At 36.5% G+C, this 72,089-nt stretch overlaps 1 protein-coding gene across 2 annotated transcripts; it reads right to left on the bottom strand.

Annotated features, from left to right (window-relative positions):
- Positions 1 to 9,957: 9,957 nt before the first annotated feature.
- LOC131038150 (uncharacterized) lies at positions 9,958 to 21,856 on the bottom strand. 2 transcript variants are annotated; one of them, XM_057970488.2, is made up of 3 exons: positions 21,700 to 21,856; positions 21,391 to 21,579; positions 9,958 to 10,525 (listed from the first exon to the last, which is right to left on the bottom strand). In XM_057970488.2, the coding sequence occupies exons 2-3, from the start codon at positions 21,573 to 21,575 to the stop codon at positions 10,339 to 10,341; spliced, it is 372 nt and encodes a 123-aa protein (XP_057826471.2). In that variant the 5' UTR covers positions 21,576 to 21,579; positions 21,700 to 21,856; the 3' UTR covers positions 9,958 to 10,338. The 2 variants fall into 2 exon arrangements, with proteins under 2 accessions (XP_057826471.2, XP_057826473.2); XM_057970490.2 differs by having other exon boundaries at positions 21,695 to 21,851.
- Positions 21,857 to 72,089: the final 50,233 nt, after the last annotated feature.

A 72,089-nucleotide genomic window follows, 5' to 3' on the forward strand; every position in this document is an offset into this window, starting at 1 on the left:
GGGTAGTTTTAATAAAATGATTAATGTTGTTGCCATAATAATTTTTTCTAATAAGGTAAAAATATATCCCAATAGTTGAACTATGCATTTCAACAATAAAAGATCCAAATCTAGAATTAAATTCTATACAATCTTCTAGACTTTGATTAAGACATAAAACATAAGAAAGAAAGAAAAAAGAAGTTAGATTGCACCAAAGACAGGTATCAAACTGAACTTTGGTGGAGCCTCGAGGGAAATTCTGAAGTAGCAAGTGCAGGTATTAATTACAAGATGGCAAGGGAGAGTTCTTGTGTGGTTACTCTTTGTAAGATAAATCGTGGCCTATAAGTTAAGATTCTGAGATTAAAATTGAAGTCAACACAAATAATAATAATTGCATTGAAAAAAAAAAGCAATGGTCCTAACCAGCGGATGAGGTCATATTTCGAAAAAGCTCTAAGAAAGTTTGAATTGGTTGGGTACCTCCATTGTTTTCGAGAACAAAACAAAGTAGCTGATTTTTTGCCAAGAGCTAAGAATGTTTTTTATTATCGGCTGTAGCGAGTGATTATTAAACATTGGGAGGGTCTTAATATTCTTGTTGAAATGATATTCAACCTACGTTGAAATTGCCATCCTAAACTCCTATAGGGGGGCACTATTTGCAAATATAGGTGTCAATCTTCAAGCGTATTTGTGATTGCATTTAATGGTTGTGATTCGCACAATAGTGTATGCATGAGAGTGTGTTCTTCTTGTATGTCATAATGAGCAGGCAGGGCATTATTAGATGGCAATGGCAACTTGTTCAATGGTTTTTTATGACGGTATGATCTTTTGGAAGGTTTTTATATGTTATAGATTATTGGCTTTCTCTGGGTATCCATCTAATCACAGGTCAAGGTGTTTAATCTCCCAATGATCCTTTGAGAAACGAATAATTTTCTTATCTCTGTTTGAAGAAATGTTTTTATTGTTGAACCGTGCAACCTCTAATCTTGTTTAGGTAAAAATGCTGGGTTGGGATGAGGTGGTGGGCACATATTTTTCATTCACATGCTAGAATACTTTCACAACAAATTGGAGGAAGCAGTGAGCAGCGTGGCTGTACAAGAGTATTGTGGAGATGTATTTTAATGTAAAGATGGATGAGAGTTTGGAGGACTTGGCTCCAATGGTTCTAGCTTCTAGTAATTTCATATCTGTGGAGGCCAAAAATGGATTGATAGTGGCAGATATTGATACTCTCAGTAGGGATGTGGGAATACTCATGGATCTATTCCAATATATTCAGTTGGTAATTAAACGCCTAGTGATTTCTCATCATAATGAGATTCTGGAAGTACCTAATGGCCACTCCCTTCCAGCCGTTGCTAATGATACACTATCTAGAGTTAATTGATGGGAGTCAACTTGTTGATCTAGAGATGTCATCCGTTTTTCTGGTCATGGTGGAGAAAGTCTCTATTTTAGCTGAAGGTGTGGCAAATGATTCTGCGTTGGCAAAGATGGGGTGGTAATTTTTGGTTGTTGCGTTATATATGCCATTTCTTATGCTTCTGGTGTTGTTCCTCTTTTGATGTTATCTAGTTATATAAGGCTCAATGTAGGTACTTGATTCTCATGTGTATTATCTTTATGAAGTTTTTGTAGGAGAATGAGCCACACCCAAACCATAGATGGACTAATCACAAGTGGACCAAGAGCTCAGTGGTAGAGAACCCCAACAGAAAATGGATGATTATAGGTTTCAATTCTAGCAAAAGATTTAACATGGCACCAGAGCCAAACCAAGGCTAGGAACCCCAAGCACACACAATGTGGCTCGATGTAGGGTGATGCAGAATAAGCCATACCTAGACCATAGATGGATTGGTCACAAGTGGACTAGCGTAATAGAATAATGTTAATTTTAGTATTAATGCTCATCAGTGTATATTCTATTTTAGACAGATCATCTTCGATCTTCTCAGCAGTTTCTTATTAGAAATTTGCTATTCTTGTAAATAGCTTTGTATTATTTATGAGCGTCTTGCTCATTCTGATTAATCAATCAATTCTTTGAAATCCATTGCGTGTCTCGCACTGTTTTATGGTATCAGAGCTATAGGAGGAATTTTTTCAAAAATTTTTTAATCCTAATTTCCAATTAGTGGAAATTTTCGAAATTATTTTCTGGAAAAATTTATCAAAGTTTTTTTTGGCTTCTGGGGTGGAATCGTCGTTTTTCGACCTGCAGGATCGTCGTTTTTGGCAAACTGTGTTTGCAGGGTCGTCGCGTTTTTTTCGTGATTTGTGTTCGCGTGCCTGCGGGGTTGTATCGTCGCGTTTTACCGCGACCTGCGTTCGCGCGACCTGCAAGGTCTGTCTCCGATGGTGTCCGCGGCCCTGTGCGTGCTAGCTCGTTCGCGTGCTTCCAACCTCGCTTTGTCTTCGCCTGTTCGCAACCTCCACTTCGCCTATTCGCAACCTCCGGCGTCACGACCTGTTCTCGGCGTCGCTTTGGCACCTGCGACCGGTTCTCGGCACCTGCAACCTGGTCACGGCTCTGTGCACGTCTGCAGGCTTCAACGTCGTCACCTCCAGTGGCGCCACCTGCAACTTGTCACTCTCTGCAAACGCCGATGTCATTTTCTGAGAAAACAATGGCGCCCACGACCTCTGCATTTTTCGATTGAAGTGTTTACCTCCATTTTTTTATCGAAAATAATTTTTTCTTGCAGATTCTTGGTGGGTTTTTCGAAACCCAATCTGGGTAGTTGTCCGTTTTTTTCTAGGTGCCTCGATTTTTGTGCCTCGATTTTCGAGCCCGCGGATCCAGATTTTGACAGGAGAATCCTTTTGGGTTTTTTGCACGCATTTCTGGGTTGTCTTTGGATTTTTCTAGGTCAGCCAAAAAATTTTCTTGGGAAACGTGCAAATGGCTTCTCTCACCAATTTGATGTTAGAAGGTAGTCAACGCTTTAATGGTCACAACTACAACATCTGGAAACAGCATATGTTGACCATTTTTGAATATAGGCGTCTTGACCAGCTTGTTTTGGGCAAAGAGCTCAGTCTTGGTACACCTGGTGCAGATCAAGATAAGTTTGATGAACGCAATCGGGAGGCAGTCATGCTTCTCAAACTCTCAGTAACTGATGATCAGTTACCGCAGATTCCTTTCGGCAAGACAACTTCTGACATCTGGAAGCATCTGAAGGAATTGCATGAGACATCCGACAAGAGCCGAGCATTCTTTCTGAAGAATCAGTTGTTCTCCATTATGATGGACGAACGTATGTCCTTACAGGAGCACCTCACGAGGATTAAGGACATTCGAGATCAACTCGAAGCTATTGGTCGGACTATGGAGGAAGAAGACATGGTTGTAATCACTCTAAAAAGTCTTCCGAAATCGTATGAACACTTCATTGAAACCCTCAATATTACTTCCACTAATGTTGATCTGAAGTTTTCAGAATTATGCACCAAACTTCTACAGCAGGATCGCTGGAAACAGCAATTTGGTAGTGGTACTACATCAGCCTCCTCGGAAAATGCCTTCACAGCTCAATCCTTTCAGAAGGATAAAGGCAAATTTCAGTCCTCTCAGTCTTCTCAGCAGAAAGGCTCTTCTCAGACACAGGATGGAGCTAAGAAGAAGAATGTGTAGTGCAATTACTGTCACAAGTACGGCCATATGAAGAAAGATTGCCGTCAGAGGCTCGCTTCTGAACAAAAGAAGCAAGGAGGGTCACACCAGAAGGCACATGTTGCGGAACATTCCGAGCAGAAGGAGTCTGCCTTTTATGCCTTTATGGCTAAGAGGTCCTCAGATCATGCCAGGTCTTCTGCTTGGTACATCGACTTTGGTGCATCACGTCACTTTTCTCATCGGCGTGACTGGTTTACAGACTTCTCACCTTTCAGTGATTCCGTTGTATTTGGCGGAGGTGAGGAGTATACAGTTGTTGGCAAAGGCACTGTTCAGATACAATCTAGTGGCAGGACTCTCCTTTTTCTGAATGTGTATTATGTTCCTGGAATGGAACTTAATCTGCTCTCTGTCAGCCAGATTATGAGGAATTCTCCTCAACTAGATGTGGTGTTCAGTGCTCACAAGTGTTCCATCATTGATCGGGAGACTCGTCTTACTGTTGCTGTTGGTCTAGAGGATCATGGCCTATATAGGCTTCTTGACACTGGTGATTCTCCTGAAGTGGCTCTGGCAGCTCGTGTTTCTCCTCTTAGCACTTTGTGGCATCAGAGATATGGACATCTCAACATTCAGTATCTCTCTCAGCTGTCTCGGGAGGGACTTGTTTCAGGGTTACCTGATATTCAGACTCAGCATCTTAGAGTATGTGGCGCCTGTCAAGCTGGCAAACAGCATCGGACTTCATTCCCACATGGAAAGTCTTGGCGCGCATCTAAGGTACTTCAATTACTTCATGCTGATATTTGTGGTCCTATGAATACATCTTCTGTTACTGGTTGCAAATATTTTTTGCTTATTGCAGATGATTTTAGTAGAAAGATGTGGGTGTACTTTCTTAAGCATAAATCAGATGTATTTAGTATCTTTCAGAAGTTTAAGTCCTTTTTTGAAAAAGAGTCTGGACATAGTATCATTACTCTTAGGACAGATAACGGGGGGGAATTTTGTTCTTCTGCATTCTCCAACTTCTGTGATACCCATGGCATCAAACGCCAGTTGACTACACCCTACACTCCTCAGCAAAATAGTGTTGTCGAGCGTCGCAATCGTACGGTTGTTGAGATGGCTCGCTCTATGTTACAACACAGGAGTGTTCCGAATAAGTATTGGGCTGAAGCAGTCTTTACTGCTGTCTATCTTCTTAACCGCTCTCCTACTCAGGCTGTTAAGGGGAAGACTCCATAAGAGGTTTGGTCTGGTCGGAAGCCTCAGATCAGCCACCTGAAGGTTTTTGGCTCTGTTGCCTATGTTTGGATTCCAGATGCTAAGCGCTCCAAGTTGGATTCCAAAAGTCAGAAACTCATGATGACAGGATACAGTGATCACCATAAGGCCTACAGACTGATAGATATAGACACTGAACGTCTTATCTTCAATCGTGATGTTGTATTTGATGAAGAAAGAGGATTCTTTCAGTCACCTTCTTCTGAGCAGAGTTCTGAGGATCAGCCTCACAGTGTTCTTATTCCATTAGGTTCGCCTGATGGGAGGGATGATGCAGAATCTATTTTCGATGATGCACTACCTGAGTTCCCTCCGGAGAATAATCCTCCTCCTGCTGCTCGTGTTCCTGATCCTGAGTCTCTTCCAGCTCCTCCAGATGTTCGCACTTCTACTCTCCAGCCTAAATGGTGGGCCAAGACCATTGGTGATCTCAGGGATACTGAGCTCATTGAGGGTAGAACCTCCCGTAATAAGAGCAAACAGCAGCATACAGTCAATTTTGCTCTCATGGCTAACATACACAGTGTTTTTGAGCCTCAGACATACTCAGAGGCTAAAGGTATACCTGAGTGGGAACAGGCTATGGAAGCTGAGTTCCAGAGTCTTCAGAAGAATCACACTTGGGCCCTTTCTGATCTTCCTTCAGGGAAGAAGCCCATTAGCTACAAATGGGTGTACAAAGTAAAATACAAAGCTGATGGAACCTTAGACAAGTATAAGGTTCGTCTTGTTGCTCGTGGGTTCTCACAGAAAGAAGGCATTGACTACGAGGAGACTTTTGCTCCTACAGCCAAAATGAGTACCATACGGCTCATTCTTGCTTTGGCAGCCCAGTTCAGTTGGAAAGTCCATCACATGGACGTCAAGAGTGCTTTTTTGAATGGTGACTTACAGGAAGAAGTCTACATGACGCAACCCCCAGGATTCAAGGTTGTTGGTCAAGATCAGAAGGTCTGTAGATTAGTCAAAGCACTCTATGGTCTGAAACAAGCTCCTCGGGCTTGGTACATGAAAATTGATAAGTACCTGACAGATCATGGTTTTCAGCGGAGTCCATCTGATGCAAACTTGTATATCAAGCATTCTAGTAATGATATTCTATTTGTAGTTGTCTATGTGGATGACTTAATCATTACTGGCAGTTCAGCACATTTGATCACTGGGATCAAACAGGATTTGTGCCGTACCTTTGATATGACAGATTTAGGACTTCTACATTACTGCTTAGGAGTTGAAGTCTGGCAGACTGAGCACAGTATCTTTCTCTCTCAGTCCAAGTATGCCAGAAGTCTTGTGGACAGGTTCAGAATGCAGGATTGCAAACCTGCCTCTACTCCTATGGAACCCGGGCTCAAACTTTCAGCTCAGTCATCCTCACCAGTTGTGGATGAATCTCTGTTCAGGCAACTAGTGGGCAGCGTCATCTATCTTATTGCCACTAGACCTGACATCAGTTTTGCAGTGAGCTACATTTCACGCTTCATGACAGCTCCCAAGGCTGATCATTGGTTAGCAGCGAAGCGTGTGCTGCGTTATGTGAGTGGCACTCCTGATTATGGACTTCTGTACACTCGGAGTTCTGATCCTATACTCAATGGTTACACAAATTCTGACTGGGCAGGTTCGGTTGATGACCGTAAGTCTACAGCAGGGTATGTGTTTAGTTTGGGATCTGGTGCTGTCACATGGACTAGTAAGAAGCAGCAGGCAGTGGCTCTCTCCTCGACAGAAGCAAAGTATCAAGGAGCAATTAAGGCATCTTGTGAGGTGGTTTGGCTTCGACGAATGCTTGCGGATATGCATGTCTCCCAGGCAGGTCCTACTCCCTTGTTCTGTGATAATCAGGGAGTGCTCAAACTCGCCAAGAATCCAGTCTTCCATGAAAGAACCAAGCATGTGGAAACGCATTGTCACTATATTCGACAGCTGGTTGAAGACGGATCCATCCAGTTGCTGTATGTTCCTACCTCGGCGCAGCTAGCAGACATCTTCACCAAGCCCCTTGGTCCTGATAAATTTGTAAAATTCAGGGGGTCTATAGGTGTAGTTAATAGATTGAGCATTAAGGGAGGGTAATAGAATAATGTTAATTTTAGCATTAATGCTCAGCAGTGTATATTCTATTTTAGACAGATCGTCTTCGATCTTCTCAACAGTTTCTTATTAGAAACTTGCTATTCTTGTAAATAGCTTTGTATTATTTATGAGCGTCTTGCTCATTTTGATTAATCAATCAATTCTTTGAAATCCATTGCGTGTCTCGCACTGTTTTATAGCGCTCAATGGTAGAGCACCCCAACAGCAAATGGTCAGTCCTAACTTTGAGTTCTAGTTGATCCATGAAAAAGGTTTAACATGGTATCAAAATGATTCTCTTTCCTGTGCATGCAACGAAAGTTGCAACAAAATTTGTCGGAATCCTATTTGGAGGTGCAAGTGCCATTGGTTCATGCCATCAAACCATGTAAAGTCTAACATTGCAAAAGGAGAAGGAAGCTTTGTAGTGCATTCCTATCCCTACCATCCATGCTAAGAGTCCAACTAGATTTGCCAAAGCAATTGATGCTTGTGAAGGAGTATTAGAAGAGTGCATTGAAGAATCAAATGACTAGATACCAATCTAAACCTTGTCCAACAACAACAGCTTGTCATGATGTCCATGTAATTTTATATTTGTGTTGCCCCCATTTCTACTAATTGGTCCATACAGATCTTTATCACTCCCACCATTCAGATATGCAGAATATCATTTCCTCTCGTGTACAAGTTCAGCAATATGAAAGGTGTGCCAACAAATATACATACTATGTTTGTCTAAGAAGGCCGTAGACCCTACCATCTGAGTGAGATTGATAACACAAATCAGGCAAACGTTTCTTTGACTATTACACTTCTCTGTAAATGAGTTTGAGGGGCACAATTTTCATACATGACAAATAAAGATGCAGTTGATCAGAATCTATGAGATACCGTAGCTAGAAACACAAAAATGTCACTCTATGTGGATGAGGCCACAAAATGGACAGTCAAAGACCACAAAGCAGCAGCGCTCATTGGCCTTGGATTATTATGTGCACACTTGCACCACATTAATCTTACGGAGACTTCAAAACAACTCTAGAGTGGTCTCAGACCATTCTTTGGCTCTCCAGCTTCTAGTGCCAAAATGTCAGTCAAGCAAAACTCTTTAGCCTGGAGTACATTTTAAGCTCTTCTCCATTAAATTGCTGGAATAAATTGTAAGATTGAAGATTATGATGCTAAACATTTCTATCGAGTAGGATGCCTTCAAGTTTTGATAATGTTGTATTTACATTAAACAAACCCACTCCAAGTTTAGAAACTAAGATTTCTTCCTTGATTGATGTAGAAAGTCAAGTTAAAAAATTCAATTGATTACCAAAGAAACATTTCAACAGGAAAGAATAAAATTTTCAAATGCTACTATTGTCAAAAAAATGGATATGTTTAGATAAATTGCATTCAACATGACAAGGACCTCATTAATAGCAGGTTGAAGAAAAATAAAGTTTTTTCTGCCACTGAGCGGGATAAAAGGTTTGTGGTTCTGCATTACTTAAGGAAGACCCCCTACCGGAATAGTGAAGATAAATATCTTTTTTATGGAATAAGTAGGTCACAAAGGAGGCTAGGGAACAAAGCAAATGGTAGAATTTCCACATCTTTAGCTTCTCAGTTTGAGATGGTAAATTGTTTGAGATGAACCAATGGACCAAGAGGGTGCTTGGCAATATTTGTGGATAATATATCCTCTAGAATAGGTGCGATTAGTGTGTCATCATTTAGTTTTTTTGTGGATGGTATAACCTCTAAAATAGATGAGATTAACATATCTACATTGGTTTTTTCCTACCATACACCATAAGAGGAATTTGATTCCCACAACACTACTGACAGATATTGACACTTCAAAGTAAAGTGAACGAGAGGAGTTCTTTCATTGTGCAGGAATTGGATGAGGGGTTTTGACACGTTCAGAGGAGGGTGAACTCTCTAAGGAGAGTTCTCTTACTGTGCATGCCTTGGAGGGATTTTGATACAATCGAAGGAAAGTGGACTCTCAAAAGAGAATTGTTCTCTTATATGGCACAAAGGATTTGCAGAATTCAACAGTCAAGAAATCCACTAATGTGAAAAGTGTGATGTGTGCTAGGTGGTAGGGAGATTTGGTGAAAGCACTTCATCAAATTTCCAATTGGGCTTCTATGTTCAGTCCTTCCAATGTTCCATACTTTGTTCAGATTTTGTACTAGAGGGATGTTAGGAGATTATATTACATTTATACAAAACATTGTAGGTTAGATTTTAGAAGTTAGTAAATAAATAAATAAAACAAATCTTAGTTTAAGGAACTTTCTGTAAATGGTCGGTTTGGGAATTAGTTTGGTAGTTATTCACAAGATCGTATTATCATCCTGATTTAACAAAAGGAGAGAATTCTGATAAAATCGATTAAATAAAACATTACATTTATGTGCAGCAATAATGTAATTTGAGTTCTACTTTTCTTTACACTCTACCATTTTCAACAGTTTTTTGCTGTTTATGCTTCTTTCTGGTACCTGTCATGCAATGTTAGTGTTCGTACAGTATTTTGTTTTCAGTAGAGCTGTGTTTTTCTTTCTAGTATATTGGGATGAAGCCCTCTAATAGACCCTCAATATTATAATTCAAAAAAGGAGAGAGAAAACAAACCAGGGACTTCGAGACTAATCTATCTCAGAAAACATTTCTGTCTGTACAGGCATGCATTTTAAGCATTAAATAACCAAATCTAGAATTTATAATAAACAATCCTGCCACCAATATCAATAATGTTGTTTTAACTTATAGAATACCACTCTTCAAATTTCTTGGCAACATGCCATGCCCAATTACCCAAGTCTACATCTGATTATCTTTCAAGATACAAACATGCATTTAAAAACTATGGCAAAAATGTATACCATACAATTCTCTGGCCTTCTATAATGAAGCCAAGCCAGAACCTGTTTTAAACAGCAAGTTACAAAACAACAACAGAAGGCTCATTCCCAAACTCAATAAATTTTATTTTAACTTCTGTTTTGAGTTATTTAAGTGACAATACTTTGAGCTTCCAGCATCCACCAAAATTCAACATCTTAAGAAACGGGGGCAGATACCAAACACAATCATAAGTGTACTCATATTTTGTGCCATTTAAGTTACAAGACATGAAATATCAGCATTCACCGAAAAAATCAATGTCTTATAAACACGAGCACAAATCAAACAAATTGTAAGTATATTTTAACATATTTGGCACCTCCTAGAATATGGCTTTTTGATAACATATTCTGAGGTGCTGCAAAACAAAAAGTAAAATGGCCCAAAATTGACTTGAGTTAATCTAACATCTATAGAAGTTACTCATTTCTAGAGTAAATTACTCAAGGGTAATATCCAGTCAATGTACCTCCTCTACCAAAAATTTCTCCCACACAGAACCACGCATAGCATTCTAAGCCAAACAAGGCTGCCACTCCAACCTCTTCTATTTTTAGATCTTGTCTGGCCATTGCTTTCTTCTTCAAAGCATCAATTTCCTTCCAAAATGCTTCATAGCGATGAGGCAAACTGTAGAAGTCAGGAAATGAAACAGTTAGGCATATAATAGACCACATAAGCAATGTAGAAGCAGAAATTCTAAATCTTTAATTAGTTATTTGAGAAAGTAGAGCCCAAGATTTAGAGAATTGTCAATTCCAGAAACACAAACGCTGATTAAAAAGAATATTTATAATTTACACCTTTAAACTCCCACAGAACCAATAGAACAAACTAACTTCTTTTATATTTATACATGTATGCATGTGTGTTTACATGTCAGTAGCGAACTGTGGTTTCAAACTAAGTCACAGGATACGGCGATTTTCAAGGATGAGGTTCGAATTTAATCGAATTTCAAACTTCTATAAAAAAAATCGAATTTAATCGAATTTCCTCTATAAAGCACTGCTATCTGTCTCTAAACACAACTCAGCTGGTCGTGGGTATTCTTTGTATATGCTTTGTATCTATTGGGTCATGGGTGTCTGCAACTGCTGGGTCGCCCTCAGATTTTCTCCAACAAGGGTCGCTATTCTGATAATTTATTAGAAGTATGCATATATTTAAAAATAAACAAAATTATCGAAGGCGAATTTTATCCGATTTTTTTTTTGAATTTTTCCCTTGTCGAATTTCATCCGATTTTCATGGCTGTCGAATTCGAATTCGAATTCGAACCTTGTGACTTAGGTTTCAAACATTCATAGACAACAGAGTGTACATCTCGAGAAAAATCTAAATTGCTCAATAGGATCAAACAAAAATTGCGGGGCTAGGTTTTACTTTTGGGTACATCTGTACAGAAAACATATAAAAATCATAAATGAATATATTTAAATTTAATAATGCTGTGAGTATAGAAGTTTTTAGTTTATAATCATAATTCTTAGATTTATATTATTTATTTTATTGTAGAATTATTAATATATTTTTTGATAAACAATATACTAAGAGTATATAATAGTCTGAATTTTAAAAATATTTTAAATTATTAATTATTAAATTATTCTTTCTATAGCTTCTGGATTAGATTGTGTGAGTTTGTTTGGATTAAATTATTTAAAATCCTATACTAAAAATATAAGATATATAAATGAAACTATTACGAGTTGGGGGGGAAGGAATTAGAATTGGCTCATCTATCGGATGGAATCCTTCAGATGCTTCTTTTGATAGATGTAAGGGATGCACACCTCTCCATGGATTTCCTGACCATCCCACCCCAACTAGCTGTGCACCTACCGATGGCTTTCTGGGACTCTACAGACACAGATGAGGGGTTTTCTTCATCACTTATTATGATTCCCGTCATAGTTTTCAATTCAGAGTTTTTATTAAATACATCATATAACATAAATATAAATGAGATGCCATGGGACACTTAAAATATTATTTTCCGACTCAGTTTTCATCTGAAACAAAACATGGTTCGTGTAAAGCAAACTGAAGTTACGTTTAGGGTTTTTTAATTTTCAGGAGCAAAGAATGTCCTTTAGGGTTTTTAGAGGTCAGGAAGCCAGTAAAATTTGGGGACAAAAATTCCAAACCTTGACTAATTTCCTGCACCAATTCCAGGATGTTTCGTGCCTAAAATCAACCTAATTTTTTAGCAATTTGGTAGAGCATAGAGAAAAATCCTTGCTTTTGTAAGGAAATATTGTTGCAAAATAGGTTTATGCCTTCTGCACCAAGAGAATACATGATACCAACTGCCAATATACCCCATGCCTTTCAAACAAAATACTTTTGCTTGTTGCTTGCTTTGATGAAACTACAATCAACTAGACATGCAATTTGTATAATATGTAACTAAGACAACAGAACAGAAGCAGCAACAACTTTGTCAATGTCGATAGCATCCAAGATGCTTCATGCTTCTATCAGCACAGATAACTTGTAATTTTTAAACAATGTTCTGTGTTCCAAAAAGCATCCATTTCTTGCAGTGAAGTTGTCAGTGTGAGATCCACATCCATATAAAGCACATTAAATTTGACGTTATAAAGCATCTTCAATTTTTTGAATCAGAGATTGTTGCCATTTTCCTCAAGTTTTACGTGATTACCGGATAATTTACAAATATCATAAAAATACTTTCTTTCCAGTTCACGGCAAGCTGCAGTCCTGACTTTCTATTAATATTCCAGCCAAATCTTTCAAGACATGGTAGATAATTTTTTATTAACTTTAGCTACATTTATGACATGTATGATATTTCAACAATCTTCCCTCCACAACCTTTGTATGAAATGAATGATATTTTGATAAGCATTTATGATGAGTTTGAGTCTAATTTCCAAGTTGCGGCTCCCGAATTCATAATCACTAAAACATCATAAAAATACTTTCTTTCTGGTTCACGGCAAGCTGCAGTCCTGACTTTCTATTAATATTCTAGCCTAATCTTTCAAGACATAGTAGATAATTTTTAATTAACTTTAGCTGCATTTATGACATGTAATATATTTCAACAATCTTCCATCCACAACCTTTGTATGAAATGAATGGTATTTTAATAATTTAAGCATTTATGATGAGTTTGAGTCTAATTTCCAAGTTGCAGCTCCCGAATTCAATATCACTAAAACATCATGCATATTCATCTCTGACACAGGCTTCTGCATTAATAAGATAAAAGTGTGCAGATATTTCACAGGCCGTGAAGTAGGTCCTATTACAGGCATAAAATTGAACTCTACTACTGTTAGCTTTGTATTGATGTTGAAACTCAATTCTGCATTCTCAAACTTCCATAAGTACGATCATGACAAATAATCAGTATCGGACACATTATTGTTACTCTTAAATTGCTCCATGGCTGCATTATTTGTGGTAGGCACAGAACATTCTGTTGAAGACAGTTAATTTAAAGACTTAAACTCCAACTTTATTTACAAGTCTGGGTTTCTTAATCCATGGCATTCAATGGGCAATTTCATTTACTTGTTCTGAGTCAATCAAGTTTTAAGTACCAAAATTCAAGCACCGTCTGGATGTATTAGCTAAGATACCTTAATCTGGACGTTTACATTGATCCATAGCACACACAAATTTTGTTGAAAAGTATCCATTTTAGGAGACAAACTAAACGTGGAGCTTCAGGTGTCAAGCAGAGAAAGTATGTGGGCCTCCCATATTTGATCAGGCCAACCCATTTCAGCTAGTTTCAAGCATTCTGCCACTTCAGCCAATATCAACAAAGACAACACAAAAGAAGTTAATCAATATTGTCAGAACCTGGTGATGGCAGAAATCTATGTATCAAGGTTTGAATTTGTGTTTGTATTCAGCGAACATAAATTCAAATAGAGCTTTCAATTCATAGCTGGATCATATTCAAAATAAAATTTGTAATAAAATCAAAAAGAATTATTCATTTATTTTTATTTTGTTTTCTTCAACTTCTAGTCACTTGCTTTCTGGGAAGATTCATTATACAGCATTATGTTATAATGCATACTTTCATGCTTAATATAGACATTCCATTAAACATTTATTTATTTTAGTCCAAAACGAATACATATTATTTTTATTAATTACCAAATTAGATCTTATTAGAACTATACCTTATATATTATTCACTTAATGTAACATATATTATTATTTTAAAATATTGACAAAAGGTGTCTAAGTTACAGGCACAGATACAGGAACAAGTACGGACATGGGTACAACAGTACGGCAAAAAATATTTCCCTTGGGTATGTTGAGTGTGTGTGTGTATTCAAAAGACATTAATTTTTTTAAGAAATATACAGAATTGTAAAACTAAATACATCTGATAGTATGATACTTCATCATTGATCAATGCCAAATGCCAAATGCCAAAATGGTGGTGATAAAGATAAATATTAAATGTCAACTGATAATTGAATAACAAATATTTAATATCTATCTTTATCAATTGGCATTTAAAAGAGATAATTTTAGTTGTCTAAGTTCTTGATTCTGGTCTCCACTCCCAAACCTCCTCATTGTAATCAAATTTCTTATATGACAAGAGATCCCAATAACTAGTTGGGGTTTGGGAGTGGAGACCCTAATGGGTTTGAGGGGCAGCAATGATAAGCTGCACAAGGTGTTAGATGTGAGTAAAACCCAATGATAGAGGGGTTGCGGGGGGATGTTTTGTTCCCCCACAGACCGGAAGTGGGGGTTTGGGGGCTATGCCCTGAAAAAAAAAAATTAGAGAAAATGAGAAAAGAGAGCAAAATGATCTTTGTATTGGGTGAAATGATGTTTTTAGGGGCATTTTAGGGTTTTTGGATGCAAAAAGAAAAAGTAAAAAAATGTCTTTTTTGTTACTTTTTGCGCTCAGTGCCTTTGGCTACCCTAGGTACGCCTGGGTACGTACCCAAACATACCTCCGGGCAAACCCATACCAAAATGTACCCAGTATGGGTGCAGGAAGCCTAGGCGTACCCGATAACTTAGAATACTGATTAAAACCATAATATACATTAATAATCACTCTAATTCAAATTAACATTATTCTTTATATTTTTATTTTTATTATTAAAAGTAAATAAACCACAGTAGCATAACTCACTCTAAGGAATTCCGAATACATCAGCAAAACACTAACAAAAAGAAGAAAAGAAAAAAAGATTTTCCGGTCAGGGTTAGCATTAAGGCTATAATTGTTGAGAAGTACGTTGAAAAATCAAATCGAGATTAGCATTTTTATTTTTTTTCAAGTAAAAAATCACAACATATAGAAAATAAACTGAAAAAAAGACATCAAAAAATGTGATTTAATTGTGACTGCCAATTTAGTCACAAGTTTGTCACAATTTCTCTGGTCAAAACTATTAACACAAGTTTAGCAAAAAGTTGTGGCTTTTCAGTTAAAAAAAATTATTTCCTTGGGTAATTTCATATTTATTTTCTTGTAATTTTTTTACGTTTCTGTAACCATGTAGCAGTTTATATACTATATAATGCATATTGTGTGTATTCTACACCAACATAAACTTTAATCATCTGATTTGCTCTTATGTCAGCATACAATATAAAACCATTGATACTATAAATCATAATTAATGCTCAATATTGGTAATCTATTCCCTAATATTGACATATCAAAATATATCATTGAATATAATTAATTATATTACTTTAAAAGAGAAACAAATCAAAGCAGTATTCTAGTGATGTTCCAGTTAGCAATATTAATGTTTAGGCCTTTCAGCAACTCCCAACTCTGACAGGGTACAGTACTGCAAAATCAAAGTGCCCGTTTTTGGTTTCAGTCTTTTGAAATCTCACAAATATTAAGACATTTCATATTAGCATCTGCAAACATCACTAGCAAGCTGTTTGAAATGAAGACAGCAAAGAACAAAGAAAAGTTTCAAAAAGAATTCTGTATGAATTGAACTACCAAATCGGAAGATTTTGAAAGGTCAGCATAAAGATTGCTGTTTTTTTTCTCAGCAGATAAAAATGGCCTTGGGAGCTATACCCACATATTGATTTGGAAAACAATAGATAACAGCATCTGGCAGCTCCATAAAAAGGGCCTAACAGAAAAAATGAGGTGCCTTTTAACAAAATCCCTAGCGACTATTACATTCAACACATCTTCTATTATCCTATTATCATTCATATACATCTGTGTGTGTGCGTGTCTATATTACCACAGATCACCTGGTCCTATATTACCTCAAGACCATTTCCAAGTCATCTTTACTGTCCATTGTGTCTGCTTCTAGTGCAAAGGACCAATCCATCTTATTTTGAACAGCCACTCCTTTGGCAAATTTTATGAAAGCAATCCCCACTTTGCCTGATGCAAACACAGACCATCATTGTAGCCAACTGCAAAGATGACGAATGGAATCCGCAAAGGAGACCCAACAGAAACCTGAACTGACTGCCATAAACCACTACCAGTTGAGAAACCCAAACACAAGACTGCCAAATTGAGGATTAAGCCAAGAACTAATCTCCATCATGGTTTGATTATATTATTTATAGCCATAGTCTCTAACTGCATCCTATTGCCTAGTTCTCAGTTTTTGGTAGATGTATATAATCCCAACTGGCACAAATTTGATGAAAAGTGATCTCAAATTTTAGGTACTATTTTGGGTTATTTCATATTCACAGAATTCATTCTTATTCTAATTGATTATCGATATAATGTAAAAGCTGAGACAGCATTCTTCAAAAAACTTTTGTCATGCATCTTTTGAATCTCTGATTACGTGTACAAAGTCTGCAAATAGTGCAAACTGATTCACAGTTCTTTTGTACACTAAATATGCAAGTCCATAGAAGTGGGTCAGCTTTTCATCGTAGTATCATGTATCTTCAAGAGTTGATTCTTCTAAATGATGCCCCTCAGCAGTTCATGCAAATCCTAAGGAATGATCTTCTTGTGTTTCAAGGATTAGTCCCAAGTTTTTAAATACTTTATAATTATGGCTTTGAAGGTTTGAACTTTAGTCGTAAGTCATGATGCTATTAAAGTAATATTTTAATATTTAACTTATAATGGCCATTTAAGTCATTTAGTTAGTTTTTACTTTTCAATAACTTTCTATTCTGTAAGTCAGTCAGTTAGTATTTAGAATTTTTCTATTTTGTCTTTAGTTCTTGATCGTTTCTGTTATGGAAAGATCTTTTGTAATTACTTATATAAGAAGTATTCCTCTCCTTTGTTCAATATTACAATATTAATTACCATTTCATGGTATTAGGCTAAGTCACAGGGTTCGGCGAATTTGATAGGCGAATTTGATGGATCAAATTCGAAATCCGTTGAATTTTTAAAAACCCATAAAAATTCGTTTAAGTTCGTTGTATAATTAGTACAGTAAATGGGAGAGATTTTTTAATAAAAACAGTACTGGAAAAACGCGAGCTCCATTTCTTCAGATCCAGGGTAAAAAATAACCAGGCTATTTGGAGTAAAAAACATGAGCTCTATTTCTTCGAATCCAGGGTTTTCTGTTCACCGACGGGTTTTTAGTTTCTGCAAACACAAATTTTTTATATTGCTTTGCATAAATGCTCCACCCACTCGGTCCTTCGGCAGCAACAAATGCTCCCTGACACACCTCACGCACTCGACTATTTGACAGCAATGAATTTTAATCTGTTTTCTTGTTTATGTATGATGTAATAGATTATTTTTTCAAATTGAAGTACTATCTATTAATATTTTTTAAATTATTTTATGAATAAGTAGTATCCTACTCAAGTTATTAAAATATAATTTATTCAAATAAATTAACTTTTAAATATATATAATAATGATAATGAAAAGTTAACTATACCATGCTTTAAGTTTTATTATTGTGTTAATTATTTCCTATTATTTAACATTTTAAAATACTTAATTAAGATGATTAGTTATTACTATATTAAATCAAATATATTTAGTATTTATTATATTTAAATAAAAAAATTAAATATATTTATATTTTAATATTTTTAAATTTATATTAAGCGAATTTAATGTCGAATTTTTTTTTTTGAATTTTTTACCCTTGCCGAACTTCATCCGAATTTTATTGTTGTCGAACACAAACTCAAACCTTGTGACTTAGGTTAGAGATATATGCAAAACTTTATATGAAAACAAATGTTGCTTAAAGTTAGCATGGAAGCTTTTGTTGCTCATCTATTTACAACATGGGAATAATGGCACAATAGCATATAATTTAAGTTCTACAAGGCTGACAACTCAGCACAATTTAAGTTGTCAAGATCAAAAGTAAAAGTGGAGCAACTGTACCATATCTTGGAGTTCTAAAACTAAGTATAAGATCTTTGTTTTGAGAGTACATGCAAAAAGTTTCAGATGGTAGTTATGCTATCATATCTTATACTCGTCATAAATTGCAGAAGAAAACTCAAAGAAAGAAACTACATACCATATGAAACATAAATAGTTAAACTATAAAAAAACCTTAAAAATCCAAAAATAATCAATCATATTTCCTCTTCTCTAAGTAGCATGCAAGAAAAAAAAAACACAGAATTTCCAAATTCTGCAGACACTAAACGGCTTCCAAATGGTAAGGATCCTCATAAAATGACAATATCTAAAGTTGTAGTCACTATACAGAACATGTGTTCTATAGGCATCCATGAGATGATAAAGATGAAAGAAAGTTCGTATTATAAATGTCATTTAAAAAAAGCTCAAACTTCCATCTTTTCTATCTAAACCAGATAACTTAAGGCAAATATGACATATCTCTCAAAATAATGGATGGCCCCTACATGGCAGCAAACATACAGATCACCTTATAAATATTTCTATGAGAAAAAATATTTGAAATAATATAATCAAATTACAAAACCCCATAATGTTTTGATTTTAGACTCACTAATCCTTATATATAGTTTCAATCATACAGCAAAGTTTCAATTATTTTACAAAATACCACAGAAACAGTCATCAGTTCCACACAGGCATATTTATGCTCATAAAATTCCAAGCAGATTCTTTCTATGATAAATATAGTCATTGCATACATTTGCAACATAAATTTGAAGTACAAAAACGCATAATCTTTTAATTTTAAACCCACCTCTCAATATATATTGGGATTAGCATCAACATACTGCAAAGTTTTAATCATTAAAAAAAATATCACAGGAACAGTAATCAGTTCCACACAAGCATGTTTATGCCAGTAAAATTTCATGTAGATTATTGGCACAACAATGAATGAATGATGCATGTTAACATTATCAATTATTTATGTAGTTCTATATTTCTATTCCATGTAAACCATAAAACAGTTTCTAACCCGTAACCATTATGTCACTACTCCTATGAGTATTCAAGTAACTACCAATGAGTATTTAATGAAGCTGTTTGACAAGAAGAGACAAATGTGGAATAAATATATTTTAGGAAAATAAGTTCTCTTTATTGCATTTCCACAATAAATTTTGAGGAATATTTTTCTGCTTAGCGAAGCTTGAATGAAGTAATAGCAAGCTTTTATTCTGGTAAGGAACATCCTTGGACAACTTTCTTAAGATTTGCAACATGAGTTGCACTTGAACGTACCCCATTATTGTTAAATCTATGGTTATGAACTTATGAAGGAAGTAATCCTTACCAAATCTAGCTGATTTGACTCGTAAACTTGCTACAGACCAAAAACCAATAGCAAAAAAAAGAGAGAAGAAGAAAAATGAAAGAGCTGCAAAACTACCCCTCCTGTTTGAAAATCTGAAAATCTGTTTGGCAGCGCTCATGAGATAAAAATAGGATATCCAACATGGAGGACTGGTTTGTAATGATTTTAGAAGTAATTCTGGTTCACTTAGAAAACCACAGGATCCAGGAGTTCATTCCTGGTCTATGTCCACAATCTGATCTGTTGTGGGTGTGGGCAGGCTGCATACTTTAGGCATCAGATTCAGCCAGGCCCTGGATGTACCCAGGCAAATCCAGGGCCCAAATCCGGCATACAGAGTGAATCGTCTGCAAACCACAGCCTTTTATAATTTTTGGCTCCTTTTTGTCATCACATTTCAGGGAAAAAATAAATAAAACACATTAATTGAGAACTTGAACAAACAGCAACATTACAGTTAGGAAAACAAGAAGAATGTGTTAGGAAGGCCATCATTCCCTGGCGCTTCTCATTCTTCCACTTACTTCTCAGTCCAATGAAGGACGATGAATGTTCTTAAAAATGATGATATTTTGGTGTTGTTGTAACTTGTTATGTTCTTCGTGCTGCTACTGCTTTAAGTTCATACACTGCTCTTTCACTTTAATCTTTTTTTTGTTAAGTTATGGGGATTTGTACAGCTGTAGGGGGGGTTTTATGGCTTGTCTTTTTATGGTAAGTCTTGGAGTATTACCTGCTGCATTTTTCTGTAAAAAGCAATAACGAGTGGCTTCACATTATTAAAAACAAGTTAAACAACACACTTTTGAGAGCCCTTATGTTTCCACCTTATTCATATCTAGGTTTGATATTTCTGCTTTCTCAGTTTGCTAGATTTTACCTTAGACGCTGTCAGGTCCACCTGAGAGTGACATTAAACTGAGATCTCGCTGGAGTCCACAGAAAGGGGGTTACAGCTTTCAATATTGAGGTAATTAGATCGTACAAACAAATTATGGTTGTTTTGTTTATAATTTATTATATGTATGTTCTGTGTTTTATGAACTTAATTCCTGTTTTTTGCTAAATAAGCGTTTATTTACAAATTATAAAAAAAAAAAAAAGTTAAATAACAGACATAACCAAAACCTACCAAGTCCCAAAAATTAAAATGTACCCCACATACCCAAACCATTAACTTGGGTTTTTTTAGACAGTTTTTGGATGATTTTGTACGAATTTTGGCAATCAGGATTTACGAGGTTGGATGGTGACACCACAATATGATCGAATGTACGGGGAATATGAACCCCTCTATTCCAATTGCGGAGTAATGGTGTGCCCGATTTCCATTACTAAATCGCCCCGTTAGGACTTATACATTGAATTGTTATTATAACATGCACCTATACTCTCAAAAGCCCATGACTTTAACGAAATGGCTTGCAAATTACCCATCTTGCACGTCGATGCACTTAAGGTTTTTACTTGAAACCCGTCTTTAAGGGTTGTGAATTATTTTCCTGAGAAATGCCTCAAGGTTTTATCAAAATTTCAGCGTACATCGATTATATAAATATGAATTCAAGTGGGACCTAGCTGTTGTTCCATTATCAGTGAAAGAGAAACAGAGTCCACAATATTATGATTTCCAGATCACAACCAAAAAGAAAAAGAAAATGCTTATCATATAATGTCATCGATAACAGATTTAACATTGCATTACTAAATGGTGGAGAGATTTACCAAATACATGTACAATCAAGCCTGAAAAAAAAATTTGAAGGCCATGGAATGAGTTATCACCTGGCTAGACGAGTGTAAAAAAGCTGTTTGGAAAGTTCCTGACATTTCTCCACCGTGGGCTCCTTGTCAATATAATGCTTATTATTTTCTAGGGTTTGCTTGTATAGTTCAGATCCATTCTTGGCCACATACCTACTCCCAATCACAAGTTTCTCTTGCAATTGTTTAAGCAACGAAGCTGACATCTCTCTGCAGACATAAATCAAATGATCGATCCGCTCTTAGCACGTTGTTCTCATCAAATCCATTTTTTTAATTTAATTTTTTAAAGAGCCTAAAATCGAAAAAGAAAGAAATTACATACATTACCAGATTTCAGTGTTTTCCGGTGGCCTCGCCTTCAAATTCACGCAATGCGGAGAGATTTCGCCTGTATTTTTCCTTTCAACTGCAGAGCTCTACGTTTAACTCCTTTCGAATGATTTTTTCTATCAATGTTTGGCATTGTTTTAGGGTATCTGATTAATTAAATAAAAATTAGCATGAAAATTGCTTTGCCGTGTTTGATTTGATTTTCACTTTTTAGGTTTTTTTTTTTTTTTAAATTGCATTAAATTAAAAGAAAATAGTACCATATTTATAAAAAGGGAGGGTGGTAAAGAGGCACATTCACAAGTCTTGGTATAAAAGTTAGTCTTAGAAAATAAAAGAACAAAAATTAGCTAAGCCTTGTTGCCTCAACTTTTGAAATTTTTGTTTTCTCATCTTAACTCTGAAATCATAGTTCAACCGTCATTCGTTATCTTGACACGTTTACTTAACATTGCTAAGCCTTGTTTACAATTGGGCTTTCATCAAGTTCTTGTACCCGATCAGCAAGCTAACAAGTCTCTAAACCTTTCCTTTTGGTTCAAAATTTCAAGAAATTCCCGACCACCCAACTATCGTTAAAACATATGTATTTATTGTTGATCTTTGTAATGCATGGATTCTTGTAGTTGGGATATATTGGAACCCATGTAACCTTCACTAACCTGGTTCAACAGTTCACCATTTTGTTGACTACCTGACTCAAAGCATTTCCAATTATCGAGGCGTTGTTTTATCATGACATAAGTCAGTTCAATTCATTAATAGCCAGCGTGTGGTAGAAGACATGAGAAGTGTGTTGGCACAATTTTTAAATGAGAATGTAGTACCCTGGTCGTCAGAATTAAATATAATTAATGCCTTAACCCTTAAAATGGCCACCATCTTTCTAACTTCATTTTCGTCCCAAGCACGCAACAGCGAGAACTTTGATTTTTCTATTTCACAAAGGAGGTTGCAAGGAAGCAAAGAGACAGGTTAGAAACAATCTATTTTGTTTCTTTTACCTCCACTCTTCTTAATGTAAACATGAGATATTTCGGAAGGCCTAGTTTTTCTTTTATCGGTCTATGTAATACACTCTCTTTGAGTCTTTTGGAAGTTCACCTGTTGGACCCTAGTACTACAGATTTTTTGGTTGATTGTTTATTATGCTTGAAATCCTTGTTCTTTTTAATGTCATCGACAATAGAAGATGGCCTTGATGATATAAAGGACACAAATATCAGAGACATATGCCTTTAAGGCACCCTTTCTATTTTAGTGTTTTTTTTAATTCTCAAGAAGGAAGACAAGAAGTGCGAGAGAAGAAATCGGTGGCATATGATGCGGAGGCCACCTTTCTATTTTAGTTTTTTGTTTAATTATCTTTGTAATGGTTGTCCTCAAGAAGTCGTTACCTTTGATGATAGTTATAATGACTTGACTATAAATTAGGGGAGGAAATCATTTTTTGGGATATACCATTTTTATTTTTTTTGGGTGGGGGGGGATGCAATTACTGATGCAGAAGGTGGTGGGGGTTTCACAAGGATTCAAACTTTTATAGTTATATGGAAAATACAAGGTTTGAAGACTTCAATCCCCACTATGCTTACAAGCACACAAGAGGCTAAAAGGTGTCAAAACCTATCAAACACTTACCCCACTAACTCCAATGGATCAAGGTGTTTTTTTATTCTAAAAATAAAAGGATTCAACTGGTTTTATGATTCAAATGTGTGTTTTAACAACAAAACTCAAGTTTAGGCTTCTAGGCCTAGTTGCCCCTCCACTAGCCCTATTTTGGAGGTTTTTTGATCATAACTCCAACTTTTTCCAAAACATCAGACAAGTAAATTAGTTTTTCAGATACCCATTGGGCTCTAGTTTAACATATTATAAACTTAGTATAGGTTACTTTGGAGTATATACGCTGCCTTTTGACTGTACCTCTGTTTTAGACCCCAAAAATGCAACTTTTACAAAGGAAGTATACTTTATTTGTTCTCCCTGACTCCCAAACTTTCAAAAGTCCTATAAAATAGTTCAAAACTCCAAAATATGTAATTACTTTCAATCTAAAACTCTCCCTTATACTCAAACCCCAACGTAGCACCAATCAAGCCTCAAAAAGTGAGATTTTACCAAAATCCACACTCCAATCACTTCTCTGACCAATTGATGATTGATTCACCTTTTCATTGGCATAATAAAACTACAGAAATCATAAAAATACCACCTCCAATGGACGGATCTCCTGCTGCTACTCCTTAGCCACCAACTTCCTCATAAAATCTTGCAACTTCTCATGGTGATCACCTATAAATCATTCATTTTCTGCATGTATTCATGTCAAAACTATTGATACATGTTAGAAACAGATCATTCCATGAGTATTAGGCCTGAAACACTCATGGAATGATGATTTTCATGTTAATCCTATCAAAACTTGAAAGAAAACCTCACAAATTGTTAGGGCAGTCAGCAAATTAATGGAATTTTATACAAAACCCTCAACCAAGCATTCAATAAAGGCAAATAATATGTAAATATGTCCTTCAATGAATCACAATGACATTTGCAATCAAAGAATGAACAAAATGATACCAAAAACTCCTTAAAATTGCTTGAAAATATGAATTTTATTGCCTTTTTGCTGCTCCAGTCTGTACACAAGTTCCCATGTCCGTACAAGGCATTGAAAAAGGTTTATATAGCCTTCTAATAACTTCCCCAACCATTTCCAATTGGTTTTGAGGATTAGTTTGGGTTAAAACTCCCTAAAAACTAATTCCCACCATTTTACTAACAAGCCATTGCATTTTGAATTTCAAATATTACATTATTCATCTTAGCAATAACTTGACACTCCTAATTGACATTTTTGGACCTTTTAGGCCTTATTACATTTATTCAAAACACCAAAACTCATCTAACCCTATTACATTCAAATTTTGGGTCCTTTAGGACAAATTTGCAACTTTGACAATTTTATCCAACTTGATACATTTTGAATTGCCAAAAGTCATAATAGGCTTTAATATGGAATAATTGATCTTGTTCATTATCCTCTCATCTCCTAATGTCTTCATTATCTCCATTGGCTTCATTTGGTTTGTTGATCTCTTAGGTGCTGCTGCACCAATTACTAGGGAGACAATTAATAAAGGCTATCTAAATAGATTTCTAAGAGTCATAAACTTCATGTTATGGTTGAAGAATGGTTTATTTTTCTTATGTTAGATATACCAAATTGTTTAGATAATTTCTTACCGTCTTCAGCAATGATTGAAATTGAAGAAGTTGAAAAATACAACTTCAGAGATCCCAAGAACACCTGCAAACAAAATACATGTCATAAGAGAAGAATAGAGGCAAAAAAAAAATGATGGCTCTGAAGAAGAAGATTATCATTCAGAGAGGGAATACAGAAAAAGTACAATACAATCCTTATAAAAGGATATTAGCAACCCTAAAAGGATTTAAGCGTAGAGGATAATAGACTAATAATTAAATAAATAATTATTAGCTAATGCATGATAACTCTAACACCCCCCTTAAGATTAACTTAGGGAGTAGCTAAATAACTAAATGCATGAAGCAAAAAATGCAAATACTTGATGAAGGCAAATTTGGGTCCCTGCAACTAGGCCTGATGAGGTACCCAATCACAATCAAATCTCTATGAACTGGAGAAATAGAGAAAACCATGTGGGAAAAAACTCTACTCCAAAAAGAGATGGAATACAAGTGAAGGACTGAAGAAGCCTCCAAACAAGAATGTTCCAAAAGATAGGAACAAAAGAAGAGAAGAAGAATCATTGAAGCATGAAGAACTTGCAAAAACTATCAAAGAATAACTGTCGATCTGAAGAACCTCCACTGAGATAGAAGATGATCAGGTAGAGAAGACTGTAATCTACATGAGTGCCCTCAAATAACACTACTCGAATCATATGGAAAACAAAGGCAAACAACTGAACTCGAAGATACAGATGGCAAAAAACACCAAAGTCTGAAGAGTTGATCAATCAAAGATGGAAGGTTGCCTCCAAAAATAGGAATGAAAGAGTGTCCATATGGTAAATGATCCATCTCACTGAAATGCATAGGTAACTAGCCATTGCTTCCACCTAGTACATAGGAACAAATATTGAATACATAGCTCACTCCAACGAACCAATGAAGCATTAGAACCAACAACCAACAGGAGAACCCCCCCCCCTAATGTTGACGAGGAGAGGTGGAAGGTACACTGAAATTGAATGCCAAGAAAAATTGCATGACAGAGAACCAGGAACAACGAGAGTGTAGCAGAAAGTACAAACACATATAAAGGCTAGTGTCATGGAAGGAACACTCACTTGACACACATCATGAGGCTAATGTCATGGAAAGAACACTCACATGAAAAAGGTAGATGGTAAACAAAGGCAAACATCAAACCCCCCCATGGCACTTTATAATGGAGTACGAGTACAATAAGGCACAAGATGTGCAAGATCCCAAGCATGCAAGGCATAGCGGCACTTTATCTCAATGTGTTTGCAAAAAATAAAATGCTTACAAAATAATGTATACAATGCTCAAAGAAGACAAAAGGTTAGAAATACATGAAGAACAACAAATAACAAGTCATTCCATGCAAACGAGAAGCTTCCAGGATCTCATATGTCCAAGTAATTCAGTAGAGTGTGAAAACACAAAAAACTGAATAAAATATACCTGGAGTAAAATCTGGAAAAAGTGCATGGATGGTTGTGAAGAGCTCTGAAACACCGTCCCAACATAGCTGGAATCGCGAAAACAGAGAAACTGACAAAAAGATATGAGCTCAGGTACTGAAAATAACACCTTTGACTTCAAATGGCTATAGAATATACCAACAGAAAAACTAGGTGATAAAACACACAAATCTGGAAAGTAGACAACAGCAACTTTCCAACGATATCTCGTTTGCCAAAAAAACATATCGTATGCCCAAGTTATGGCCAAAAGAAGAAAAAAAACCCCTCTTTTAGGGCACAAAGAGGTTCAAATGGGGCCATTGTGCAGTCCGTACTATTGACGTCATGCTAATGTCAGCGAAATATTCCTAGAATATTCCTTCACCTACCAAAAAAAAGTCCCTTCGTTGGGAAAAAAAATCTGTCCACTGAAAAATGCACCAGAAAAAATTTCGGTGCCCAGAAAACTCCCCCTGCTGCATAAAAAAAAACTTCGTCAATAAAAAGGTTCTCGAAAAAAAAAGCTGCCAGAAAAACGGATTGCCGGAAAAAAATGGTTGGCTATCGGATAAAAACTCCTCGTCGGTTGCCGAAAACTATCTTGTTGAAAAAAAAATCTGACTACAAATTTGTGGCGGGGGTGGCGTCGATCGACAAGCAACAGTGGCCAGCGGATAGAAGGTTGGCAAGTAAAGGTTGGTCGGCGGCGACAGGTGGCGGTCGGGAGGGCGACAGGAAGGCAAGCAGTGGTCGGTGGAAGACTTGTGAGAGGCGGTCGGTAGAAGACAGAGGACCGGTGAGCGGGGGCAAGCGCGACGCCAAGGCATGGGGGTCGTGCAGGCAGCAGCAGGGACCACGCCCTACTGCGGGTCATACGGACCTGCAGAGGCCGTCGCCCCCCAGTGCTTTTAACAAAAAAAATTGTTTCATGTCAATGTGGGTATGTCGTAAAACTGCCAAAAATATTTTTTTTTGATGAATTTCTCGAAATTCGTGCCAAAATTGGGCAAAAACCAAAAAAAAATCTTAAGAGGCTAAAGTTGTCCAAATTAGACAAATCTTATATGAAAATGGGGGTTTTTGGGTGTTTTGAGGTCAATTAAGAGGTCTATTTGAGCAGCCCCCCCCCCCAATAAAAACAAAAAACAAAAAACTCCCTGGATGCAAAATAAAAAAACTCTGAAAAAGCTTGAAATCCTCTTCCAAAAGATCTTTTGAAAAATTAGGAACAAGTAGTAGCAGATGTAGGCTTTGATATCATGAAGAAGTTGAGAAATACAAGTTCAGAGATCCCAATAACACCTGCAAGAAAAATACCTATCACAAGAGAACAATGGAGGCAAAAAGCAATAATGGCTTTGAAGAAGAAGATTATCATTCAGAGAGGGAATACAAAAAAGGTACAATACAATCCTTATAAAAGGATATTAGTAACCCTAAAGGTGTGCAACCCTAAAAAAACCCTAAAGGGATAATGTGTATTTGATAATTAGAATAATTATTAAATACCTACAATATTATTAAATGAATAAGTTTATCTTAAGCATAGAGGATAATAAACTAATAATTAAATAAATAATTATTAGCTAATGCATGATAACTCTAACAGAAAATTTATTCATGCATATGTTATGGACAATTTAGCTTTGAATGAATATTATAACAACAATCTAATTAGGAGTTATTGTGATTTGGATATTTCAGTATAGGGTCTTTGTATTCTATTTGTTCTAAATTTAGTTGTTATTATTGCCTTTCAAAGTTTTCTGGTTAAAAGCTACACCTTGAATCACCTGCTTTCCAATTAAAAGTACTTGTAGTTTTCATTCATTTTACATTACTAGAAGGTAGTTGTACCTTGTAAAATAAGCAGAGAGCATATATGAAATATCATTGTATCTAACTCAACTAGTAGTTTCATTTGTCATTTGTTTGGGCATGAGAATACAGAGTTAAGTGGCAAATTTGTAAACTAACAAGACCGAAAGAAACTGAGTAGGTAAAGCAATTTTTACGAAGAAGGGTCATTATCATTTGGTTTTCTCCAAACATCCTTGGGGGCGGAGTCATCAATCAACTCCCAACTAGTAAGAACATTCTCTTCAAAATTATTCTCTAGGGGTGGTTGAGTGTGGACTGAAGAGATGGCAAGTGGCACATGAAAATAATTGATGGTGTCTAACTAACTAGTGTTATATTAGGGAGAAGGCGGATGTGAGTGTTGAAATCATCCTCCACAAGTAGCAAAGTCCCTAAGTTCTAAAGAGTTAGACCATAAGAGCTAGGCCATGAGAGTGAGACATGTAATCACCTTGATTGTCTCATATGGAAGAGTGGCTATGTTTATGCCCACACCCATGAGGAGAAGTGGAGTTGGGAGGTGTTGACGAGTGTTTTGACACACTCCCCAACAATCAAGTAGGATATGAGTGTTGGCAATTGACACTTATTGGATTCATATGTTGTCATTGATGGCAACAAGATTCCATAGAAGTCATATATCAGCATTATGAGGTATTCACCGATAGATACCGGCATTGAGTATCCAGTGTTACAACCGGCACCGGCATCCAGCACTTCAATGAAGCCGACATCAAGAAAGTTTTTTTTGTAAAATCATTTTGTAATTATTGTATTGGGTCGACATTGTATATCTTTTTGTATTGTAAGTCGACATAAGGCATATTGTTTTTAAAGGGCATATAGGTCAGTTTGTTAGGTCATTATGATATTATGGATCATAAGGATGGAATAGGAGAATATATGGAAAGGCAGTAGAACTGTGTAATGTGAAGGATATGTATGTAGATCATTTGTATGCAAATGTTATATCATGCAATGATATGTAGATGGTTTGTAAAGCATTCTTGGAGGAAAGGAGATATCGGTAGAAGTGTTCAAGGTTTATGAACCGGTATAGAGTAGAGCTATAATCGGAACTCTTTTTGGCATTGCAGATGCATTTTGTGAGTTCATTATTATTGTTTTACTTCATCAAAAGCTTGTAGTCAATGAGACTCTTTTGTGACGAGCAGTGTGCCTTCCTGCATGTGCAGGCCCCCTCTCTATGTAATACCTTTCATATGGCTAGTGAATTGATATTGTGGGTCACAAATCCCACCGTGGTTTTTCCTCTTTGAAGTTTTCCACGTATAAATTTTGCGTGTTATGGTGTTCATTCATGTGGATAGTTTATTTGCTTCAAGTTATATGTTTCTTCATTTATCGGTTTATATGTGTATGTGATAAAAGCATAAAATCTTATCTTACTGGCAAAACAGTGATTCACCCCCCTCCCCCCCCCCCCTCTCGGTGTTCTTGGATCCCAACAATTGGTATTAGAGCATGGTGCCTTGGAAGAAGTTTAACAACTTGAGGAAGATCCTGTAACCAGAATCATTAAACTTGGCTATGGAAAAGCAACTTGAGATGGAACTTGAGGATTATGATGCTAAAAGGATGACTAATGAATTCATACTTGTCCTATAAGAAAGGTTATCATCGGCTCAAGCTAGGAGGAAGGAACTTTTGCAAAAACAGGATGATGAAAATGCACTCAAGGAACATTGTCAGAAACTAAGTCAAACAAACATGCTCATGCAAAATGAAATGCAAGACCTGACTATGAGAATGCCAAAGGATATTGAGGAAAAAAATAAGAAGGAAGAAAATCTTGCTATATCTCTGAAGAACAAATCTGAAGAATGTGACAGACTGGCTCATGAGAATGATATGTTAAAAACTAGTTTGGTGCAATCTCGGAATAATGAACAAGAACTTGAAAGACAAATAATAACTCTGAGAGATGATCTGACTACTGCAAGTGAGTATAAAGAAAATTTTAGGATCAGTGTTGCACAATTGGATGACTTACTGAAAAGTCAAAGGCATAGTGATGATTCTAGAGGACTTTGATTTGTACAAGGTGAAAGCTCCAATACTGCAAATAAAGATCAGACAACTGATATGCAGAACTCATCAGAAGAGAGGAAACCGGTAAGGCAATCTAATGCTTATAAATTTAATGGTAAATACTTTGTTTGTAATAAATTTGGGCATATGGCTAAACAATGTAGAAATAGAACAAATCAAAACTACAATTCTGTTCTCGGTCAATGCACAAATTGCAAGAAATATGGTCATAAATCAGAAGATTGTAGAATGAATGTTAAATGTCATGCATGTGGAAAGTTTGGACATTTGGCTAATCAATGTAGGTCAAGGAATGACATCGGATCTGTTAAAGCAATTCAAAAGAACAATGTTACATGTTATGCATGCAACAAAATAGGTCATATTGCTAAGTACTACAGAAGCAAGACTAAACCGGTTAGTAATGATAAAGCAAATGATAAAGGAAAGTAGAAGGTAGATGAAATACAACGAGATCACACCAAGAGATGGGTTAGAAAATCTGAAGAACCTAGTGGAGATGCAACTACACCGGTAACTCCACCGATAGAATAGAGCATTCCTCCACCAGCAGGAAATTCAACTAGTAACTGAGGCATGCGCCTTAGGGGTTGGCAAATTCATTGAAAATCTTGCATATTCCCTGAAAGAGATCTGGAAGAAATCTAGAGAATTGTGTTAATTATTGATGAAGGTTTACCCGTCATAGAACTGTGAAATTGACATCTAGTAGGGTACATCACTAAGCATTTATGACAGTGAAGTATCAGGGTTTACTCGTTGATAAAAGGGGAAAGTGGATTCATTTTCACTCACCCAGCATTCAAGCATCCATAGCGAAGCAAAGGCAAATCTTAGGCAATTAAGAGCGAGCAAAGGCATTCTGACGGGATTTCTAGCAATTATCTGAGAAGCAATCAAATCTTCCAACCATCGATCATTTTCAGGTATTTCTTCGAAATGGCATCGAAATCATCTGCTCTTACTTTCCTTGCAAATCCCACCATTGTTGAAGTCAAGGATAGGTTGAGACCCATTTTCAAGGAAGTTCCCCAAATAGCCAAGAAGGAAGACTCTGTGGGAGCATTCTCTAGGGTTCCTAACGACGTGATGTATGTAGAAGATGTAAGGGCGTATATCCATTGCACCTTGGAGGATCTAGGCACAGAGGAGATCAAGGGCATGTATCAATCTGTGATACTGGGTAGCTCTGGAACAATCAAACCAGAATATAAGATCATCGAGGATCTAGGGTTAACCGGTATCCTATACATACCAGGATTCAAGGATGAGGTGATAAGATATGTTCTAAGCAGGGTTCACAACGAGTTCATCTGGCTGGATCAACCCTACATAATCACAAAGGAATTTATTCAGGCAGACATCAGCTTACCCAAAGTCAGACAAGAACCTAGTAAGAAGATTTCCAACACTAAGGTTGAGAAGCTCACCAGCACAACCCATGATGGAAGATCAATGAGGATCAACATCATCAAGGACACAAATGTGAAGTTTGCAAGCATGATCATTGGTTGCAAGGTAACTCAATCTAGTCGATTGAACTCTGTTGCCAGTTCATGTATCCATGTTGCACACCAGATGCTAAGGAATGATGGAAAATATGACTTGTGTGAATGGATGAGAAGTGAACTTATGTTGAATCTTGGCAAAATTATGGGTGTCAAGAAAGGAACTTTTAGGTTTGGGAATCTCATTGTTTGTTTAATGCTTTACTTCATAAATGAGCTACCTGGTCTAGGAAAGAAGCGTTGGGCTCATGACATACCGATAGGTAAGCAAATCAAGGAAGCAATCACCAGTCTTGGTACTAGCAGAGATGAAAAGCTTTGGGACTACTTCAAAACTTTTCAAGAAAATATGAGATAGAGGGAAAGGATTTCAAAGCACATTATGGATAAATACTCCACTGATATTTTTTTTTGATAAAAAATGATGAAACCCTCATGGAGGCAGTGGAAACTAGGACCATATGGGTCACTGAGCTTGGATATCAAGTGGGTGATAACATTCTAGAACTTTATGCAAAGATGCTGCTAGAAGCTCCATTGGATGATAAGACCAAATATTTTGGCACTATGGAGGAGAAGGCTCTTGAAGTAAAAAATCAACAAGAAGAGAAGAAAGAATAAAATTGACAAGATGTCTGCATTTATTCATAATGTGATTCATAGGATAGATACTGAAATGGGTTCTGGATCCAAATCGGCAAGAGAACTGGCAGTGGCTAGTGCTCCTGAGGTAAAAAGAGGCCTGAAAATTTCATTTCTTCTATCACTTTTGACTCTAATCCAAAGGATAATGAACCTCTAGCATTCAAAAGGGTACAAAGAAAGAAATTTGACCAGCCTCTGGTAGAGGAAAAGAAGGTGGAGCCAAGGAGGAAGCTTGTGAGAAAGGCAACAAAACCTACTGCACCCCCACCTTCGGCAAGGAAACCTATTCAAAAGAGAAAACCAGTCTCATCCACTCTAGCAACCCCCAACAAGAAGAAGAAGAGTGATGAAGGAACTGGATCTGGTAAGATTACAATGACCTATGCTGAATTGATTGATGAGATAACAAAGGATGGTATTTTGAAGAATGTATCTAATTGCTATGAAAATTTAGAGGATAATGAATAGAATGAAATTGAAGAGGCAATTTTGTTACACATAGATATATATAAGAAAGCTTTAGTAGAAATTTTGAAGGAAATTCCTCTATCACTGTACAATAAGTTAGATGCAAGAAGACTAGACATAGTAAAGAGGGATAGAGAGATTAAGTAGAACTTTTGAATTTGTGTGGTTCAATAAGCAATGAGGAAATGAAAAGGTGTATTGATGTTGCAAACAAAACAGTCTTTAGTAGCAAACCCCGACAAATAAGCCTAATGATGGGCAGGGTTAATGAGGTAATAAATAAGACCAGAGATGGTTGGTCCAAATTCTTCCAAAAGAATCTAGGTTTTCTCCCCTCCCATGAAGAATTTGTTAAGGCAACAACTTCCACCATTTTGGATAAATCAAAAGGGAAAGGTATTTTGTGAAGTTTTGAACCAATTTTGGATATACCGGTAGTAAATAAGGGTGTACAAACACCATTGACAGTAAAGGAGAGTGTATAGTTTACATCAGTAGAGACAATTTTTGAGCAAGGCAATGTACAAGGTATGGACAATATTATGGATAATACTCCACTGACGGTAATTGATATTGTACCAAGTGGCAAAGCCACCGGTGCAAAAGAGGTTAAGGTAAAGGGGAGTGATAAGACTATACTGACAGTTGATGTTGATTCCTAGATAAATATTTTGGCAATTGACACTTCTCAAGTTGAGAAGAAATCAATCACTGAGATGAGTCCCACTAAGTTAATGATGGTATCTACTCAAAATCTATTAAAGGAGGGATCGACAGATAAAGGAATAATAGAACAATCAATTACAGTTTGGCATAGACTAATTCTTGATTGTATGATTGAGAATGAAGCAAGCCCTTCCGGCAAGCTTAAGGCATTAACTGAGAATATATCTAACAACTTTCAGTCATTGCAGCAGATTTCAGACCGATAGGCACTTGAGAGATTTACTCTGGCTAGGAGAGACGCTTTTGACCAAATTATTGACACAAAGAAGAGGAAGATTGAAGAAAAACTGATTCTTATTGAAAATTGTTTGAAACAGTGTACTAATATCTACAGGGTCTGTTGTAACATAGAAATTCTTACAACTAATGTAGATAGCAGATTAAAGGAGTTACATGAAAAGGTTGCTAACATTGCTAATTCTTTTGATGTATTGATCTCACTCACAACATCCATTGATGGACAAATTTTGTCTTTAGAGAACCAAATTTTTGCTTTTGAAAAGGAAAGAGAAAAGATCATTTGGAGAGCAAGGAATCTTAGAGGATTGGCGAGTCCAAGATTGGATTCACTTGGTGTACATAAGAGAGAATGTATGGATATGATTGCTAAATTGTAAAGACGTAAATCGAGCTAACTTCCAAAAAAAGCCAAAATACTCTTTATTCTTAAATAAACTCATAAATCAGTTAATAAGTCTATTTCATTCCATAATTCTATTTATTGTTTCCTTTGATAATTCCTTAAAGATTGTAATAAACACAAAATTTCTATAATAGATAACGATTCTTCATTCAATAAATCGATATAAGTAGTATTTCAATCATATAATACTTACGCATTTCAAGTTGTCGTAAGTTCAATAAAAAAATAATACAAAGCAAAGGGTGAGATGCATCCATTGATCTGCAACCCAAGCTATTGCCAATGCAATCTTTAGCATGAAGACGAGAACAAGATTCAGGCGCTTTTTCCGCCCAACCTTGAAGCTTACGCTTCCCCGGAATTCTTGGTCAATCAAGAATACCGACCCTGCATGAATTGCTTAGCAAAAAAATTCGAAAGGCAAGATGGAATCTGGTGCGTGCCTAGATGATACAAGCATTTTCATTTTTCTACTTATTTTAAGAAACAAGCATTCACTATCATTCAAGGATGTGGTAGAGAGGATAAAATAAAAGAATTTTGTCTATTTCTATGGATAATTCAAATAATTACTTGGCCGAGTATAATGCCATGCACATCAAAAATAGATAGTTGGAAAAGCAACTATTCTCTCTATAATCCACATTCGACACCCTTCCTAGAAGGTAACTTTCCACAAACATAAGCCTATCTAGCTTTGTTCTAGAATAAATTCATACAGAAGACAATCTTTCGCCTTTCAATTCTAGCTTCCTATTTCTTGCAAGATAAGAATACTATGCTAAGAAGACAATCTTTCGTTTGAATAGAAATTGATAGAATAAATCTTTTATTACAACCAATCCTATCTGACAGGAAACAATCTTTTATGGATAATCAAATTTACATCTAAAAGAAAACAATCTTTCCCTTTTATCTTTCAAGCAATTTAAAGACAAGATTAAAATATTAAGAAGGTGTAACACGTGTATGTATCTTACATATAAATTGAATAAAATGAGTACACATTCTTTTATTCAATTATCAAACATTTAAATAGCATAATCATTAACATGCATTCCATTTCTTATGGTTTAGAATTCTAAGTTTATCTCGTCTAAACTCTCTCTATCTTTCCAAGTGTCATGGTTCATTTACCTCTTTTCTCAAAACATTATATTTAGTTTAATACTAATATGTGACTTTTCATGATTTAAAACTTAACACACTGACTTCACTAATTTACCATAACGACAATCTAATATGATACAAGTTCATAAAATGCCTATCTATAAGGCTTTTCAAATGAGACACTCGATAACCATCTTTACTTTTCATGCAAAATTCCAAAATGTAAGTCTTTCCTTGTGATATCAAAATAACTTCATTATTTAATAAGTCATTATCCTATTATTTCATCTTCTTCGTGGTTCATTCTCAAAGTTTCTCTCTCTATCCTCTTTCTTTATTCTTAGAGGATTGGGTGATCTAATTTATGAGAGTTTCACTAAGTTTATCAACAAACTTAAGAAAATATTTCATTATTGTATCTATATTTACATGAACGTAATTTTTGAACAATTAACAATGATTCCTTTCATGATTCTATCTCTTCCATTAGAATATTGCATAAGTCTAAAACTAGATCATCCTTTAGAGAATATCTAAATCAACCTATGATACAATTCCTATCACTCTTTAGCATTTTCCATGCATGTTCATAGTTATTTTATCATATGTACCTCATAATACATTTCTCTATAAGACTATTCAAAAGCGAGTTCAAACAATTTTGTTCTAATCATGGCTTGACTCAATCAAACTTCATTCTAATAAACATTATATAACTTCATGACTCACTCACTATCCTTGCATAATGACCAAAGAATTAAGGTAGATCCTACCTCCTTATGCTCTTGTTACTGGCTCGAGGTGATGAACTTGCTTCCCTCTTCACATTTTCCTACTCTCTTTCAAGATGGTTCACAAACTCTTTGTCGCTTTCCATCTGTCGATTCTTCTACCAACTCCATCCTCCCTATCCTTCTTTTCTATCTCTTTTATCTCTAAACTTTACTCTGAAATTCGACTCCAAATCTGAGATGATTATGACTCGATCGTAAAAGACATCTAAATCTCCACTACTTTTATCTTCTCTAAACTTTTCTCTCTTATTCTTTCTAATCTTTCCTTTTCGTTCTTCCCCCCTCTTCCTCGAGCTTTCACTATTATTTAAACTGTTCTTATTCTACATTGCTTCCTATAATCTTGGTCATAACAACGACACCACTGTCAATCGTTAAAGTTCTCTTTTAGTTTTAATTGATTTAGAACTCTAATGGTTACATGCATGTCGACAAACTTGCATCTATGGCTCTAAATATTTGACAGATCTTCTTTCCTAATTTCCACGTCTAACAACTTCTCTAACTTAGCTAGTGTTTTAATTAATAGCAAGAGCATGTTAATCTGCAGATCCATCTACCTCGCAGGGTTAAATGCCTTCAAGGCCACGTCTCCTAGTTTATCAACCATTGAACTGTTGTTCACTGCAGTCATGGGATGCTAGTCTACTGGTTTAATCAGATTCTCTACCATTTCACCGTGGTTTGTGGGGGGGTATGCCAAGTCGACTAATATTACATAACATGCAAAGTTAACTAAATTCAAATCTGCACATATTGTTTTCCAAGACCAAAAGTTCTGAATTCCTACCATGTACATGGGTTGGTTGACGTGGTCCATGAGAAACCAAAGTTGCAACGTAGGTTTAACTATGACTGGTATTAAATCCCTGCCACCATATCGGGTATGTGGCTGCAACGTGATTTGTTAGCATATTTAATGGAGGAGGAGTGGTAGTCGATGGTGTTGTCTACTTCCCTAAACTACACCTTCCTTAATTTAAATAACTTACCTTTAAACCCGCCTACTACCGCATTCGACGTGGAGTATGTTTTATTGAAAGGGAGAGGGGTGGTTGGTGGTAATACCGACTCCTCCCTTTAATTAAGGGGGGTGGTCGATATTACTATCGACCACCCTCTTTATTGTTTAATTCCTTTATTTTTTTAAACTTCAACTCACCACTTTATTAATTCTAATTTTTAGTTTTTAAATTATTTATATTTATATAATTAATGACTTTTCATTAATATATATTAAACATTAAACTTGTTAACAATTTATTTAATAACCATTTCCTATATATATATATATATATTGGATTTTCATTAAATAACTAAATTTCATAAATTTGTTTATATATACAATAATTACATATGTATTTATAAGAACATGATTGACTCCTTATTAGAATTCATACACACACATATATAATGCGTATATATCTTTATTTTAATCTTAAATGATTACGTAGATATTAACAAAATTCATGAAGTAATCATATTTCACGATAATTGGATATTTATAACTATATAGATATACATGTATATGATTGAATCGATTTCTCATATACATATATATTTTATAATGTAGTCACATAAATCTGTCCACTTAATTAAATGAATACTTAGTATTTATTTGATTATTTAACCATCAATTAATGAATTAATTAAATTAATATTTAATTAACTCATCTTAACCCTGTTCTCCTATTAATTAAATAAATTATTCAATTTATTTGATTTAATTCACTTAACCAAATTCAGACCATTAATTAAATAAATAAATCATATTTATTTAATTAAATCTTCTCTCACATTTAAATAAATTAATATTTATTTAAATTCCCCCAAAATCCCACCTCTCACATTTAAATAAATTAACATTTATTTAAATCACCTTTATCCTCCACCCACTTGTATTTTCCTACAAATGCAAGTTGCACAATTATTTTAAATAAATAATTTATTTAAATCACCTTTATCCTCCACCCACTTGTATTTTCCTACAAATGCAAGTTGCACAATTATTTTAAATAAATAATTTATTTAAAATCACCTTTATCCTCCACCCACTTGTATTTTCCTACAAAAGCAAGTTGCACAACTATTTTAAATAAATTATTTATTTAAAATCCTATTTATCCTCACCCACTTGAAACCTTTAATGGTTTCCCTTAAAGTATTCAAACTTGATGGCTTTAAAGTCTTCAAACTTGATGGCTTCCTTCTATAGTCTTCTTAAGACTTTAATGGTTTTCCTTAAAGTCTTCAAGCCTTTAATGGTTTCCCTCAAAGTCTTCAAGCATTTTAATGCTTTATCTTCATTTTTCTCATTTAAATAAATTAATATTTATTTGAATATTTATCCAAATGCAAATTACACCATTTAATTGAAATAAATGATTTTATTTTAATTGAAAATACCAAAATTTCTCCCACTTGCATTTTCCTACAAAATCCACTTGCATGCTTAAACCCCTTCTAGAATTTTCTAATCACTTCTAAATAACCTAACCCCTTCTCTAAACTTTGTCACATTCTTAAGCAAAAGGGAAGTCACTTCTCAAACCCTCAAAGTCTTTGATAACCATTAAAGGCTTTCAACCTTCAACCACTAAATGGCTCAAAGTCTTTGATAACCATTGAAGGCTTTCAACCTTCAACCACTTAATCCCCAAAGTCCCCAATAACCATTAATGGTTACCTCAAACCCTCCCACATGGTTAAAACATTTGTTTTGACTCAACCTCTACCCAACCCAAAGGTCTCATCAGGCCATTAATGCTTTGACCATGATTATCTCTTAAACATTTGCACAAAGGTTTATCCTTGGATTAACTCTTAATCCAGTGGGTAATCTTAATTTGGACTTGACCCTTAGCCTCTAGATAACCATGAGATCTTCTCAGGCCTTTAATGCCTCCAACCTCTTCTCTCAACCCAATCCTATGTTGACACTTGTCACCATTTTATTGGTGCCAATTGTGCACATGGATCCCCAACTTTCAAACTTGGCCCTTGATTAAACCATTCAATCTTAACCCTTCATTTCCCCATTTCTTCTATAAATAGAACCCTTCTCCTCAAGCAAAAGGAGAAGCATTAGAGTATTGTTGTTATATTGGCATTAGCATAGAGCTTTCTCATAGCATCACTATCTACACTTGCATAGCATTTGCTTATCATATTCAACCATCTTGAATCTCCATATGGCATCCATGGCTAGTGCTAAAAGTTGAGAGCTACACTCATGTGGAACTTGAAGAGGAGAGGAACAAGGGAGGAGCAACTATGAGCATCTTGATTAGCTATTTTATTCTATGTTTATATGCTTTCTATTTCATGCTTAATATCTCTCTTGATATGCCTGTTTAGGATAATCTTTTGTTGCTAACACTAACGTTTGTTTCTTGTGCTCTTGTGTGTGTTGCCATCAAACAGATTTTCTAATCCTTTTTGTAGAGCATCATTTGGTGAACCCGACGTGAATCCAAACACCAAAAAGATCAACTTTTTTTTTTAACCAATAACATGTTTGAATGTTGAAAATGTCACACAGGTTGCGCTTTTGACACTGTTTTGGTGCGTTTGACATTATTTTGTCGCTATTCACCCCTGTTTCAGTGCTTTTGTCTTCTCTGTCTTTCCCTTTCTTTTAGTGCGTTTGTGTTAAATAGCGCCTTTGTTCAAACGCAGACTAGCGCTATTGTAACAGAATGTTGTACAAATCACCTTGTAACCAAAAAAAAAAAAACCAAAAAAAAAATTAGGCTTGTAGAAGCCCACCAAATAGACGAATTTTACTAACTATTTTTCTCTTTTGTGCAGATTTAAATTAGATTAAAAAGTAGATTTATATTTTTTACTAACTTGTTTTTGAAGTTGGTTTTAAAAATGAATTCACTTTTTATTTTGGTTTAAAATTAACTTCACATTTCATATTTGGGCTTTTAAAAAAGAATCACACATTTGTTTGGGGCTCTTAAAAAGAATTTCATTGTTCCAAGGTAAAAAGAACCACAAACTTATACAAAACAACTTTATTTCTTGCAAGTTAGGAAACAAACTTCGTTTTGGTGCTTAAAATCAACAAAACAAATTTATTTTCTTGCATCAACTTAAAAGAAATTTACAATCAACACTTTGTTTTAGGCAATCTAAAAAGAACAAGCCATTTTTCCTTCAAGCTCAAAAACAATTTTACTTCAAGCAAGACGTGTTTTCAATTCAGTTGACTAGGATTTCAAAGTTCCTAGTTTACAAAATATTTTGCCTTTGAAGTTAAAAAGAACACCATGATTGTTGGAGCAACATCTCCAAATAGTTAGATCACATTGCAATGACAGATTAAAAAGAACAAGTGTTTTTTTGTGCTTGACACACTTGTGCAAAGAGTTGGTCGAGTGGTCCTACTTCTAACACACACTATCCTCTCCCTTGGCTTTCGTGGTCCTAGGTGCAAGAGAAAAGTGTTAGTAACACTCAAAATTTTATCTTTTTAAGAGAGGCCTGCCAAGGGATCGATACTCTTGGGAACGACCTCGAGCGGTAAATCCTTCGAGCCGCTATAGAAATCAGGTGAGAGCGAAAGCTGTAGCCTTGGGTATAGTTGTTTCTACAGTGTAACTGGCCGAAAGGACAAATGGGCCCCACCACCAGTTACAAGGCTCTTAAGTGAGTCACTGCAGAATGAACTTATGTCCAAAAACATCGAACATGACTAAACACCTTTAAGTAGTAGCCCACTCGTTCTATTGATTGAGGATATTTGTGATATAATTTAGTGCAAGAGCATAGATGGTTTTGCTCCCAAGATATTCACCATACATATTTCCTTGCGTAGAAACATAGCTTTTTGAAAAGTCACTTGTGGCTTGATAAAAGTGGTGACTCCCCCATCATAGGGATCATCTATTTGTTATGCTCGTGCAAGACTTAGTATATCACATCCTTACCTGCCACGACGGGATTCATAAGGTATGTAGTACCAAAGTCGAAAAAATATCAAGATGTGGGCTAAATTTATCACAACTGGCCATTTGACCTTAGGGATAAAAAGTGTTTGAAGTGTGTTCATTTTAAAGACCAAGTGCAAATTGAGCCGACTTCAGGCTTTGGAAATACACCTTAAAATACATCTAAAGGAAGGGTTATATAAAAGTCCAAGGATTGGGTTGATCTAGACCCATACTCATTTGTGCCTTTGGGGCAACATTCTTGTGTTTGTGTGCTTGCTTTGTTTTCTTGTCAAAGAAAAATCAGAAAATCACTTCCCAAAAACAAAGTATTCATGCAACCAAACATCTTTCAAAAACAACCAAAAACATCAAAAACAAAGTGCAAAAAATAAAAGAGTCAAAACTTTTATGACCATTCTTCACATCTTGCGAAAGAAGAAGCGTCATCAAAATATCAACTTGAAAAGAAGGCAATTAAGCTCAAAGGCTTTGATCAAACGAAGGAAATTTTTCTATATCAATAGACAAATATTTGTCTCCCATAGAGTTTTCTTGCGTCACATGTGTCTCTATCTTCAAGGCAAAACAAACGAATTTGATTCCGAATCATTGAACCGCAGAGCTTTTATGCAATATAGAGCTCTGAGTTATCACAAAAACCAAGGAGGAAAGATTAATCCCAACTTCTTCCCAAACGTCTGTATCACATACAACACAGCTCGAGAAATACCACCAACACCCGAAAGGGAAGAGATAGAGTTTGTCCCATTTATAACACAAAGTTTTTATTGAAGTTGAAAACATTTTCATCCATCATCTCACTCATACATCATCACTTCATCATCAATCCGTCCCAACTCTCAAAACATTAAGAGGTTCTTGTCCCAAGTTCTCTTTTAGATATTGCTTGAAATCAAACACATCACATCACTTTTTAGATTGTTTCTACATCTAGGATAAGCTCATCCTAAGAGACACATCTACGCAGGTTAAAACTAGTTCATGAGTGAATCATCTCATTACTAGGTAGTTAAATCTGTAACACATCTCAGATTTCTCTACACCTTATCACATCAAAACTTATAAAACAAACAAGCAATTCAAAGAAGGAATTTTGGTTACATCCACCTTAAAAGTGCTAGAGATCCACGTGCAATACAATTCACCAACCATCAACCTTTCATTTCATCAAAAACTCATCATTATTTTCACACAACTTCAACAACAGCTTGCAAGCAAAATGGCTCAAACCCGATCACAGTCAAGGCAACGAGAAATAGAAAGGGAAGAAGAAGAAGAGGAAAATCTCAATGAATTTCAAGAAGCACTTGGAGGAAATGCAGATGACGAAAACCCAAGTACTCCCACTCCTGCAACAATAGAAAGGGCTCAGCATAACCCTCTCTTTAACAGACTTTTTGATGAAATACTTAGGAGCAATGCGGATGCTCACTTCTTAAGACTCGCTCAAGAAGGAGCAAAACTCCCCTCTGACTTTGATCTTGCCCAATTAAGACAAGCATCAGAAAGACAGAGTCGCCATGAAGAGGAAAGAGGTAGAGATCCCATCAGATATAACATTCCTCGAGGTAACCCACCACCTCCTCCTCCAAATGAAATGGAGATGTTGCGGCAACAAGTCGAGAATCTCGCCCAACAACTTCACAGTGGTGTCAAGACTAACCAATTCTCACTCAATGACATCTGTCCCTATCCTTTTGATAGGGATCTTTACATGCCACCATTTCCACGAGGATTCGAAACACCCAAATTTGAAAAATATAGAGGAAAGGGAGATCCTCGTGATCATGTCAGAGAATTTCATTCCGCTTGTCTTCAAGTGGCATATGAAGACACCTACCTAATGCGCCTTTTTCCCCAAAGCTTGGGAGGAATAACCACATCATGGTTTTCTCGACTACCAGGTGGCATTAGAACATTTGAGGAACTCATCCAGAAGTTCCTAGCTCATTACTCTCATAACATTGAATGCGATGTCACCATGGTTGATCTATGCAACACCAAACAAAAACCAAGTGAGCAATTCTCAGTATTCCTACAACGATGGCGTCAAATGTCTAGCAAACGTTCTCTTCAATTACCTGAACGAGAACTAGTGGAAATATTCATTTCCAACTTAAACGAAGAAATGAAATTTCACCTGGATGTCAAAGACACAGACTCTTTTAATGATATGATCATCAAGGGTTTGAAGTGTGAAAGGGCACTTATCAAGAAGGGACTCATCAAAATCTTTAATGAACCAAAAGATGGTCCTCGCCCACGCTTCAATAGCGATAAACCAAACTTCTGGAATAAAAACAAGAATATCGTCAATGATGGGGTTGTGGATGCCAGGACTATCCAAAATGTACAACCTATGGTTTGGTTTGCAGGACAAAATCCTCCACCTCAAAACAACACAAATGTTCCTTCTAATCAAGGTCGCATCACATCTCATGATGAACCTAGACCTCGTCAGCAAAAACAGAAACGCACATACACTCCCTTAGGGGAACCCATTGAAACAGTGTTGCGACAACTCATTTCTCAAAATTTGGTCACTCTACCTAAGCTATCAAACTATGAGCCTCAGGTCAAACCGGCATGGTGGAGAGATACTGAACACTGTGAATTCCATCAAGGAAGAGGACACAAGACAAGTAATTGTCACCGATTAAAAGATCTTATTCAGGATCTTATTGACCGAGGAGAAATTGAAATTGAAGGACATGACCCAAAAACAACCAATAATGATCATCTGATGTTCAAAAATCCACTTCCATCGCAAGATCAAAGGGGTCCTTCTACTTCTAGGCGAGGCACTAATACCACTGATTATACATAGGCTACGTATAATTACACTGTAAATCATTTGTATGATGCTAGTGAACAAGTTGCAACCATAACCTTCAAAAATACCAATTCAAATTGCAATGTTGTTACACGTCGCGGTAAGGTCACCATAAAGGCAGCTCCACAAGGCACCACCTCCATCCCAAAGCAGTACAATCTTGTGGAACAATTAGACAAAACACCTGCACTTATATCCATTTTAGAGCTATTGCGCCTATCGCCATCTCATAAAACTATCTTGGATCAAGCACTCCAAGAAGCGTCAGTCCCCGCAAATCTAAATACGGACCAATTTCAAGCCATGGTTGGAAGTCTAAAGTCATCACCTTGTCTCACTTTTTCTGAAAGTGACAACTCTTCCTTCCAACAACCACATAATGCCTCACTCCACATCGAAGGATTTATTAACCAGCATAGGATCAAGCGAGTCTTGATCGATAATGGAGCAGGCCTGAATATTTGCACACTGCAGTTGGTCACAGCATTGGGATATGCGGTCGAATCAGTGGATCCTCGTCAGAAGATCACAATCAAAGCTTATGATGATGCGGAGCGTTCATCCAAAGGAGTTGTGGTACTACCAATCCGAGTGGGCCCCGTGGTAAAGCACATCATTTGTCAGGTTCTGGACCTTCCTTTGCCATACAATCTATTGTTAGGAAGACCTTAGATACATGCCATGCAAGCCGTTCCATCTACCTACCATCAATGTATCAAGTTCCCACATAACGGTGTAGAGATCACAATCCTGGGTGATGCAAATCCCTTTGCATTTTGCCATAATATCAACCACCAACCAGAAATTACCGTTCCCAATAATAGAGAAGCCATTTCCTCCACATCATATATAAGTCCCACCTCTCTTGCCAGTTCAAACACCACTATACCGAAGCAAGAAAAGCTTAAAATGAAAGTAGCAGAGGAAGGTCCTGGGGAATACAACTTGAGTCAACTCTTTTGTGTGGGACAAATGCCCACTTCTCCTCGAACACATGGTAAACCACAACAGTTACTCCAACAACCCATAGTCACGCTAGCATGTGCTTTGACGCCTTTCATCCTTGGAAAGAGTCAAGAAGAAGAAACCCAAGATAAGGACTTGGCGGAATGGATCTATAAAGATCCCATCACCACTGATCTACCACAAGTTAAACTTCCTATGGATTAGTATGGAAAAGGCCTCCTCATTATGCAAAGAATGGGGTATGATGGTCAGAGTGCTTTAGGATATTGCAAACAAGGACGACATAAACCTCTACTGCCGGAATTAAAGCCCAAAGGTAACACAGGCCTAGGCTTTGAAAAAGAGATCTTTCTTAAGCTCAGATTCAAAGGAAAACCCAACAAACCATTTTGTCCACCTACTGCAAAGAGGACACCTTTTATAATCAAGGCACCATCAAGCACCATCCCAACTGCCCCATCAAGGCTCAAAACCCCAACACAACTATCACCAATACCAATCATCCCACCAAGTGAACCAGTAATCCCATCAATAGTACCATTAGCAGCAGCAACTATGTCAGAACCCGCAGCAGCATCTATAGCACCAGCAGTTCCAGCAGAAGCAACTGAGTCAATATTACCGATACTCCCCGTACTAGATTCATTGATCCCCATCAATCTTCTTGCAACACCGATCACTACAAAGGTACATCAACCAATCACACCTGCAGTATTTAACTCAAAAGACATCCCAGTATGGTATAGTAATCGGATGCTGGAAAGTGACTCAGAGACCGACTCGCATGAATGGGAATTTGATTCTGTATAGCTTAACACTTCAGATGAGGAAGACACATCACCACCTCCACCACGTAAAGACATCCCTATTTACGGAGAAGCACAGATAAAGACCACTTGGGTTCCTGAACTGGAAACATCTTCCACAGACCCTACGTCTCATCCTACACCTGATTCTAACAGGGAGAGTACCATTAACGACCTTCACCATAACGTCTTAACCCTCACTGATACATCTAATGCACTTAACCTAATCGATGAAGTAATGCCCATTATCCACCCTGAACTCATCGAATGGAACCAACCAAATTCCCCATGTCTTGACCTCTTCCAAAACAATGAGGCTATCATTGACTTTTTGGAATTAAGGGATAACCTACCAAGCGGGGATCACAAAGCTGGATTCGCCATTGAACTTAATAGCGCAGCATACTTCGGGGCGGATGCCAAACCTTTCAGCTGCAAAAATATAACACTAAAACATGGATCTTCTAGTGAAAACCACACTATGGCATTGTTTGATCCGACAAAAGTAAAAAGAAAGAGCGTATCCAACGGTGAAAACCTCTCTGAGGCGCCTGAGGATGAAGGGTTTGACATTCTCCCTGATAGTACACAACAGGAACGATCAACGATTCTCATCGAGGAAACCAAAGAGTACAACGTGGGGACTCCTGAAAATCCTCATATCATACATCTGACATCTCTTCTCACTCCCGAGGAACAGCCTAAATTTATAGAGTTCTTCCAGAAGCGTCAGATCAACTTCTCATGGTCATATGCAGACATGCCTGGGCTTGATCCTGATTTAGTCATGCATCACCTCACCATCGCAGAAGGAGCCAAACCTGTCAAGCAGAAGCTTTGTAAGATGCATCCTCAAATTGCATCTTACAAACCATCCGAAGATTCATTACACAATTGGCTGATAAATGTCACCCATTCACACACCTGCTACACAAGAACATCCGCTTTCAGTGGGATGCCCGATGCCAGCAAGCATTTTAGACGCTTAAAGACTATCTCATGAATCCACCATTGTTGATGCCACCAGATCCAAGTAGACCATTGTTACTCTATATCTCGGCAATAAGTACAACATTAGGTGTATTACTGGCACAACATAATGCAGAAGGAAAAGAGTGTGTTGTTTACTACATCTCTCGCACACTGGTAGGCTATGAACTCAATTACACCCCTATTGAGCGAGCTTGCCTAGCAGTAATCTTAGCAGCTACAAAATTGAGACACTATCTGTTAACACACAAGGTACAACTCATTGAAAAAATTGATCCACTCAAGTATTTACTTAACAAAGCAGCATTGACAGGCCGCTTGGCCAAATGGGTGATGATTCTAAGTGAATTTGACATTGAGTATGTAGACCGTAAAGCTATCAAAGGTCAGGTTATTGCAGATCAGTTGGCCGATACACCACTCATAGGCGATCATCCTCTCATTTCCAATTTTCCAGATGAAGAGATATTCATGATCACAACAACACATCCATGAAAACTATATTTTGATGGTTCATACACTAGGCACGGCTCGGGGGCAAGCATTCTGTTTATCACACCTCAGGGTGATAGCATCCCGAAGTCTTACAGGCTCACATTTCTATGCACAAACAACATAGCAGAGTATGAGGCCTTGATCACAGGACTCAGGTTAGTCGTACAATGGAAATTACAAGAACTGCAAGTATATGGCAATTCCCAACTAGTCATTCGACAAGCAACAGATGAATATCAGACCAAAGATGATAAACTCATCCCATATAAGCAAATGGTGGACACTCTAAAGACATCATTTACTACTATCACTTTTGAGTAGATACCAAGAGATCAGAATCGAGCTGCTGACGCCATGGCTACCATCGCATCTCTACTAGATCTTCCACAGAATTCAACACGCTACGAGTTCTTGGTAGAACAACTTTGGATCCCCGCTTATGATATCCCTGAATCTAAGATGATATGTCGCCTTGTCGGTTCTGAATCCCCATGGTACGGTGAGTTCTACACCTATCTCCATGATCACACCCTTCCTCCCAACCAATCAAATAACCAATGTAAAACCTTCATTCGCCAAACTGCTCGATATACCATTATTGCCGAAACCCTATATCGATGCGGTCTTGATGGTACTCTCCTTCGATGTTTAGAACAAGGTGAGATAACAAAGGCTTTGGAAGAGGTCCATGAAGGAATTTGTGGGACTCACTCAAGTGGTCTGTCACTAGCCAAGAAACTCCTGTGCAATGGATACTATTAGCCCTCTATGGAAAAGGATTCCTACTACTTTGTCAGAAAATGCAAGAAATGTCAAGTTCATGGCGACCTGATACATGCACCAGCCCAGGAATTGCAACCAATCACAACACCATGGCCTTTCTATCAATGGGGCCTTGACCTTGTGGGTAAGATTCATCCATCTTCATCCAATGGCCATAAATTCATTATTACCGCCACCGAATATTTCACAAAGTGGATCGAAGCTGTTCCACTTACCCAAGTCACCGGCAAGCAGATCGCCTCATTCATCCTCAACTACATCATCTGCCGATATGGTGTACCCATGTCCATCATCACAGATAACGGTCTCCCTTTCAAAAATCAAGATGTCCGTGAACTTTGTGAGAAATTTCATATCCAACACCGCTTTTCCATCCCCTATTACCCACAAGGAAATGGTCAGGCCGAAGCATCCAATAAAAACATATTAAGAATCCTCAAAAAGACAGTCAATGATGCCGGTCATGATTGGCATGTTCAACTAAATCCAGTGCTATGGGCATATCGAACTAGCATTCGAACCCCTACAGGTGCAACTCCTTATTCATTGGTCTATGGTGCAAAAGCTATCTTACCTATTGAGGTTGAGATACCATCATTACGGGTTTCCTTGCACAATCTCATCAATGACGAAGCATACAGAGTATCCCGTCTTCAGGACTTGGAGTTACTTGATGAGAAACGACAAGCTGCATACAATCACCTCAAAGCCTATCAGCAACGCATGAGCAGAAGCTACAATCACCGAGTTAGACCTCGTACATTTGAGGTAGGTGATCTTGTTCTACAAGAGAATCCTCGCAACCAACCAAATAGAGAACATCAGGGCAAGTTTGAATCAAACTGGCTGGGCCCATATGTTGTCACTGCTGTGTTTGGGTCCGGGGCATATCAGTTGGCTACATCAGAAGGAGAACCGCTTGCAGATCCAATCAACAACATGCACCTAAAATGGTTTTATACCTAAGGTGTATAGAGCATTAGGCTCCCCTACATACCAGAAAATACCAAAAACATTTCAAAAAAAAAAATGTCCTGAAGAAAATACAAAAACATTAAAAAAAGTAAAGAAAAATCATGCATCCAAACGGTGAACAAACACTCCGGTGGCACCTTGGGTAAGTACGATGGTGAAAACCTGGCAAACAAGCGCCACTCGTAAAGGCTATGGCTCCATTGTCTTTCAGCCTTGTTGTGATCGCATCTACTTCATACATACATCCATACATCCAAAACCATGGTTTGTTATTCCTCTGCAATTATGATAGTACTCCATACATCTTGCATCCCGCTTTTTCATAGTCATGTCTAAAATTGGGGGCAATGCCTTTAACCTATTGATGGAAGTGGATTCTACATTGTCTTATGATTCATTAAGTTCTTCATTCAAACAATCATCAAAAATCCAAAAACATTCAAAAATATCTCGCAAAAATACCAAAAACATTCAAAACAATTCAAAATCCAAAAACATCGACAAAACCATTGAAAAATCACACAAAAACATGGCAACACCTTGTACATACCCATCCATGCAGATACAAAAATAAACATTGACAAACTACTCACACAATGACCATTTACCAATCAACCACACAATCAACATCAACAATCAAACTGTCTTCAACAAGGATGCATCCTTCCTTACCAAAACAAAGACAAAAGTGACATTTTCTTTGACAAGAAAATTATGTTAAGCTATCAAATACTTGGTTGGTTTGTGAGTACAATCATTCGTTTATCTGTATCGGGATCTTTCAGCATTGTTTTGTATTGTTTGCGCATTATTTCCGATGAAGTTCTGGGGCATGTACTAATGGTGTCTACGTGGGAAGTTCACCAAGCTACGTGATCTTATGCCAAATGTCATAGATCACTATGGCTTGCTGACTACAGCGTATACCTCGACCATATGAGCATGAACCATTACCAAGGATCCATATTCTTTATTCTTTATGTATATACTGTTTGTTTGCAGGTACAATGCTCTTCCTTTGGTTCTTCCTACCTCATCCAAACTAGATAAAGGTTTTTATCTCTTATTACGGTATGCACTTGTCTCAGGATATGATCAGCCTAAGATCAAGGAGGATGATCCAAGTCATGCATGAAAGGAGATAATCCTTATCTGTTCTGCAAGCAATACTCAGGTCAACTTGATCCATTATATCAAGTTGCTTGTATTAACTTGCTATATAAAATCCATGTAAGAAATACTCTGGTCATCTTGAATATTTATGTCAAGTTGCTTGTATTTTCTTACAACATTTTAAAGCTCAATGATGAAAAATAAAGCACCATGGATCGTCATCTCATCTCATCTGTATATATTGCATTTCATTGCATTCCACCCATCCATACATTCATAATAGCTGCATATCATGCATACATAGTCATAATAATGCATACTCTATTTTACTCATCTTCTTCCATAGGACTCGGTCCTAGTCTTCCATATCTTCTATCTAACATCGAATCCCCCCTCACCCTCCCTATCTTGATCATCAACATCATCCTAATCCCTTCATCACTTCCTATCCTCACTCATCCACAAAATTAAGCCAGTTACTCTGTCTACACAGATACATCGACTCCCACACACCTAGACTATCAACAGATACTCTGATCAAGTATCTTCGGGTCTCAACAGGTAATCGATTATGGTAATCCTAGACTACATCAGGCATTTATCATAATGACCTAGTCTCAATGGGGTTGCCATGATTCCCCACAACCATCTATCACACGCACACACTATCAATTGATCAACCAATCAAACACAATCCAACAGACAATTACATCAATTGTCTACGTCTTAACGAGTGTTTTGCTTCATATACCTTGACTTCATCGGGCAATTATATCAATTGTCTAAGTCACATCAGGTCACTTTGATTCACTTACTTAGACTTTATCATGTGTACAGTACCCCGACGAGGATACGTGCTGAGTGTACAGTACTTTGCTGATCAGTCGCCACATTTCAACATTCATAACCTCTAGGTGTGCATGTGTGGTGTAGGAGCATGACAAGTGTAAAAGTGTCAGTTTGTTAACTGCAGTGATGGCATCCCTTTGGCATGCATCTGGTTGCTAATTGCTTGTTTGTCTCTTGTTTTGCTTGTGGTTTCAGTAGTTGCCAATGAAATATTCAATGGAAGCAGCAAGTGGGTCAATTATATATTCCATTCTGAATTTAGAAACTCTTAGTGTTTCTTTGGTGCTTTCCAACCTACTCACCATTTCATCCATCATTGATTCAGCTTCTTGACAATGGAATACCACATACAAATATCGGTTCATTATATCCATATTATATTCAACAGTGGTTGCAAAGTGATTAGCAGTGTAAGAATCCCATCTACTGAGTATGGTTTATGAATGCAATGCTCCATATTGCTTAAGATTATAATCATATTTCCCTAGCAATTTGATGATGAAATGCTTGTATTTCTCAAGCATGTTGAGGAGTGAAGGGTGTTCTTTGAGAAGCTTGATGTAGCACTGCTCCATCATCTCTGTCTTTAAGTCCAAAATGTCAATATATGACTGCAAATTCTTTATGCTCTCACCTCCCAATAAGTCATGATATCCTCGCCAAGTTCCTTGACTTTTCTTAATGTCTTGGCTTGTTTTGAAAGCTTGGTGAGGTGTTGTTCCCATTGTGTTGAACAATGAATGAAGATCTTCTCACTAAAATGAGCTTCTTCATATATTTCCATGGTATTTTGTAAAAACAATTTTACCATATTTAGTTGGTCATGGACCCAAGTTTTTACTGTGGTAGCCACCTTTCTTATCTCGTATAATGCCTTTACTTCACCTAGTGGAAGAGACAAAGTAGATGACATGTTGGAGTTGTTGGATATGATTGTTCATTGTTGCTACTAGGATATGTTGTTGTCATTGATGCCAACATATTCATGTGATTTATTCTTGTGAGTTTGGGAAGATCTTTTGATCCGGTTTTGTAGTTTGGTTTTACTCAACACTGTTTAGCAAAATCCCGTATTTCCTCTGGTATATTCTAGTGTGATTAGATCTTGTACTAAGGTTTTGGGATATTGTTGGGGATGGTCTTATGTATCTTCATTTCAGATGGTCCGTGATTTGGTGCCCCACAAGTTATCTTTCTTCGTGGAAGTTTTTGATTGGCTGTGTTCTTGAGATTTTTGATGTTGATCGATGAAGATTTGATAAGTGGTGTTAGTGCAGCTGTTGGTGATGATTCTAACATGCTTGTTGGTGTTTCCTAGTTGTGTCCTATTTGTTTTGGTGACCTGCATTGATCATTGTGTGAGTGTTTGGTAGTTTTCATCAACCGATGTTGATTTTCGTGTTATGCGGTATTTCTGGTGGTGTAGCGTGTTGTGGTTGATCTTGGCGTGATTTCTGGTGGATGTGATTGTTTGAGAATTTGAATTAGGTCCATGCTATGTAATGTAAATCATTATATTGGTTTGGTGATTGATCTTTGTATCGTGTAATGTAATTTTGTGAGTTGAGGGTTTAGCTGACCTTGTTATCAAGGTTGATGAATTGTATATATAGGTGAGTTATTCACTTAGTTTTGGTGTTGGTGTTGTGTCTGCATTATTAGAGAGAGGTGAATTTATGAACAAGAAATTTATCATTCACTGAAGTGCTGAGGTGAAAGTGGTGTTGCAAGGCAAATAACTGTGCTTAATCGAAACTATCATCAGGCATTTGTAGATGCTATTATTGTAGTTCATTTCTTTTAGATTATACTCTGAATCTTATTGTAAGTTAGTGAGACTTCCCTGAGAGTTGTAGCCTTTCGGGAAAATATCTTTTGAGCAGTGAGCTCTAGGTAGTTTCCCTAAATGCACGTGCATTCCCCATTGTAATATTTTCACATACTACTACAGAGTATCATCTTACTGTGGGTAGGTTTCCATCGTGGTTTTTCCTTTAACCGAGTTTTCCACGTCAAAAATATTGGTGTTGTGCGTTGTGATGTTAATTTTCTTATCTTCTCATTGTTGCAGTTTATTAGTTTATGTTTTGGAGTTTAATTATTGAGATTCGATGAAGACTGATTCACCCCCCTCTCAGTCTTCCTTCTTTATTGTTGCTAACACGGCAATGTGTCGTTTATCCTGGAATCTAGTGGCTTGGCTATCTCTATGATCTATTGTTTATATTGCCTCAATTGTGCCTTGACTTCTACTTTTGACTTATGTTATTTCTATGTTCTGGTCTTGATAGTAGAAGTCACAACATCTAAAGAAGCTATTTACCCCCACTTGGTCTGTTTACTCAGATTGACCTCTGACACTTGGTACTTTGGGGTGGTTTGAGGTTGTCCTTCAGGTATTGGTATAGGAGCTGCAATACTGGCAATCATGTCCCCTGAGTCACTTCTTGATAGATGATGAATTGTTTTAGCCCTTTTAGTTCTCCTTGGGGACCCAATAATTGCTTCTTGTAAAGTGATGTTGGGGAGGACAACTTTATCCTTCTTCTTAAAAGTGAAATTCAACCATTGAGGCATGGTGTCATCTTGATCTCCTCCTTGTATAGTTACTTCAGCAGTGATATTATTTGATTCCATCTGATGTTCTTGTGTTTCATCATCTTGTTTCTCTTGATCCTAAGGTTGCTCATGAGTTGGTTGTTGTGTAGGATCTTCTTGCTACCGAGGAAGTTGAGAAACTTGTTGAGTGAGGTTGGCTTGAAGCACTTGTTCATGAATTAGATGTTGTTGCTTGGCTATCTCTTCTAACTTTTCACTCACCTCTTCCTCAAACACCTTCTCTATTTCATCTAGTTGTTTTTGTCCATCTCCCTCCAACTGTTTGAGCAACATTTCTTGATCGTGAGGTGTGAGGATCATACACTCATCTTTCTCTTTGAGCTCTTACTCCTTCATGGACTCTATTTGCACCTCTTGCTCTTGTACCTGAATAACATCTTCTTCTTGGCCTTTAGGTGTGTTTTGAACTTGTTGTCTATAAGTGGATTGCTTTGATACTGTCTCACCTTTCTTCTTTCTTGTAAGAACAATAATAGGTTCATCATCCTGATCAAAATCAGTTTCAATATTATGTATAATTACCTATTCTTGAGTTGGAGTGGGAGCGGGTGCAGGTGCAGGTGTTGGTGCTATGGGAGGAGCTTGTTCTTTAGTCACCTTGACCTGTGAAGTACCTTCACCTGGTGCTATCTTGATGGTCAGAATAACGAGATGAATAGAAGCTTGAGGAATAGCCTGCAATCTGTTTCTGATCCCGTGTTCAACAGTCATTTTAAGAAGTTGGGACTCCTTCATCTTTGCGTCAAGTTGTCTCTTGAGTTTTTGATTATCAATCGTTTGGGTAGCAACCTCAGGATCGATAGGATTGTTCTTTCTTTATTCTGACCTTGTCCTTCTGGTGTACTCCTTGGTTGTTTTGGATTGAGGATTATCTACAACTTTACCTTTCTTCTTTTCCTTTGTCGTGCTCAGATGAATCCTCAAATTCAACCATTGCATTGTTCTTTCAATTACTTTCTTGGTTACAACATTAACATCAACAATTTTTTGTTCAGACCATTGGATAGGAGAGAGTGGCCTTTTATCAATTCATGTTTCTTTATACATTGGATCAATCATCTCTCAATAGTCTCTAAGATCCTTAGGGAGGTTTGTCTCTATATCGAAGTTCCTGATTTGAGGAACGATTAACCTATAATATCTCCTCTCACAGGCCTCAAAGCTCTCCTGCATTTCAGCCTAGAAGTTCTCCAAGGCTAGCTAGTGACCTGGATATGAGATGAGCATCATTTGCTTCAGTTTGCCTAATGGGTCATATTTATCCTTGGCATAATCAAACTCCTTTAAACTAAGATCCTATAACTCTTGTTCGACTGCCTTGGCTGCTTGTATATTCTGACATGAATAATACTCTAATGAAATTGGAAAAGTGACCCTAGTCTTATGTTTAAGGGTCAAAAGAGATTGCAATCCCACAACCTGCCTTGTGTATTCCAGAATGATTATTCTATTGTTGCAAAATCTGGGAAGAAGGAATGGCCTCCCAGTAAACCCACTCACCCTGATGTAGGTGGAGCGCTGGTTTTGAATGAACCAACAACCCCACTCTTTTATCATTTTCATAGCTTCTGATGAGATTCTATAGCCCACATCTCTAGTCAATTTACATGTAACTGCAGATATGAATGCATCATTTATCCTTTTGAAGTGGAATTTGGCTTGAGTGATTAGTAGTTGGGTATAATGCTCTCATACCCTTTTTTGTCTTGGCTCCTCTCCTAACATACCTTCCTTGTTGAGACCTAGATATTTGCCAGCCAGAGCTACTACCCATATGATATAAGAAGTCATGAAGAACTTCTTTGTTTATGGCATAGTAGTCAACTGGTTATGAATGTTGTCAGAAACAATCTTTGCCCAATCAAACTACTCTTTTCCTATCAAAATTGTATGCATATAATAAAACATCCATAGATGGTAATGTCGACAATCTGGCTTACCAAAGGCATGACTTAGCATGATTATTATATCCATTGGTGCCTCCTTGAAGTCAACCCTTAAGATGCTATTTGTTGCCTTGAGGCTTGACTTTCTTGGCTCTTCCAACCAAGCTTCATTGATGTGACATTTATAATTGGAGGCATTCTTGTTGAATAAGGAGGCTGCCTCTTCTTCTATAGTTTGGAGGACTTTATCAAATTCAAGGAATAAAATTCAGGGATCTACTACCACATTTCCAGCCGCATCAACACATTTTCTGGTCTCCTGATTATAATGTTGTGTTATTATTAGGACAATCTCAGGAGACTGTAGGGCCTGCAGAAAGATTGTAGCCTCTACCAAATTGGATCTCTTGATCCGTCTATAAGGTGCATTTAGATCAAGCTTGGCCACTTCCTTTTTTATTTCTTCTATTTCTATGTGACCTATATCAATTTCAGTCACCCATTGTATCTCATCATCCAGATTAGATATCAAGGTTTGGCCCTGATATTGGTACTTCATGGTGGGTGGGTTTTTCTCCAACTTGATCTCTCCTCTAGTCTTCTTTTGAGCTAATGTGGATAATTCCATAAGATTTCTTTAACCTGCAACAAGAGATAATTAATTAGCTACAAGATATTTGACAAAGTATGAGACTTTAGAACTTCAAAGTTTTGGGGTTCCAAGGTCTAAAAAGAGCTTATTACTATTGATTTCGAGATCCCGGAGTTCCGGGGTCCTAAAGCTTAAAATGCACGAACAAGAACTTGCTTTGGATTTTTGGGGTTATGAAACCTGAAAATTATAAAGACAACACAAGGATTAACTTCAGGGTTTTGAGGTTCCAGGGTAGGGAGGAACTCTTCAAAAGATTGGTTTCGGTACTCTGGGGACCCAGAGTTTCAAAGCGCTCAAAGGGAAGTTCTTAGGGTGATCTCTGGCATTCTGGGGTTTTGGGATCTTGAAGGAGTTTAACTTGGAAGCATAAGGAATCTCGAAGGATTTCAAACTCAACTAGGATGACACTTCGTAACCTCGGGAACTCGAAGTTTCAAAGTGGGGAAAAAGGAAGTTCCAAGATTCTGGGAACCCGAGATCCCGGAACTTATAAATAAGGTCGAAAACCCTAAGGATCGATCAAAATCAATTTTATTGAAAGAATGAAATCTAAACTAAACCCTAAACCAAGAAAGTAGGAAACATGAAAAATGAAAAATAAAACAAGAAGAGGAAGACAACAACCTACTTGGAAAAGGAAGGACAACGGAAACATGCACCGTGGGAAGCAAGATCGCCGAAGGAGAGAAGAGAAATTTAGAATAATTGAGTGCACAAATGAGTCTAAATGACTCATTTAACACTATTATACCCCCCTCAAGCAATCGTACAACTCGTTTAATGCAAATGACCTCGAGGTTTCGGGATTTCGAAACTTCGAAGTCCGACAATCAAAATGCATAGAAGCTGGAGATTTTGAGGTTCTGAGATCCCAAGGCTCTAGGAAACAAGCAGAACACCACCTCGGGACTCCGAGGTGAGGCACAAAACAAAGAGAACTTGGGATTTTGGGATTTCGGAATCTGAGGTCTCAAAACCGATAATAAATGAACACACTTCGGGATTCTAGGATCTTGAAACTTCGAATTTTGAGAAATAAACAAGACATGAAGAACCTGGGAACTCGGACATTAGATATCCCAAGGCTTCAAAACAAGGAAGAAAGAAAGCCCAACAATACTTTGGGATTTTGGGGTTCTTAGGTCCTGAGAAACATAACAAAAACAAAATGAGGCTTCAGGATAAATCGAGATTCTAAAATCCCAAAGTGGGACAAAGAAAAGAAGGAAAAAAAGAGGCACCGCAAGGTTTCGAAATCCCGAAGGAACATAATAGAAACAAAAATAAAAAAGGAAAGAAGGAAAACAAAAAAAAAGGGGGGGGGGACCCATATTTTTAAGAAAAAAATGATGGGGCTAGATATGCAGGGCATAACAGGAGGAACCCAAGCAACAGTGAAAGGGGCATCCCCCTAACGATCTAGCAACTCCTAGAGATGAGAAACTTCAAATGCAACTTTACTAGCTAATGTTTGACTCTACATAAGAACATTACAACAAATTATAGCTTTAGAATGCAATAAAACATATTTGTTACCAAAAATGTGATTAAATAAAGCAACATGTATGTCTTTCCATATATTGAAGAAGATTTCCACCCTAAAAGTATATCATATCTAAGTGAACTTATGAGGAAGGAAAGACCAATCTCTAAGAAAGTTCATGTGCCACAAAAAGAGTGGGGTTGAAGGGCATGAAAAAGTCATGGATCCAATTCCAAGCTTCTTGAGCAAGCAAGTAGAACTAAAAGAGGTGTTTGATTGAATCAATGTGACCACAAAAGGGACAATTGAAAATAGGGATGCTCACGTGTGTGAGTATAAGTAGACCCTAATATAGAATACACTGACAAATTGAGCCAATTTTGGCTCAAGAATATAATGCTAGACTCCTTGAACTCTTTTTGGACACAACCCATGATGACTATAATTTCCAGTAGGAATTAAGTTGGTCCACCATAGGCAGATGAGGTGAGATATATGAGTATCCCTCGACACATCTATAACTTTGAAAGGGAGTGTTTGGATACCATTTCCAACCTTTATATTGGGTTTTGACACAATGAACTCCCAATTTATGCAATGATTATGAGGGAATTGAATTCAAAATTAACAAGTGAGTCATATGATCTTGATTGGAGAGTCAAATTTTCTCTTTGAAAATATGGTCAATAGAGGAAATTCTTGGTGGTTGGATGGATGAGATCTGACAAAATTTTGATTCCTCTTTTATAGAATCACAAATATCTAGTCCAAGGTGAGAGAGGCAATGGTCTCCCTTGAGTGTTAAATAATTGGGACTGCCAAATTAAGTGTTGATTAATGGATAGACCATTGTGAAAATCATCTCCATCCTAATGTAGCAAGGGTTTAAGAGCTTTATAGGCTTTCCATATGCTTTTGATGATAAAAGTTCCTTGAATTCAAATTGACTCTTTCATGGTAAGGAGATTAACAATGTCCAGTTGCCCTTTCAAGCCAAATGACCGTGAGGGAAGCCAGAACAAAAATGTAATGGGAAACAAAAAAATTATGGGACTTATTACTAGTGAGAGCCCTAATTAATTTGACACATAAGGCCATACCATGTAACGTGAATAGAAATTAATCCCAAGCAATTATATTCCTATGGTAAACAACAAAATTCTCAAACCACGTAGTGAAAACCATGATGGCCTTCATTGGAGACTCAACAAAAGTTTTTGTGGAGCTTTTCAGCCTTCAAATAGGAGGCCTTGGAGGAACACAACACAAGGATTAGTAAACAGGTGTTGCAACTAATGTTTTTAGTATATTTGAAACTTCCCAACCAAAATGAAAAGCTTGGTAATCCAATACTAAAGTTTTTTTTCTCAATTCTTACTAACACAACAAACCACAACTCAAAAGGGCTAGCTTAGAAAACAAAAGCTATGCTTAGAAACCTAAAAAATTCTCTATGCTCAATAATTTCCACTAGAATTAAGCCAACTAGGTAGGTTTGGGTAAGAAAAACTATCTATAATAAAGAGTTTTATGCCATGGGATGTTGGAGTGAGATGCTTGATAGAAAATGTCAAGACGCTTGAGAGTTTGATTGTTTTCTCATCTTCTTCGTGAAGACTAAGGAAAGAGTTGTTTGCAAAGTGAGAATTAACAATTTGTTGGTATATGTTAGGTAGAGAAATCCCCTTGACACATTATTGAGAAAGAACTTGATTCAAGAGATAATGAAAACCTTCGACAACTAAAACATAGAGAGTCAAGCAAGAGGGCACCCTTGTCTAATGGACTAAAAAAGCCCAAAGGAAGAATATTGTTGACTGTAGATGGTAATGTAGGTTGAGGCGTCGATAAAGAGCATCCAAATTGATTGAATAAATTTAATCCCAAAACCAACAGCTTGTAGCATGGTGAGAATGAAGGGGAACTCTATGTAGTCATAGCCCTTAGCAAAATTGATTTTGATGAAAATTGAGGGGTATTGAAATTATTGATCTCATTCTAATCATTCCCAAATAGCAATAATATTATCTAGGATATTCTTAGATTTGATGAATCTTTTTTTTTGTAAGATTAGATTAGATGAATCTTTTTTTTTTGTTAGATTTGATGAATCAAATTTATTCAAGTCTAACTATAATTGGTAGCATTAAGCACAACTTGAGAGCTAGCACTTTAGAAATGACCTCGTAGGTAACATTCAACACAGTGGTAGGGAACCCGTTGTTGATATCCTCTCGATCATTAGTTTTAGGTATGAATTTGATATTTCCTTTGCTAATAAAATTGTCTAGCAACCAAGTATACATGGCTTCCAGGTAAACCTTGTGGAGGCCTCTGCTAGCAGTGTCCCAATGAGGCCTTGTAAAATTCATAGGAAAGCCATCCAAGCCAAGAGATTTTTCATTGACCATCAAGAAAATAAATTCTTTGAGATACTCCTAAGAAAGGAGTTGATCACAAAATATGCATTGAGCATTTGAAAGTTGACAAGGGATAGCTTCAAGGCATTATTGCAATATAAATGCCTTTCAAGACTAGTTTCTTAGATCGCAAAGATATTCTCATAATGTCAAACAAAATATTGGAGAATATTTGATAGTTCATGAATGAGTTGATAACCTTCCTGGATTGTTTTGATAGTGTGGTATTTATGGAATTCCCACAAGGCTTGAAATTATTCCTTTAAACTTTGTCACCAATTTTGAGCTACTGTAATTTGGCTTTGATTTGAGTTTTGCAAGTAGAATATGCATATGGAATTTACTTAAGCTAATGTAGTTGAGCAAGTCAGAGTTGGGTGACAAGGATAAATGATTAAGCTTCCATGGTGATGGCAACTTGGTGAATCTTTTGGGTGGTAGCCTCGTATGAACAATGGTGAAAGTAGGCCAACTGACATCCAAAAGTGTGAAGAAGCCTAGCAATACATGTTATGGCATCATTCCACCACTTAATCCACCTAGTATTGTGGAAGGGATGTGGCTCAAAATTATAGACATTCTAGATATGACTGGACGTGGTCTTGTGATTAAGCAGAGTTGTGTGAGGAAGAATTGACCATTCATTGACCATTCAAAGATTTGGGAGTTGCAACTTTCCATTCACTATGAGATCATATGGGGAAATGGTTAGACAATACAACATCAACCAATGGTTCAACAAGAATAAAAATTGGCAAAATTAAAAAAGGATTACATTGAAATCATGGCACAATCAAGTCTTTTTAAAACCCTATTAGGTTTGGATTGCAATTTGGTCCACGTGTACCATGGTGATTGATTTGAATGATGGTCAAAGTTAGGGTGATGTACTTTAGCAATAGAGGTGAATAAAATATTTATTTCCATAATTTGTATTGGTTGTTGGAGAGGATGCAATGACTATTATAATAGTCCTAATAAGAACAAAAATATGATTCATAACATTATCAAATGCCTCAAAAGTCTCAAGAATAAGTTGTCCAATGATAGTGCACTTCTAGCTAGTGATCTAAGACACCTTTTGACTTGTAGAGAGATATTGTTTTGGAAGTGTTTCAAGGGGGGAGCTTTCACAACATCAATAAGTCTCCTAACATAGTGAAAAATGAAATAAACTTATTTTTTACTATTATTTTAAAAAATATATTGGGTGATCAGTATGTGTTAGTAAGAGGACTCAAAAAGTGCATAGACTTCCATTAGAAGGGATTGCGGTTTGCAAAATCAATATATAGAGTTTGGAGGAGTATGAGATGTTGTTATATGATGTAAATTGTTGTCCCTCAAATGACATGTTTCTATTCCAAATTAGATCCTAAAGTTATATCTAGAATCCTTCAAACAAAGGTAAAGTTTGGAGCAATTAGTGTTCTTTCCTATAGGGAGTGTCTCCACAATTCCAAGGTAAAAGAGGTAATTATTTCCAAGATTGGTATTCACTATTATAAGAGATTTATTTTCTATTTTAACCATTCTATAGGTTTCATACATCAGATTAATATATTTAAGAAAGTGTGCTAGAGAGATTGGTCTAGCTATATTGGTTATAGTGCACATACATAGCTTTGGAAAGAAGTTGAAAAGATGAGGTTATTGATTGAAATAGATGCAAGGCATACTATCAAATCTCAGATAATATAGAGTTAGAGATTACATATTGAACATCATATTTAAAATATTACAAAGAATAGGTACACTTTTCAAGAAATGTTTAGGAAGCTTGGGAGGAATATTCAACATCACACAGGTCTAGGACCACAATCTATTTTGTAGTTTGGTATGATTTATTATTTTGGCATCAAGATTTTGGAGCATCATGGTTGAAATTTCTTGAAGACAAGTTGGAAGGGGAGAAGTTGTCATTTCCCTTTTTCAAAAAAATAAAAAATAAAATATAAATTTAATAAAATTAGTAATCCCAACTATCCCAAAATAGTAAATCAGGGTTACATGACAACTTGGGAAATAATATTAATTTAACATTTATTTGTTGTTTCAAATTTAAATTTATTGAACAAAAAATAGTCTTAAATTAGTAACTTTTTCTTGTGGGCATGTATTTTTACAAGCATATTTATGGCTTTGGAAAGTTAGCTAGTAGTGGGTGTTGGAAGTATGTGTTGTTGTGGTTGTCATTGATGTCAAACTTGTTGTTCCAGATTGGCATTGGTCTAGATGTTTATGGTGTAGAGATATCTTGTTGTGTTGGCTTTGCAGGTTTTCTTTGGTTGTTACAAAGGTGTCAGGGTCCGGAAAGTGTTGCTAACATTGCTTGTAGTTATCTTCTTTGGATATAGTTTTGGTATCATGGATAAGATTGTTCTATGGTCTCAAAATATCTTTGTGTTCTCTAGGTGTTTTAGCATTTTTTTTTGTTGGTCATGATATTATATGTTTGACCTACCCTTAGGTCTGGATATGAGTTGTGGGAGATTGTTTGATGTGTTATGGGTCTCACCGTAGCGTATGGAGATCTAGATTTGAGTTACTTGCATTAGAGAGTATGTTTTGACTGTTAATTTCTCATATGGGTGCGTAGCATGTTGATACGGTGCTAGTTATATTCTAGTGATTGCAGATTGATGAATTGATCTTTGGGAGATGTGTTTTGGTCCTCTCTTTCTCCTAGAATGGATCAGTGTGTGTATTTTTATTTCAGAAAGTATATTTTGGTTCAAGCTTTGATGATTTATCTTGCATATAAAAAATGTGTATGATTGAGTTTTGGAAAGAGAGAAGAGTGTATATGTATGATAATCAGTGAGGTTCAGTGAAGTGCAAAGAATAAAAGTTGTATTCAAATGATATGCAAGTTGTGCTAAGACTATAGTAGAGATATGAGATAGAGTGTTGGTAGTTGAGGTCTGAGTTGTGCATGTTCTAATGCTGGTTGCTTGATGTAGAGTTCAAGGACAACTTCATGATCAGGAGATCCTTATTTTCATATCATCTTTGTATCTTCTCTTCTTGTAGTTAGCTTCAAGTTTTGCTAGTCCTCTTTTGTATCTTGTCCCATGAGAAATTAGCCTTGATCTGCAAGTCCAGAGTAGTGAGCTCTTTTCTTTGTATTCTGATATATACATAGTGGATGTATTTTTGTGGGCAGGTGTTCACCATGGTTTTTCCTTGTTTGAGTTTTTCACATAGAAAAAATTGGTGTTCATGTGTTCGATGTGTGTTGATGTTTAATTGTTTATGTGTTGCATTAATTTTTGTTTTGGACTGATTCACCCCCCTCTCAGTCCTACCTTGGGTTCAACAATTGGTATTAGAGAAAGGTTCCTCTTGAGTAAGCTTAACCACTTGAGGTAGATTTTGTATGGTGTAGGATGTGCATTACAAAGTTAGGATCTTTGATGGTACAAGCTTTCCATACTGGAAGGAGAGAATGAAGTTGCAGAATGAAATTTGGAAAATCATTGAGACCGAATATACACCTCCACAGAGAGGTGCTTAAACTCTGGTTAAGATAAAGTTGAAGGAGACTAATGTGAAGGCTAGAGCTATAATATTCAATTATATAAGTGATTATGTGTTTAGAAGGGTAAAAGGATTTAAGGAAGCAAAATCTATATGGAACAAGCTGTGTTTAGCATATGAAGGAGATATGAAGACAAAGCAAGCTAGGCTGATGAATCTGAAGTAGAAGTATGAGTATCTGAGAATGTTAGAATATGCAAGTGTTGAGAACTATATTCATAGAGTGACTGATCTTGTTGATGGCATTAGAGTTGTCGATAGACATTTGGAGGAATGTAACATTGTTCATAAGATCTTGCCGACTTTGCCTAAATCCTACAAGCCACAAAGACGTGTTATACAAGAGAGGAATGATTTGAATAAGTATACCATTGATCAACTTATTGGTACTTTAGCAATCTTTGAAATTTCAAAAATGGAGGAAGAGAAAAGAGAAAATAAAGAAATAACATTTAATATTTCAAGATATGATGATTCGGAATGCAAAGGAGATCTAGATGAAACTGAAGCAAATTTTGTGAGAAGATTGTAGCGGGGCATTGGAAAATACAAAGGTAGTTACCTCTGAAATATTTTTCTTGTAGTAGAATTGGACATTATGCTTCTAGTTACACTTATAAAGAAGACTATAAGAGACCAGATGATGATAAGAAGAAAAACAAGTTTAAAAGACACAACTTTAACAAAAGAGAGAAGGGTTTATGTTCTATTGAGGAGCATATATCTGAAGATGAAGTTGATGATGATATGAATGAAGAATCCCTATTTATGGAAATTGAAGATAAGGAGGATGTTTTGAAGAAACTAGAAGAAGAGAGAATAGTTAAGACTACATTGCATGCTAAGATAGTATTGAGTACATGGATTATAGACTTTGGATGTTCAAATCATATGACCAGTGATAAAGATAGTTTTATTAATCTCAAGAAGTATGATGGAGGATCAATGAAGTTTGTTGGAGAAGATGGTGCAACTATTCTAGGATTTGGAAGTATTTCTATTGATAGTAAGTATAAAACTAATGTTGAAGGATTAAGACATTGTTTGTTAAGTCTTAGTCAGATGTGTAGAAAAGGCTATGAAGTGTTGTTTAGTAGCATCAGATGTGTGATTAGAAAATAGAAGACTAGTAAAAGAGTTGCAAAAGGAGTTAGAACAAGTGGAAATGTATACTATATCAAGGATAGAAAGGAGAATAAATGTTTGCTAGCACAAATGATTGAGATTGTTCCAACAATTATAGAGAAGACAAGTGATCTGGAAGAAAGAAAAGAAAAGGAAACAAATGATGAAGAAGAAGAAGAGGAAGATTCAATGAAAGTTCCTGCTAAGTAGGTTGAGAAGCACCATTTCGAAAATCAAATAATTGGAGATAAGACAAAAAGTTTTTAGACAAGAAGGAAGATTGCAGAAGCTCAAGAACAAACTGATTACTATTTGTTATCTATGATTAAGTGGAAGAATTATGAGAAAGCAAGTAAGGATGAAAATTGTGTAAAAGCAATGGAAGAAGAATTAAAAATCAAATCCAGAAGAGCAAGACTTGGGAGCTAGTACCTAGACCGATGGACAAGAATGCAATAGGAACTAAATGGTTATTCAGAAATAAGTGAAATGAGCAAGAACAAGTGACAAGGAATAAAGCAAGACTAGTATGCAAATGATATTCTTAAGTAGAAGGCATAGACTTTGAAGAAACTTTTTCTCTCGTAGCAAGGATGGAAGCTATTCACATGTTTCTTGCATTTTTTGCTTGCAAGAACTTTAGAGTTTATCAGATGGATATCAAATGAACATTTTTGAAGGGAGATCTAGAAGAAGAAGTTTACATTGAGCAACCAAATGGTTTTAGATTGACAAAGGATTCACATATGGTGTGCAGACTGAATAAAGCATTGTATGGACTTAAATAGGCATCAAGGGCCTGATATGTACAAGATTGAACATGTATTTGTTTCAACATAATTTAAAAAAAGGTATAGCAAACAACAATATTTATTTTAAGATTGATGGAGACAAGTTCTTGATTGTTATAGTTTATGTTGATGACATTATATTTGGAGGAAATGATAGTTTATGTAACTTAGAGTTTGCTAAAGAGATGCAAAAAGAATTTGAAATGTCAATTATTAGTGACTTATCTTTCTTTCGTGGTGGTGGCTCCCAAATCAACAGATCATAAATCCTGGAGGTTTAGCCATTTTCTCATCTACATAATAATGATAGGACTTGGCCAATGAATAAGATTTAGTCTCAAGATTGGAATCTTCTACACTTCTCGATTTGCAAAACCAAGGTGGGTTTACCTCAAAAATGTTTAAAAGACTTATCTGATGCATACATGAACATTGTTTTAAGCAGATGACCTAATGAAAATTTACCAAGGAAAGTTTTAATACTTTGGACTTTGACTACAATCCTAGCTTTTAGACTCTCACTCATCTATTGGGACTAATTATGAGATATTGCTAACTCTATACCTACTTCTATGAATAGAAATAAAATAATATTTTGATAAATATGACCTTGAAAAAATTCGAGAAGGGGAGACTAGTGCTTATACTTTGGTGAATAGAGTCAAATCTATAGATTAAATTTTATAACTTGTTGCAACGTATCATCATTTCACCTCGATAAAACATATTATGACTTGCATACTAAGTTCATCAAAACCATAACAGACTGAAATAAATCTTAATATACACACATTGTAGGAATCCTGAAGAAAAATTTAACCCTTTTCTTAAAAGAGACCCACATTCAAGACTACACATTCCTACTTGAAGAAGACAAATTGATGTGTCTTGAACACAAAAACTCATACAATCTGCACACATAAAAATGAGAAAATCTGGAAATGTTTTCTCTTCATCAATTCCAAAGATTGATACAATTTGATAGAAATTTACAATATATGTAGAAAGGAAATGTTCTAACTCTTTATCTCAGGTTGTCTCCTAATACATTCTACTTCTAAAAAAATAAATTCAAGATCCTTTCTTACTGGCCCTGATTTTCCTTTTATAAGACAAGGGAGCAAAAACAAGCTTCAAGTCGAGCAAGACAAGTGTCAAAAAATGATTGCTAATTAGAATAAAATATGCCAAAAGGAATCCTTCATAGGTACATTAAAAAAAATCCTCCTAGGTAGAGGGGATGGAAGGCGGCTGTAATGGCCTATAAGGAGTGGGGCTGAGGTGCCTTCTTGCTGTAGCATCTGTCATTGTCAGAACTCTGGTGTTGGAGGTTGTATTGGGCTGGATTAGGTACATGATGATTGTGTGATCTGAGCTCTCTTAAAAAAATGGAATCTCCCAAAAGAATGAAGGGAACACAAAAAAGGCATAGCATTTACTACTCTTCTTCCTCAAGCTACTCCTCTTCAAGCGAGTAGTACTTTTTATGCCAACCATCAATTTCATCTATGGGCCAGGTAGAAGCTTTCAATTTTTTCAACTCATTCATAGCTTCCTTTGTTTTATTAGTGGGTACACTTGCAACTTCCACAATAAACTTATGATACAAAGAATCAATGTCAATAATTTTGTCTATAATCAAATGATATGTATCATGTTGGGTGGGGTCCTCAACCAACAAATTCAAAATTGCATCAACCGATTCCTTGAAATCTTTCCTTGACATGTCCAAATATTTTACCTATCCATCTTCAATCAAAATAGTATGAAGATTGCACCTCTGAAGACCCTTAAATGATTCCATTTTTCCCTTTAGTGCCTTCCTTTCTTCTTCAATGTGTGGGAGCTCCTTTATCAACTAATTGATTACATAGCTGGGATACAAAAGAATAAGAAGTATGCACTCCATCTAATTTGTTGAGCATCCTATTTGTGATTTGCAAAATCGTGGCTTTTCTAATTTCTATGTATTTTTTCTCCGCCTCTTCCTTTACCTTTTTCAAATCCTCTTTCATTTTCTGTAACTCCTCAAGTTGAGGCCCAGTTAGGGACATTGAATCCCTTTTTGCCAACTCCTTTTTCAACCTGACATTCTTAACATACAAAATATTGTGGTCTGATTGGAGGGCAAAATGTTTTTTCTTTAATGCCTCATGCCTTTTTTCCTCTTCCTTCGTTGAGCTACCCTTGAAAAATGAGCAACATGAAATGACAATGTGGTTGGCTCAAATGTTGTAGTGTCAGATAATGTTATGACAATTGCATCTCCCACTCTTTTCTCTATGTCATGCAACAAAATTGGCTTGTTTGTATTAGGAGCCCTTACCCACTGTGCAAAAACCTTAATGCTAGGGTTAAATCCTGAGCCATGCTTACCAAATTCTTGGGCGTATATGGGATCTTTCTACCTCATTACCTGGTTTAGAATAAATATTTTCTCCATGTCCCAACCAAGTATTACCATCATACCACCGACCCTTATCATGTCTCTAGCCTCTTGTGGCATGCAATCAATTTGCTCTTTGTCAAAATTGGCAAGCTCATCATCTAACATGCCTTTTACTTTCTCCTGCAAACAAAATGCCTTGAACTCCAGTGTCTTAATGAAATCATCATCAGACAAAAATTGAGCAGCTGCAATAATCCTTTCATCTTGGGCCTCATCTTTGGAATGAAACTTGTAACAATGGATCTATCCAATTCCATTAATACTTTTGCAACCTCATCATCCCTAAAGGTCTCTCTTGGAGGAGAAGGTGGTGAGATATATGCATCTATTCTATCATTAATAACTTCAACAATATTTGAAATGGTAGCCTTCCCTTTATTCACCTTCCTAATTGGTTTTGTGGTTGACTGAGCTTGCTGAGACTATTGTGGAGCTTGCTGAGAAGGGGAATCTTAGGAAGATCCTTCCACCAAAATCTCCTTTCCCTTTATTTTGTAGGTAGTTGGAGAAGGCTCAGGTAGTATTTCTTCATCTTTCTTAGTTGAATGCTTTGTTTCTGCTTGTTTCAACTCATTGGTAACAATGGCTTCAAAATTTATCATCTTATTCTACATCCTTGCAAAATCATTCTTTATATAGTGTCATAAAATTGTGACCCTAAAATTTTTAGAGCATTCGAACTTGAATCCTCTAGCTTGATTGGAGACCAGAGATTGCTCATCTTGTGAAAACAATTTCTTCCTTGGCCTCAGAATAACTCTATCTGCACTCTGCCTTGGAGAAAGGGGTAGGATAGGGGCGTGGCACCCCTGTCCCCCCTAGGACAGGGGAGTGGTTCCCTTTTCCTCCTAGGATAGGGGTGTGGTGCCCCTTTCCCTGCTCTGTTTTGGGGCAGGACCTTCCTAGAGCATGCATTGTGGGTTGTACAGTGAGCAGGAAAACTCTCTCGATGTCGACCCATGATGAAATTCAAATCTACCAACATGTATTTAAGGGGCATTCATCCTCTCATTTGCACAAGGTTGCATAAGGTTGGATGAGTGGGAAATTCATAAGCGATCAAGCATTCAAGAGCATTCAAGCATTCTTTTCTAGCATTGAGCATTCTCAAGTCTCTCTTCAAGGCTAGGTGTTGCATTCAAGTCAAGGATTCAACCATGGAAGAGGAGATTGATTTCAACATTCAATTCCACACAAGCATTTCTATCAACATTGCTACTACAACCTACCTTGAGGTGATTTACAATTCAGTCTTTCATTTACATCTACTTGCAAGTACTTTCTTTCATTACTTGGTTAATTCCAAAATTGGGGTTTGACCTAAAGGCAAACCCCCAATCCCAACCCATTTTCCTTTATTTTCTATGTGTAGGTTGCAGGTGCGTAGCTATACTTTTAGATTTAGGCTCCATTTGCAGAGGCGGAAAAACCCTTTTCATTTCGCGGATTTTTTGAAGGACCATGTATATTCCCGTCACGGTCTGGACAACTTTTCCTCAAATTCACAGGGCGACTTCGTCTCAACATTTTACTACCAAATCTAGGTGCATAGCTTCATCCCATATTCTGATCTCAAGTTATAATCGATTCTTTGTCACTTTTGCACTACATAATTCAATCATTTTCTTTACATTTAAAACAAGGAAAAGGGGATCAACTTAACATTCCCCAATTCCTTCATAATTCAATTTACCATCTTTGTGTGGAGAGATTGAATCTAGTGAATTATCGTCTCCTTCTTCCTAATGTAATGGTGAAAAGTGTTTGAAGGATAATCAATAGTGAAACTCTCATCTCTCTTTGAGGGAAAGGGTAGTCTTCCTCTTGATCTATCATTCACCATTTTCCCACCTTTACACTTTATATTTGAGCGAAACCCCTGAAAGTCAAGGTTGCTTTCTCTCCTCTCTCTTTCCAGCTTCTTTATATATTCCCACTTCTTCCTCCTCTGGACAACATCACTTGGTTCATAGTTTCTTATCTGGTCCTCACGCTCATCAAACTGGTGGGAGATTCCCTTCACCATTATTTTTTGTGTTCTTAGCTCACTGATGTATTCTTCTAGATCAAAATCATGAGTCATTCATACTTGGAGGTGGTAGGTGCTTACCATGAAGTCCTGTACCCTCTCAAGTGTCTTAGTCCCCACATTGAAGTCTTCATAAATTGTGAGTCAGGGAATGTGAGTTCCTTTTCTTTCAGAATGCATCAAATTCTTCTCCATCCATATGAGCTGCCACATGAATTCAATGAAGGCAAGCCTTGGAGAAATAATCAATGGCAAAATATGGGGTGGTCGAGGGCACCCATACACTCTAATTATTATACAATCTAAATAGAAGAAGAAATCACAAAAATTATGGTGAATGCACCTTCAGGAAACTGAAAATTCTTTGGTTTGGCATCCCTGACCCTTAGGACCTTTATGATGTGTTTTGGGAGCCTTGGGACTTGTTGACGATTGTTTTAATACACTCACCAACAGTTAGGTAGCCAATGTGAACACTCACCACCTCTCCTAAAAAGCAATAAGTTTTGGGGAACCAATCACCCCAAGATCTCTATAGTCGGGTCTCGATGGTGATGGGTAGCCCAATGGTTAATGCGGTTATACCTGTTAAGGGGCCTGCTGGTTGAAACTAAATCACACTAATCGTTGACAACTTAACTTACCTTTTTTTTTGTGTTTTATGGTTTTAAGATTCTTCTAGAAATAAATTGCGAGAGATAGGGAAACAATAAAATAAAAATGAAACCAATTCAATGACAACTTAACAAACTACTCAATTAGTACCCTTCAATCCAAAAATTATCAAATATTACCCAAATCAACATTCAATAATGGACCTCCAGTAAACCTACAAAGTCAACAACTTCACAGACTCATGGAAAGAATATCACCAAAATACTGTCTATCCCAATAATTCTCATACACCACTTACGTGCACAATATGAGTCATAAAGCAATAAATAGAAGACCATAACATGTTGCTGATTTCAAATAATATACATTACCAAATTACAAAGAATAACCTCGTAGAACATATGCATAGATCAGGCAATTTATAAGCTTCTTCTTGTATTTAATTTCAAAGAATGTATAACAAAAATGACTCAAGTTCATAACAATCTAAAATAATAATCTAAAATTTCTAAGTGGGCCTTAAATCATCAATTTGTGGATCCTTACAAATGAATCAAACTCCTCAATTTATAGAGTTTTCTGCTCTACTTTATAGGAAATAAACCTAATCTAAATTAAGAAGTCAAAACTAGGAGTCGCAGTTAACTTGCAAGTTTCTGCCTCTAGACTCTAGTTAACTACTATGAAATAGAGGTTAGGTGAGCACTACGAAGGCCATGCTATATGAGCCAGGCTTTTGTAGTCATGCAAAATTTTGTTCAAAATTGGAACATGAGTTGGAGCTATAGTCAGAGTACCAGTGGGAAGTCATGCAAAATATCTTCTCAAAAGTCCTGCTATCTTTAGCAATTATGTGTTTATATTCTACTTCTTTTTATAAGACTTATAATTGTTAATTATACATGCAACTACATCAACAGGAGGATCAACAACATGCTTAATTTTGAATTTATACTTTTTCAAAACTTCTTCTGCATTCTTCCTTTCCTTCTCTGACTCCCTTATTGTCTCTACCACTTCTTGACATTGTTTAATTAAATATGTATATCTATCCATCAATGTGATAGTGAACTGAGCCGGAGTTCCCAAATTTTGGGCCTCATATGCATCCCACTGGTTGAGTACTTGCTCTTCTTCCATAACTCCCGCATTGGTTATCCCCAACCCCAAAACTCCAAGTAACTATTTTACAAAATCTTCATACTTTTTTACCATTTTGAGGAGGGGAGCTCGAATGTTTGCTACATCTTTCACATACTGTTGAAGCATTTCCATCTTCAGTTCCAAAATGTATGTGTAAGACTGCAAATTCTTACAACTATCTCCACCCAAGAGGTCTTCCTCTATTATTACTTCATCACCTAGGTGCAAAACTTTATTTAATATCCGGAATTGTTTATTGAACATGTTGAGTTTTCACATTAATGGAGGTAAAAGCATTAATCGAAGAGAGAGGTGTTTTATCAATTTC

This window comes from Cryptomeria japonica, chromosome 11 (assembly GCF_030272615.1).
Source record: "Cryptomeria japonica chromosome 11, Sugi_1.0, whole genome shotgun sequence".
NCBI classification, from domain to species: Eukaryota; Viridiplantae; Streptophyta; class Pinopsida; order Cupressales; family Cupressaceae; genus Cryptomeria; species Cryptomeria japonica.

What these genes read in the sequence shown, in the direction of transcription:
- LOC131038150 (XM_057970488.2), bottom strand. Translation starts at nt 21,575, where the DNA reads ATGTCAGCTTCGTTGCTTAAACAATTGCAAGAGAAACTTGTGATTGGG. An exon ending in TTTTACACTCGTCTAGCCAG is followed by an intron (nt 10,526 to 21,390) that starts GTGATAACTCAT and finishes TGACTTCTACAG; the next exon opens with TTTGCCTCATCGCTATGAAG.